This window comes from Ascaphus truei, chromosome 5 (genome assembly GCF_040206685.1).
Source record: "Ascaphus truei isolate aAscTru1 chromosome 5, aAscTru1.hap1, whole genome shotgun sequence".
In the NCBI taxonomy this organism is placed as follows: domain Eukaryota; kingdom Metazoa; phylum Chordata; class Amphibia; order Anura; family Ascaphidae; genus Ascaphus; species Ascaphus truei.
In genome coordinates, this window is record NC_134487.1 from 296,938,839 (window position 1) to 297,010,927 (window position 72,089).

At 45.4% G+C, this 72,089-nt stretch overlaps 4 protein-coding genes across 5 annotated transcripts in view; 1 reads left to right on the forward strand and 3 right to left on the reverse strand.

The window, feature by feature from the left end:
• Nucleotides 1-950: 950 nt before the first annotated feature.
• On the reverse strand, nt 951-30,720 carry LOC142496237 (poly(U)-specific endoribonuclease-like). Its single transcript, XM_075602815.1, has 7 exons — nt 30,573-30,720; nt 8,699-8,798; nt 7,051-7,162; nt 5,714-5,835; nt 5,245-5,357; nt 3,887-4,040; nt 951-2,606 (listed from the first exon to the last, which is right to left on the reverse strand). The coding sequence occupies exons 1-7, from the start codon at nt 30,581-30,583 to the stop codon at nt 2,343-2,345; spliced, it is 876 nt and encodes a 291-aa protein (XP_075458930.1). The 5' UTR covers nt 30,584-30,720; the 3' UTR covers nt 951-2,342.
• Nucleotides 30,721-30,828: 108 nt separating this feature from the next.
• Nucleotides 30,829-54,397, forward strand: CYB5R3 (cytochrome b5 reductase 3). Of its 2 annotated transcripts, XM_075602817.1 has the most exons (10): nt 30,829-30,984; nt 38,080-38,211; nt 40,171-40,243; nt 40,527-40,633; nt 42,785-42,914; nt 45,178-45,261; nt 45,513-45,598; nt 47,986-48,085; nt 49,094-49,268; nt 51,989-54,397. In XM_075602817.1, exons 1-9 carry the CDS (start codon nt 30,964-30,966, stop codon nt 49,264-49,266), a joined length of 906 nt encoding a protein of 301 aa, XP_075458932.1. In that variant the 5' UTR covers nt 30,829-30,963; the 3' UTR covers nt 49,267-49,268; nt 51,989-54,397. The 2 variants fall into 2 exon arrangements, with proteins under 2 accessions (XP_075458932.1, XP_075458931.1); XM_075602816.1 differs by having other exon boundaries at nt 49,094-54,397.
• Nucleotides 54,398-54,810: 413 nt separating this feature from the next.
• On the reverse strand, nt 54,811-58,896 carry REP15 (RAB15 effector protein). Its single transcript, XM_075602818.1, has one exon. The coding sequence runs from the start codon at nt 58,227-58,229 to the stop codon at nt 57,504-57,506; it is 726 nt and encodes a 241-aa protein (XP_075458933.1). The 5' UTR covers nt 58,230-58,896; the 3' UTR covers nt 54,811-57,503.
• A 7,879-nt stretch (nt 58,897-66,775) lies between these two features.
• PPFIBP1 (PPFIB scaffold protein 1) overlaps nt 66,776-72,089 on the reverse strand; it is a 137,118-nt gene continuing 131,804 nt past the window's right edge. Inside the window, 3 exon segments of the mRNA XM_075602819.1 lie at nt 66,776-69,023; nt 69,710-69,775; nt 69,987-70,166. Coding sequence (XP_075458934.1) covers nt 68,937-69,023; nt 69,710-69,775; nt 69,987-70,166 — 333 coding nt within the window. The 3' untranslated portion in view covers nt 66,776-68,936.

A 72,089-nucleotide genomic window follows, 5' to 3' on the forward strand; every position in this document is an offset into this window, starting at 1 on the left:
GGAAATTTCTGCTGGGGAAAAAAATAAAATAAAAATGTATACTCAAGAGTCTTTTATTCAATCAAAATCATAACGATCAAAATACAATTTCAGTGACAAAACGCAAAGAAGTTTCCCTTATAAAACAGGACAACGCGAGTAGAACGTGGCTTTGCTGGCGTCTCCTCCTGCTACCATGTGACATGACACCATATCAACGCGGGTAGAACGTGGCTATGCTGGCGTCTCCTCCTGCTACCATGTGACATGTCACCATGACAACACGAGTAGAACGTGGCTTTGCTGGCGTCTCCTCCTGCTACCATGTGACATGACACCATATCAACGCGAGTAGAACGTGGCTATGCTGGCGTCTCCTCCTGCTACCATGTGACATGACACCATATCAACGCGAGTAGAACGTGGCTATGCCGGCGTCTCCTCCTGCTACCATGTGACATGTCACCATGACAACGCGAGTAGAACCAGGCGATGCTGGCTCTGGAGAAGGTATCAGGCCCTGTCCAGAAGACTGGTGCCCTTCATGCTGCAAAAACAATGAAGGCGGAAGATCCATCAGTATTAGAATTTGAGGTGTCATTAATGCGGTGCGCAAAGTGGAGGGCGCGACCCCCAGGGGGGGGGGGGGGGAAATCTCGTGAGGCCTCTGCAACTGTTTACTTACTGGGATTAAGATGCTCTGTGACGTGTTGTCATGGCAACGCGGCGCCATGTGACGTCACACGCGTGACGTTACATGACCCCTCGGCGTCATCTGATGCGGATGAAGGTAGCCGGGGGGGGGGGGAGGCGAAAGACACAGGGGGGCGCAGCACAAAGTTTGCGCGCTCCTGATCTACACAACATTGTAATAGTGTGTTCTATAATAACCATGTTGTGAAACATGTACAGATCTGTTAAAAACATTAGACACGTTGGAGATGTTGCAATTAGTCTGAGAATAAATAAAATGTTGTTTTAAAGTTTTATTACCCAGGATATAGCAACAAAAAAATAGTTCATGTTTTTAGAAAGACAAATTACAGAACCTTCAGTGTAAAGTTTTAGAAGAAAAAAAAGATAGTTTGTTGCATTCACATACACGGGTTTGTTAAAAGCTTATGTCAATTAAGTTGCATACAAATAAACCACAGAATATAAAAAAAAAAAGATTCACAAATCATAGGCCACTTGTAAATAACATAAAAATTGTACTCTTCCGGTTTTCAGGATATCCCCGCTCCAGCACAGGTGGCTCAATCAGAGGCTCAGTCTTTGCTCAGGAACTGATTGAGGCTGGGATATCCTGAAAACCAGACCTGTTGGGGATGCTTGAGGACTGCAGTTGAGCCCCCTTGCTGTAAGGCACCTGCGGGTGCTTGCCGACCCCCAGACGGCCTATTAACTCCCAGCGCCAGAAGGGGAGTTATAGAACAGCACCGCTTAGTAAACAGGGGCTTCTGACCTCCAGGTGTTTGCCTCTGAAGTAGGTTTAGTGGGAGGACAAGCTGCACAAACACAAACGATCACTTTTACATGCAAATAAAAGCTGCAAGGCACAGTGTGAAAATATTCGGACTTAACTCCTTCATTACTGGAGGGGCACAAAAGCTCAGAAAAAAAAAAAAAGGTTAATCAGAAAATCAACATTCCCCCGATTACCAATGGCAGCTTTGTGGTGTGTTACACAGCGTGATAAAGAAGCTAAACACAACATTTGGCTCTTATTATTCCCGTCATCTGATGGGATTTAAGGCCGATATGCAAAACAGTTCTGTATTTTCTCCGTTAGTTGTTGTCAATGCAATTATTTATTTTTTAATACAAAGTCTAATCCAGACGAATAAAAACGGGCAGAGCTTCTGAAAAGGGACTGTTGTGGTATGTTCCTGTCCCCAGTAGAGGGGTACATTTGGAACAAGAGGGGAAAGAATCGAACACACACTAATCAAACTTGTTCTTGGGGGGGGGGGGGGACGGGACGTTCCCCACACAAACTAAAATACAAAAAGAGGGGAAGTGTTGGCTCTTTTTTCTTTATAGATTACACCAGGCGCGGCCAACTCCAGTCCCCAAGAGCCACCACAGGTCAGGTTTTCAGGATATCCCTGCTTCAGCACAGGTGGCTCGATTAGTGGCTTAGTCGAAGACTGAATCACCTGTACTGCAGCAGGGATAGCCTGAAACCCTGACCTGCAGGTGACCCTTGAGGACTGGAGTTGGCCGCACCTGGATTGCACCTTTTTACCCACTATAAGAGCAGGTTTCCGCACGGGGTGTAGCGGGTAATTCTGGCTATTGTGTAAAAGCAAAAAAATCAACATCATCTGGGAAGCGAAACTAGGAATTTCTCCTTATCGCCTTCAATACAAATCTGGATTATTGCTGCTGAGCAGCACGGGATAAGCGGTCCCGATGTATCGTCCGTGGCGGTTCACAACGATCTGGAGCTCGTATTCTTCGACGCGCACAAGCTCTCTGGTCATCTTCTCCTGGGACTTCAGAAAGATGATGGTGTAGATGGCGAATTCAAACTCCGGACTGACGCCAATAAAGCTGCTCCCTACCGGCTTCACCATGTCCTTCCAGCTGAACTGCAGGCTCAGCACCTGGTCATCCTCGTCGGGCTGGAAGAGGAGACACATGGGAGACCCGAATAAAGTCTATGGTTGTGATGGTGAAACAATCCCACCCAAATATCACCAGGAATTGAACAGCTTTAAGTAGGAAAGCACCTACCTCATTCTGCGGCCTGCTCTGCACCCACCTATGGACCTCTATGCCACTGATTTTCAACCTTTTTATTTGTTAAGGAACCCCCAACCCTCTCTAATAATGCGTCTGAGATCAGATGCATTGTAGGGAACCCCAACCTTCTCTAATAGCGCGTCTGAGATCAGATGCATTGTAAGGAACCCCAACCCGCTCTAATAGCGCTTCTGAGATCGAATGCATTGTAAGGAACCCCAACCCTCTCTAATAGCGCGTCTAAGATCAGATGAATTGTAAGAAACCCCAACCCGCTCTAATAGCGCTTCTGAGATCGAATGCATTGTAGGGATCCCCAACCCTCTCTAAATGCGCGTCTGAGATCAGATGCATTGTACAGAACCCCCAACCCTCTCTAATAGCGCGTCTGAGATCAGATGCATTGTACAGAACCCCCAACCCTCTCTAATAGCGCGTCTGAGATCAGATGCATTGTACAGAACCCCAACCCTCTCTAATAGCGCGTCTGAGATCAGATGCATTGTACAGAACCCCCAACCCTCTCTAATAGCGCGTCTGAGATCAGATACATTGTACAGAACCCCGAACCCTCTCTAATAGCGAGTCTGAGATCAGATGCATTGTACAGAACCCCAACCCTCTCTAATAGCGCGTCTCAGATCAGATGCATTGCAAATTCTTCTGTATTTAGTACAATTGTCAAATGACCTGAAAATTGCACAGGACCTTTAGGGATGCACGCAAAACCCAGGTAGAAAAACACTGCTCTAGACGACTTCATAACCTCCAGAGGCGAGAAAGTAACCATAAGAATGCATCACTACAGGTCGCACACATTGGATGAAGTTATTGACCCTCTGCATATGTCAGGAAACAAAAGGCTGATTTACTAGATGGTTACTGGTGATGCTTCAGCTGAAAGCATCTCTCGGGGCCCAATGACGCACATTAAATGCTTGTTTGGAAGATCGTGTTCATCGCTTTATTCACGCCCCGGGGGACCTGCCCACGGCCACATAATGGCTACAACAAGCGATCACGTCATTGAGATTCGGAAGACTCGGGTGCCGCTGGTCTTCTGGCACACACAGGGTTAAGGGGCGGTAAGACCGAACACCATTTAGTAAATCAGCGCCTGCAGGACAGTAACGGTGGATGCGCGGTCACCAAGTCTCACCCGGCTTTTGTACTGCCGTGCCATGAAACCCTTGTAGTCAATGTGGTGATGCTTCTCCTGCAGGTAAAACTGGACCCAGTTGTGAAGTCCCATTATATCTTTGCCGCGCTTTGATTCTCCCACAAACACGTGCTCAAACCCACAAGAATCATTTCTGGGAAGGAGAGAAATACACGCGACAACTGAGTGACATCACGCGAGAACTGAATGACATCATCGCAGCGTTAAAAGCAGCAGTTTGCGCTAAGCAACTTAACTTTTTTTTCTCTTTTCTTCCATTTAGCACTTTCAAAGCAATTTTATTTTTAAATTTTGAACACACACACACACCCATGTATACACACGAACACACAGACATGTATACACACACACACACACACACACACACACACACACACACACACACACACACACACACACACACACAGATATGTAAACACAAACACACACACACACACACACACAAATAGAACGAGTCTTTCACCACGCATAAAAAAAAAGGGAAAATGATACATCTGCACATGAATTTGAATAAACATCACTTTCACACAGAAAAAAATGGTTATTTCTATGAGCAACCTAGGCGCATCCTATAAAATGCTCCGGGGAAAGGACTTTAGCCGCCTCTCTGCAAAACTGGTGCAATGTTTGTGCATAAAGATTCCTTACGTAGAAATGAGTTGTTTTTTGCAGGAGCGCAGCGGGGAGGCGTCTGCCCGGAAACCGACACATTTATTTACCAACTGAAGGGAAAAACGTACGCTTTGGTGGTCAGTTCAAATCATGGAAGCCGGGAAAACAAACGACTAACCAAGGAAATTATCCTTACTACCCCGCCATTTACTGCTGCCGAGTCTGGGAACCAACTCCCGGTATTTGTATATTCAAGCAGCTGTTCATGTTAGGAATACCCTAATATATCAGGCGTCACCTGCGTACAATAATAAGACACAAACATAACTGCCCCACACTAACCAATGTCTGCCCCCAATGTCTGCTCTCTCCACGCAGCATCAGAGGCCACTACAGTGAGAACTGCCACTCCCTGTTATTAGTACGAGTTTACCAAGGACCTGTAGATTTGGGCAACTTAGATTATGTTTTGTTTAGGGATAATAATCAATAATCTGCTGGGGAGGTAACATCTTACAGGACAGAATCTTTTGTTCTAGGTGATGGGAAGATAGAGGTGTGTTACTGCCATGCCAAAGTGTGTGTGTGTGTGTGTGTGTGTGTGTGTGTGTGTGTGTGTGTGTGTGTGTGTGTGTGTGTGTGTGTGTGTGTGTGTGTGTGTGTGTGTGTGTGTGTGTGTGTGTGTGTGTGTGTGTGTGTGTGTGTGTGTTCATATTAATACGTACCCTCTGCCTCCTTCTCTGGTATACAGTTGAAACCAAATGCCATACAGTTGTGACTTGAAATCTTTAATATTTGACTTTGACTGGTTTTTGCTAACCAGGTATTTGTGGGTAAGCTGCAAATGGACAATAAATACAGTATGAATGGAAAACTGTGTATTGTTTCATTTATATGAACAATGATAATAATAATAATAATAATAATAATAGCATGTTCTTGTATAGCGCTGCTAGTTTTACGTAGCGCTTTACAGAGACATTTTGCAGGCACAGGTCCCTGCCCCGTGGAGCTTACAATCTATGTTTTTGGTGCCTGAGGCACAGGGAGATAAAGTGACTTGCCCAAGGTCACAAAGAGCTGAAACCAGGAATTGAACCAGGTTCCCCTGCTTCAAACTCAGTGCCAGTCAGTGTCTTTCACTCACTGAGCCGCTCCCTCTCCCACCATACAGGACTGAGAATATCTGCTCACCTTCATGACTTCGGTTTCCAGAATGACATCAAGGAAATGGTTATTTTCTGCAATTTCCTCCGGAGTGACAACTTCTGCTACACCTGTAGACATCTCGTAGTTGTCCAGAAGAGAGATTAATGCTACGAGTAGAAAAATAAGATACAAGTTAACCCCTTGTGACATTAAATATGGCATTAAAAAAAAGGGGTGGGGGAGGTTCAAAGACATCTAATGACGTGAAGCCACCTGGCAGAGCGCTGGACAAGGAGGAAGCAGGATTACAGCATGGAACCGCAGTTCTGCAAGACGACCCACCATTCATCAATCACAGGGAGAGGACAATCACAGGGAGAGGACAATCACAGGGAGAGGACAATCACAGGGAGAGGACAATCACAGGGAGAGGACAATCACAGGAGAGTCATTTATGATGAAATGCTGGAATTTACTTGAAAACATGAAGGTAACCACAGGCTATGTCAGGGGCGCTCAACTCCAGTCCTCAGGCCCCCCCAACAGGTCAGATTTTCAGGATATCCCTGCTTCAGCACAGGTGGCTCAATCACAAGCTCAGCCTTCAACTCCACCACCTGAAGCAGGGATGGATTGAGCCACCTGTGCTGAAGCTGGGATACCCTGAAAACTTGACCTGTTGGGGGGGGGGGGGGGGTGGGGGGAGGGGGTTGAGCACCCCATGACAATGTGATACCAGGTGTGCATTCGTCAAGCACCCACCTACATAGTGACACGTAAAAGACCCCTTCAGCCCTGTCTATAGTGACACGTAGAAGACCCCTTCAGCCCTGTCTATAGTGACACGTAAAAGACCCCTCCAGCCCTGTCTATAGTGACACGTAAAAGACCCCTTCAGCCCTGTCTATAGTGACACGTAGAAGACCCCTTCAGCCCTGTCTATAGTGACACGTAAAAGACCCCTTCAGCCCTGTCTATAGTGACACGTAAAAGACCCCTTCAGCCCTGTCTATCTTTGACATCCAGCTGTTGGCTTGGAAAAAACAAAGGACTTTGAGATGATTGATCTCTGTTCAATTACTTCAACTACTTGTGCATTAAAACTTCATAAAATAATAAAACAAACAAACATCGAAACGGCCCGCCCCCATAATACAACATTAAAAGACAGGGGTGCCCAATGCTCCGCCCCTATAATACAACATTAAAAGACAGGGGAGCCCAATGCTCCGCCCCTATAATACAACATTAAAAGACAGGGGTGCCCAATGCCCGCCCCTATAATACAAGATTAAAAGACAGGGGTGCCCAATGCCCGCCCCTATAACACAACATTAAAAGACAGGGATGCCCAATGCTCCGCCCCTGTAATACAACATTACCTGCAAACGTTTTGTTCTTTTTCAGTTTCTCTTCATTCACAAACTGGAACAAGGGGCAGGAGGCGCTGTCTTTAGCCTGATTGCTGCCAGCTGGGACATAGCCCGCTTTCCCCTGAAGGAAAAGAGCCAAAACGATAAGAACTTATGGTCCAAGTGGGGACAGCAGTGAAATAAAACTGATGAGAAAGAGGACAATGTACGTTGTGTGTCTGTATGCGTGTGATGTATATATATCAGTGCTTTGCTTAGATTGGGTTTGCTATGCGCATCTCACCATATCCGCTAATATATGTCACCTCGCTGTTCTCTCTGATGACAGAAACCTTCCTCCCCCCTTCATCACCCTATATTTTATGAATATTCTTCCAACTAAAATCCCTCTGTCTCCGCGTACACGTCTTAGTTGAGAATCCACCTTGAAAGTGTAGGTTGTCTTCCATTCCAGCAGCAAGCCCCCGTTTATTTCTATGTATTTATTTGATGTACTTGAACCGCAGGAGTCCCTGGTCCTTTATCCTCCCACTACACAGGAACACCCATTTTCCATGTTTGGAGGGTTTTGTGCGATAGTTTAAGCCCCAAAAACCACACACTACAAATATGGCCTGGGGAACCCCAATAGATTGCAACGTCTTCTCCTCTGATGTTGCAACTTTCTATTAGACCAGACTATTAAACTTTATTTGCGGCGCCCCCCTGCCTGCTCTCCTGTTAGAGCGCCCTCCTACCTCACCTCGCGCGGCGTCACGTCATTTGACATCATGTCACCGTGGCAACCATGATGCCGTGTTGCCATGCCGACGCCTGACACCAAGTTTCTTAACCACGGTATGTGTAGTTGCAGAGGCCTCGCTCGGTCCCCTGGCATTTAATTTAAATGCCTTGGGGAAGAGAGCAGGACGCCTGTAACCGCCCGCGACCCCCCCCCCCCAAAAGTGTAGCGCCCCCCAGTTTGCGCACCGCTGTATTAGACACCAGATCGAGTTGGACGATGCGGCCAGGTCGTGCTCACTGCCCGGTGGACAGAACTAGTTGTAGAGCAACTGGGCATTTCCCTGTCTGCTTGCGAGCGCGTTTACACATACTGCTATCTTAGGCCGCGCTTATAGTGCCGGCGACGGCGAAGCGACGTCACCCGAAAACAAATGCATTGTTGCTGCCGCGTGCGCTTATAGTAAGCGCGACGGCGACAAGGCGACGCGATTTTTGGAAGCCGGGAATATTTGATTTTTCAGGGGCTGTCGCCTCATGTGACAGCCCCTGAACCAATCAATGCCCTGGTCGCCCGCGCCGCCGCCGCCACAAAGCGAAATACAATTTTCGCTGGTAGCGATAGGTGACGTCACGCGTCGCGTTGCCGTCGCAGGCACTATACGCGCGGCCTTCCTCATGTACACTTAATTAAAACATGCGTAATGTACTTATACTTCAGCCAGTGGCCTCCACGTCGCGTTACGTTGCTTGTATTAATCTGTAAGGAAGAGTTTCCCTTCTTTTTTTTTTTACCACGGTTACATTTAGGTCGGCAACACCCGAGACTGTCCTTGTACACTTTTGTAAAGATCAAACCACACTGGCACCACAGTAATAAAAGCACCGTTATCAAAGGTAACGGGAAACGAGGTAATAACAAGAGAATGCAACGTACCTGTAATGAGATCCTGTAATCTTTACCGGGCGCCAAACGGTTAACATCTGCGTCCCAGAGCTGGTTGAACAGCTTGGAAAGTTCATGGTTTAAACCAGTTCTGAAAAACAAAAACAAAAAGAAATCGCCAATAAATACTGGTGGAGAAACAGACACAGAAATTGACAGCAAGAAAGGACCGTTGGGTCCAACTAGTCTGTCTGTCTGTCCTCCTTCCATACTTGATCCAACGCTTTGCTCCAGTCTAGGTTATGTATTCAGGATAGCCCTGCTTCAGCACAGGTGGCTCAGCGATTATGACTGAGCCACCTGTGCTGAAGCAGGGATATCCTGAATACATGACCTGTTGTATGCCTCCCCTGCGCTGGTTCTTTGTATTCACAGCTGTCTGTCCCAAGCACTTGTTGATTTTTTTTTTTTTACTGTATCTGCTATTATTTCCCACAAGTCTACCACATTATAAAGGTCGTTCTCAGGGACAAAAACAGCACAATACAGGGCTTTTATTGTGTTAATGTAGTTACATAGTAGAAAAAAAAAACTAATGCCTATGGAGTTCAGCCTAAGTTCACTTTAATTGTCAGAGATACTCATCCTACATGTATAGTTCTATTTATCCAGATGAAGGCAAACTAAAATCCCCAGTGAAACATGTGGTCAATTTGTCCCTGGCTCCAGTACAGCAATCGGATTTCTCTCTGTATTAAAAAGAAAGATCTAAAAAGAGGCACTGCTCTTACTTTAACGAAGATCTCCATTCTCCAGGGATGACACTGTGGCCTTTGTATTGTCCGAGGGTTGAATAGATCCCTTGAAAGTTTCCAGTTCTGTAATGTCTTTTTTTTAATTATTGAGTGATGCCCAAAACTGTACTCCATATTCAAGATGTGGTCTTACGAAGGCGATATACAGTTGAAAAATTATGCGATGTTCCCCTCTATCTATACCCTGTTTTATGCATTATTATATCCTATTTACCTTTGCTGCTACTGCCTGACATTGGGCACTATTGCCAAGCCTGCGGTCTACAAGCACTCCTAAATCCTTCTCCATCAAGTATTGACTTAATTTTGCCCCATTTCGTTTGTATGCAGCATGCTTATTCTTGCTTCCTGAAAGCATAACCTTACATTTATGTTTTTTTTTTAAAATAAACTATTTATTTGTACATTTTTTCAAGGTTACAGTAAATAAATAAGGGGAAAGGCAAGTTTACATCGCATGGTGGGGAACTGCACATCCTAGTGCATATCCGTTATACACGAGCGCAGTCCCAGGGCCCTAACATGCGCAAGCGATACATTGCACGTAAAGCGAAAATACACATTCATAGATGACAAACATAACAACAAAAAATAAATATGTAGGAGAAAGTAATGGGAGGGGAATCCTGTGTTTACCTGTAATTTATCATCTCCTGCATATGAGCCCCCGCTATGTATTGAGACTGCTACTGGAATCTGTTCTAGCCTACACTGTGCCTCCCAAGGTGTCCCCCCTCCCATTGGCCTTTGTTGGGACCAGGTGAACACAGGACGATTTCAAGCGTAAATATTAATTATGCTATATTCTCTATATACATATATATTCAGCATCTAACTAGTTAAAATGAGTTATTTAGTATTAAGTTAGAAATTATATTGGAAAATGAATGAATCTGCAAAGATAAGAAGATAAATTAGTCTGAAGACAGGCAGGTGTAAAAATGTTTGTCTTCTAAGTTGCAACAGTTTGGATTCAAAAGTTAGTTAAATAGTTAGTAAAAGACAATACAGTAGAGGTAGGTCTTAAAAAATTAGGAACCTAGGATTAACTATATTTACTTAGTGAAAGAACAAAGAAGGGTCTTCTAAATCAAAGTCTAAAGAAAGAAACAGCGTTCTAATGATGATTAACTAAAAACATTTTGGCTGACAGTGAGAGAAACAGGTATTGCTCAAATCTATAAAGATTGCATTTGGATTTATAGCATTCAGAATCATTTAACACCCAAGCTAAGAACAACCAAGCTAAAGATTCTCCACTCTATAACTAAATTCTATGTGCCTAAATGATGTAACCGACTGAAAGGATGCTGTGAAATATGTCTTCTTTTGTCTCTGAATAAATTGAGAAAAGAACTGGACCTTGAACTATTTGATATATATTGAAAGGTGGGACATTTATTTGCACCCATCTAATGGAGCAAATCTTTACCAGGAGGTTCTCATATGAAGGCTGGGTCCATATTAGTCTCGTCTCTGCCCTCGGACATCGCCCATGCGGTCCAAATTCACAATAATGTATCACTACGTTCGCATAGCACGGCCGACATTTATCTGTTTTAGAGATGGAATCCCACATGGTCAGTCAGTTGAATTTCATAGGGGCCTCTGAATGGGGAAGTGTTTGTCAGTCCAGAGTTTTTTCCCCTTATCCCATCCTGTCCTTCTCAGGGAGTCAGAGTTGTAGGTAGGGGTGAGTCTGGCTGTACAAGCTCTTGCTTTTCACACAGTGACATCACACCAAGGGAGCAGCCAGAGGAAATCATACCCTCCCAAGTCTAAATTACAAAAATAAATAAATACAAAAAACCTTATAGTTGTCAGATTTGTGTAAAAAAAATGATAATGTACCAATCACACAGAGAAGATACCCTTAAACAGGTCACTGCATTAGTTCACCTTGGTCCTAGGAAAGATTGTCCCTTTAAACCTGACACTTACCTAGCCAAACTTTCTAGTTCATCAGAGTCCTTCTGTAGAGAAATTACATATGGCTGATTTTACCAACATACATAATTATTCCACCAGACAATAAGAACTATTCTGCATGTAGGGTAGGCACAGGCTTAAACACAGATTACATTGGCAGTGTTAGCAGGTTTAAATAATTTTTTTAATCAAAAGGATTTCTTTCCTTTGTCAAAAGATTTCATTTAAAAAAAAATATATAAAATGAGGCTGCTAACTTGAAAGTCAGTTTGTAATGTAGCACGGGGTTTTTGGATTGGTTTTCCATAAATGTGTAGCCCAGTGCCCAGCCTATATATATTCCTGGCCCTAACACCAGAAGTCCTGGTAAGGAGCAGGAAGTGTTAGGGTTAAATGCCTCTCACATGGGCCAGCTTGTGAGTCTCCCTATTGGGATGTTAATTTGCGGTTTCCAGGTGCTGGTCTGGAAATCATTGGAGCATGTGCGGGGGAGGGGGGGGGGAGTTTGGGCTCATTGGAGAAGTTCTGCCCAGTTACCAGAGCTTAGGAGTGGGACCCTCCCCTGGTATAAAACATGGCTCCCTTCCAAATTTAGTAGGAGAGTTCCAGTGCCGCCTGCTCCTTAGGGAGTAGGCAGGATTCTACCTTGCCCCTTCAGGGGGTAAAGATTAGCCCAGGGGCCTCAAGCTCCTGGGGGCCCAGTCAAGGGAAGAACCCATGCCAGCTGCGAGGGATATGTCTTCGAACATTGAGGACAAGTGATCCTCTCTTGCATGAGAAGGAACCGTATGAGCTGGTCTGCCAACACCTCCTGTTATACCGTTCCTGGCTTGTGACTGCACTTACTACAAAAGGTTCCTGTGGGGATGAAACTCTGCCAACGCTGAGACTCAGCCCTTCTGTGAGCCTATACATGAGAATTGTGCGGGAACGGGTGTGATCAGGATGATAAAATGCTACTGTAAGAGGAGGAAAGAAAGGGCATCTTTTTGGACTCAGTGAATATTTATAAAATATTTAACCAGAAAAACAAGACGAAGATTCGGCTCAGGAGTTCACTAAATGTCTCTCAGTGCAGCAGAAGAGGACCAAAGATGCAAAGTTATGTGGGGAAGATCATGTGACCAGGCAGCCACTAGATACAATTGGTGCCCTGCTAGAGAGAGGGCAGGGCCCAATAAGGGGTGTGCCAGAGCCTGTTTCAGAAGAGGGAGGGGATGTGACTTTGGAAATGGTTGCTATACAAGCAAAAAATGCTTGTTACATTATAATAAATTAAAAATGTCTTTCACAGTTTAAAAAAAATGCTACAAGTATTTTCTCATGGTAGAGAACTGATTTCTTTAAAAAAACCACACATAGGATATTGCTCGGTCTGCAGCTTTAACAAACCTCTGGCTCTTAACAATTCTGTATGGCTGCTAAGTTTTATATCTGTGTGCTAACCCCCAATTTAGCAGACTCTTTAAAAACAGTGTAAAAAGGGGTCACTTGAGTACCTGATTTTACTTCTCCAGAACACCTATACAATGTAAATGTTTTGAAAACACACATACATTTGTTTTGAAAACACCAGTGAAATAGTTTCCATGCTAAGCAGGGTGCAAGGATGGGTGGTTGGAGAGCCAGACAATGCTAAAAACAGGAGACAGGCCCATATCCGCCAAACGGTGCCAAGCTATAGAACGCTTTTTACTCTCATTCATATGACTAGCAGTTGAGCGTGCTAAAGCTCAGCCTCGTTTTGTGGTTCTGGGCCGCAGTGCTTTGCAAAATATAGCAAGTGAGCAATCAAAAAAAATGCATGGAGAACGATAGCAGAATAGAGACGAGGCCGCCCAATGACATCTGCATTACACAGGCAGCCCTGCTTACTCTGCAAGGACAGGGCACTAAAAGCTGCTGGGTAAGCAGGGGCTCTGCCTTTAACTGGGGCTCTGACCGAACAGGCACTTTCTTTGTCTGAAACGTGCAGTCACACATTTATCTGGGGTCTGTCATCTGTGTCTTTATAGATCTTCTGTCTGAAACGCTCATCATAATAATCTCAGATCTCAGATAAAACAAGTGTTAATCTGCTAACAAAATCTGTAAAATTGGTAGTAGTGGAAATCAGGTTTTTGAGCTCCATGAATCCAGATATTCAGGGTTTTTGAGCCTCTGATTCCATATATTCAGGGTTTTTGAGACCCTGATTCCAGAGATTCGGGTTTTTGAGGCCCTGATTCCAGAAACCCATGTTTTTGAGCCCCTGATTCCAGAAATCCATGTTTTTGAGCCCCTGATTCCAGAAATCCAGGTATTTGAGCCCCTGATTCCAGAGATCCAGGTTTTTGAGCCCCTGATTCCAGAAATCCATGTTGTTGAGCCCCTGATTCCAGAAAACCAGGTTTTTGAGCCCCTGATTCCAGAAATCCAGGTTTTTGAGCCCCTGATTCCAGAAATCCATGTTTTTGAGCCCCTGATTCCAGAGATCCAGGTTTTTGACCCCCTGACTCGAGATCCAGGTTTTTGAGCCCCGATTCCAGAGATCCAGGTTTTTGAGCCCCTGATTCCAGAGATCTGGTGTTTTTAAGAGCAGTGCACTTCTAGGGACTAGAAAAAATGACCCACAGCGTTTTCTTTCTCCAGCAAATCCAAAGGATAATAGTAATGTGAATGAACGATACAAGAGCAAAACATCTCTACACCTATTGAGCCAATAACGTGTTGCAAGGCAAAGAGTTACAAAAGGGTTAAACATAGTAATTCCCTATTGTAACCTAGTACAGCTCTCTTCCTCTACACCCCTCCTCCTCCTCTCCCCCCTGTCCTCCTCCTCTCTCCTCTCCTCCTCCTCTCCCCTATGGGACAAGCCCTGATGTCACCAGAACATCTTTGATTACATGAAAGTTGCAGGAAACCACCTCTGCTCCCCCCCCCCACCCCCCACCCACACGCCATGTTCAGCAGGACAGTGAATTGTTTCCAGAGGAATCTTGCTATATTCTCCCCCCCCCCCTCCTCCAAATAATTACGCATATTAAAATGATAAAATAATGGGAACACCGGAGGTGGGAATCAGCAGCATTGCAAAATGTTGAGATCCTCAAAGAGGTAGGAGCGGAGCACAGCGGAATGGATGCAGGGGCTGAACACCAGGGTAAGTAAAAATCCTTTATTCCACGATCAACATCATGGTGGTGGATAGACAAACTTCTCTAACGCGTTTCAGGCTTTCGCCCTTTGTCAAAGAGAACCAAGTAACGCTGCAAGTGTCCCGCTGATATAGCTCTCTCCCCTCCGCTACCAGCTGATCACTGTTTCATAATTTTTTGGCGCGAAATCGCCAAGCTGCAATCTGATTGGCTGTGTCATGCAACCAATAGAATGAATGAACTTAACGTATTACGTGCAGGGGGCGGCTCAGATCAGCGGAGCAGCCGCAGCAGTCTTAGTAACAAGTTAAAAAGCAACAACAGTACAAACAGTAGCGTTTGAAGCATATTAAAAACAATATAGATATTGTGTTGCAAAAACGATCTATCAAATTGAAACGGAGGTATGGAGGAAAATACAGTGGGGAAAGAAATACATCTATGTACATATTATTTATAACAAGACTGTTATAACAACCCACTGTATGAATTGTGGGTTAGTAAGGCTATAAAAGGATAGCCAGTTGTTTAAGTGAAATCTAAATGATCTTAAAGGTATATGACAGTAAATGTTCCTAATATATTATGCTTACTGTGCGAACCTAGAACCGACAAAATATACATTTGTTTCTTCTCTCCCTCACTTATATATCTGTGTATATGCATTTCATGGTAACCTATATAGTTGCATTTCATGGTAACCTATATATTTATTTATATTGTATCCATGTATATCACATATTTCATAATCTTATACTATATTAGTGAAAGCACTGTATGTTTGCCTGCCTGGATGTCCGGTGTCCCTAGGGGAAATCTCATTGGTCCCTTGGGTCGCCCGCCCCCGCACACCTCTCATTGGCCTGAGGCGGAGTGACGGGCCAAAAAAAACACACCCACACACACACACACAGTGTCACCACACACACACAGTGTCACCACACACACACAGTGTCACCACACACACACAGTGTCACACACACACACACAGTGTCTCACACACACACACACACACACACACAGTGTCACACACACACACACACACACACAGTGACACACACACACACACACACACACACACACACACACACACACACACACACACACACACACACACACACACACTGTCACACACTGTCACACACTGTCACACACTGTCACACACTGTCACACACTGTCACACACACACACACACACACACACACACACACCTCCCTGAACATCGTGACCCGCGCGCACCTCCTCCTCTCCCCGTGTCTCCCGCGCTTTCACCCCGCTCCCCCCCCCCCGGCGCCGCTACAGTCAGCGGGACACACACTATTATTACCCCTTCAGCGCCCCCCACCCAGTGTCAGCGGCCGTGCGAGACCCCCCCTCTATATCTCCCACCTCTCCCCCCCCACACATATACATGCCCCCCCCTCCCCGGCGCTCACAACTCACCCCCCTCCCCGGCGGGGGAACAGGCAGCCTGCCTCACGGCACCGAGTGCCCAAGATGGCGGCGGCCTCACTCGCGGCGGCGGCCGGAAGCCTCCCTGTTTCCCGCGCTTTCAGTCCCCCCCCGGCGCCGCTACAGTCAGCTGGGGAGCGAGCGCCCGGGACACAGCGGGGGAGCGGCCACAACACGCTGCCTCCCGCCTCAGATCCACGTGGGACCTGCCGGACGGGTGAGTGAGCGGCCTTCACTTCACCTCCCTTCACCCACCCCTCACCTCCCCTCACCCCCTTCACCTCCCCTCACCCCCCTTCACCTCCCCTCACCCACCCCTCACCTCCCCTCACTCCACTTCACCTCCCCTCCACCCCCCCTTCACCTCCCCTCCACCCTCCTTCACCTCCCCTCCACCCCCCTTCACCTCCCCTCCACCCCCCCCCTTCACCTCCCCTCCACCCCCCCCCCCTTCACCTCCCCTCCACCCCCCCCCTTCACCTCCCCTCCAGTGTCAGTGTCTCCCCGATACCCCCCCCCACCCCCCCCCCCCCCGGCACCGCTACAGTCAGCGGGGAAGCGGAACGAGCGAGCGAGCGCCCGGGACACAGCGGGGGAGCGGCCACAACACGCTGCCTCCCGCCTCAGATCCACATGGGACCTGCCGGACGGGTGAGTGAGCGGCCTTCACCTCCCCTCACCCCCCTTCACCTCCCCTCACCCTCCCCTCACCCCCCCTCACCCCCCCTTCACCTCCCCTCACCCACCCCTCACCTCCCCTCACTCCACATCCCCTTCACCTCCCCTCCACCCTCCTTCACCTCCCCTCCACCCCGCTTCACCTCCCCTCCACCCCGCTTCACCTCCCCTCCACCCCCCTTCACCTCCCCTCCACCCCCCCTTCACCCCCCCTTCACCTCCCCTCCACCTCCCCTTCACCTCCTCTCCACCCCCCTCCACCCCCCTCCACCCCCCTCCACCCCCCTTCACCTCCCCGCCGCCCCCCCTTCACCTCCCTGCCACCCCCCCCCTTCACCTCCCCGCCCCCCCCTTCACCTCCCCGCCACCCCCCCTCCACCTCCCCTCCACCCCCTTCACTTCCCCTCCACCCCCCCTCACCTACCCTTCACCTCCACTCCACCCCCCCCCCCTTCACCTCCACTCCACACCCCCTTCACCTCCCCGCCACCCCCCCCTTCACCTCCCCGCCACCCCCCCCTTCACCTCCCCGCCACCCCCCCCTTCACCTCCCCGCCACCCCCCCTTCACCTCCCCGCCACCCCCCCTTCACCTCCCCGCCACCCCCCCCCCTTCACCTCCCCGCCACCCCCCCCCCCTTCACCTCCCCGCCACCCCCCCCCTTCACCTCCTCGCCACCCCCCCTTCACCTCCCCGCCACCCCCCCCCCTTCACCTCCCCGCCACCCCCCCTCCACCTCCCCTTCACCTCCTCTACACCCCCCCCCTTCACCTCCACACCACCTTCACCTCCCCTCCACACCCCCTTCACCTCCCCTCCACACCCCCTTCAGCTCCCCTCCACACCCCCTTCACCTCCCCTCCACCCCCCTTCACCTCCCCTCCACCCCCCTTCACCTCCCCTCCACCCCCCTTCACCTCCCCTCCACCCCCCTTCACCTCCCCTCCACCCCCCTTCACCTCCCCTCCACCCCCTTCACCTCCCCTCCACCCCCCTTCACCTCCCCTCCACCCCCCTTCACCTCCCCTCCACCCCCCTTCACCTCCCCTCCACCCCCCTTCACCTCCCCTCCACCCCCCTTCACCTCCCCTTCCCACCGCCTCCCCCCCCTTCCCACCGCCTCCCCCCCCCTTCCCACCGCCTCCCCCCCCTTCCCACCGCCTCCCCCCCCCTTCCCACCGCCTCCCCCCCCCTTCCCACCGCCTCCCCCCCCTTCCCACCGCCTCCCCCCCCTTCCCACCGCCTCCCCCCCTTCCCACCGCCTCCCCCCCCTTCCCACCGCCTCCCCCCCCTTCCCACCGCCTCCACCCCCCTTCCCACCGCCTCCCCCCCCTTCCCACCGCCTCCCCCCCCTTCCCACCGCCTCCCCCCCCTTCCCACCGCCTCCACCCCCCTTCCCACCGCCTCCCCCCCCTTCCCACCGCCTCCCCCCCCTTCCCACCGCCTCCCCCCCCCTTCCCACCGCCTCCCCCCCTTCCCACCGCCTCCCCCCCCTTCCCACCGCCTCCCCCCCTTCCCACCGCCTCCCCCCCTTCCCACCGCCTCCCCCCCCTTCCCACCGCCTCCCCCCCCTTCCCACCGCCTCCACCCCCCTTCCCACCGCCTCCCCCCCCTTCCCACCGCCTCCCCCCCCCCCCCCCCCTCCCCCCCCTTCCCACCGCCTCAGCCCCCCCTTCCCACCGCCCCCCCCCTTCCCACCGCCCCCCCCCCTTCCCACCGCCTCCCCCCCCTTCCCACCGCCTCCTCCCCCCCCTTCCCACCGCCTCTCCCCCCCCTTCCCACCGCCTCCCCCCCCCCTTCCCACCGCTTCCACCCCCCCTTCCCACCGCCTCCACCCCCCCTTCCCACCTCCTCCCCCTTCACGCCACCTCCCCCCTCCTCCCCCTTCACGCCACCTCCCCCCTCCTCCCCCTTCACACCACCTCCCCCCTTCACACCACCTCCCCCCACCCGCCGCACGCATTCAACAGACAACCCACACACTCGACACACACCTGCCACATCCTGCCCCTACGCAACAATATCACTGACCAGCTGTCACCCGCACTCGCCACACACCCGCCGCCTCACACCCTAGCAGGACCCCAACCCACAGCCAGCACTCACTACCCACGCGCCACCCGTACTGAACACCCATCCGCCGCCTCACACCCTAGGAAGACACACGCCTCACATTTTCACATCACTTATGTCACCAAAATATACATTGTACTGTGGTGTGTTTACAATAAACCATTTTTTTACAACATCGTATTACATTTTCTTCCATCTTTCTTTTCAACATTATTATGAAACCTTTACAACAAACAGTCACCTATTGTTCCACGATTTATAAATAATACTACCTATTACGCATTTACATCCCGGGCAACGCCGGGTCTCTCAGCTAGTAACCTATATAGTTAATTCCATGTATGTCACATATATTGTTTTTATATAGTGGTATGTTATGACAATAATTGATAGGGAAGATACAAATAAGCAGTATAATGCTTGTCATTGGATACATTCTAATCTAGACTTTTTTATTATTTGTTTTGTATCATTTCAGGAAATGTTTCAATTCCCAGTCAATGTTCATACCATTGGGAGCCAGTGTTCCCAAGGTATATATCCAGTGCATTTCTCGACGATTGAGGAGTGATTATCACCTCCTCTCGGATGTATGGATATATGTTCGAGAGCACTGAATGTTAGATTATCTAATGAACCTTGATCACAGTTCTTAAAGTGTCTGGCTACTGGGTAATTGTCATCCTTATTCTTTATAGTTCTGATGTGTTCCCTTATTCTTATCTTAAGTGGTCTTGTAGTTCTTCCAATATAATTGCACCCACATGCACATCTAAGAATATAAATAACGAATTTGGAATTACATGTTAGAAATGAATTGATCCTATACTTACGTCTAGTGTATATGTTCCTTACTGATTTTATTGGAAGTGCGAATTTACAGAAATTACAGGTTCCACATTTGTGAAATCCCTTTGGTAGTTTTCTTTCTGTAGCCAGTCTGTCTCTATACATACTAGGTGAGAGATGATCTCCCAATGTTTTGGCTTTCCGGTATACTATTTTTGGATTCAATTTTGTAACTTTGTCCAAATCTCTGTCTAATTTTAGTATATTCCAATGTTTATTAAGGATTGATCGTATGATGTTTGATTGTTTAGAGTATGTTGTAATGAATAAGGGTACCTCTCCCTCTAGTGTGCCCCTTTTCTTATGTTTGTTGTTCTTGTATCTGGATAATAGATCTGTTCTATTACATTCTTTCACGCTCTGAAAAGCATTTTCAATGACCTCATCTGAATAGCCACGAGATTTGAATCTAGTTTTAAGTTGTTCTGCTTGATCGTAGAAAGATTTTTCCGTTGAGCATATCCTCCTGAGACGGAGAAATTGACTCTTGGGAATGCTATTCAACAGTGGTTTCGGGTGTGCACTGTTTGCTCTGAGCAGGGAGTTGCGAGAATGTTCCTTTCTGTAAATGTTGGTTTGTATTGAAAGGTTAGTATCCACATATAAGTTGAGATCCAAGAAGTCAATGTGTTGGTCATGAACTGTATGTGTGAATCTGAGATTGCAGTCGTTGGATTCAAGATATGTAAAAAATAGTGACAGTGTATGTGCGTCCCCAGACCAGATTAATAACAGGTCGTCAATATATCGACGGTAAAACTTGATATGGTGTCTGTATGGGTTAGTGTCACCGAAAATGTGTTGAGATTCCCAGAGTCCCATGAATAAGTTGGCATAGGAGGGTGCAAAGGAGGTCCCCATAGCCGTGCCCTGTGTCTGTAGATAATATTGATTGTTAAAAGTGAAATAATTGTGCTGTAATAAAAATAATACACAATCCAAAATAAACGTGATTTGTGCCAAGTGAAGATTAGAATTGTTTAGAAAGTGAGTGATTGCTTTGATGCCTTTGGTGTGTTCAATGATCGTGTATAAGGAAGTGACATCTAACGTGACCCAAGTGTATGTGTGAGACCATGTGATATGATTTATGTCTGAAAGCAAATCAAAAGAATCCTTCAGAAATGAGGGTAATTGTTGAACCAAAGGCTGCAAGAAAAAATCCACATACCTGGAGACACCATCTCCCAAAGACCCAATACTAGATATTATAGGTCTGCCTGGAGGATACTCCAGCGACTTATGAATCTTTGGGAGATGGTGAAACACAGGCATGATAGGAAAAGGATTGAAAAGAAATTCTGACTCTTGTTTAGATAAGACTCCCAACTCCCTGCCCAGATCTATAAGCTTTTCAATTTCCTTTAAGTACATCTGCGTGGGATCTTTGGTGAGTTTGCAATAAGCATCAACATCATTTAGTTGTCTAATTGCCTCTGAGTAGTACATCTCGGAACTCATTACAACTATGGCTCCACCTTTATCTGCATTTTTTATCGTTATCTCTTTTCTGTTTTTAAGAGTAGTCAAACATTGACTTTCCTCTTTAGATAGATTATTGTGTTCAGAACTGGTAAGATTATAGCCTTTGGCCAATAGTTGTAGATCTTGTTCTACGAGTTTTTCATAGGTCTCTAATTGAGGACCCTTTGAAAACATAGGGCAAAATATCGATTTGTTTCTGAATGATGTGTGCTTAGAGGCAGTTAGAAAAAGGAACTGTTCTGAATCTCCAACATGTTGAGTATCTGTCATATCCTGTTCCTCAAACAGATCCTTCATATCCTGTAGTACTGTATGTTCTCTAAATGACAGCCTGGCGTCAGTGGCGTCCCCCACCAGAGGAGCCAGGTCCAATTCCTCTGGATCGCCTGGTGAGGAAACTTCACCGACAGCAGGCTGTTTTGACTTAAAGAATTTCTTCAATGTTAGTTTTCTTATATATCTTTGCAAATCTATAATAGTATTAAAGAGATCAAAGTTATCTCGGATACCAAAGTTCAGACCCTTGTTGAGAACTTGTAGTTCTCCCTCTGTTAGTTCGACCCCAGAGATATTGACTACATTGTTCTCTGATATTAGTGACAGGTCCCGCAGATACAGGAAGGGGTTAATCTCATGGATTAAACGGTATACATACCATAGAAGATTGTTCCCTCCTGAATATTAGAACATCATCTTCATACAATATCTGCACATAATCTTTGCAAAGATTCCCACCTAGCTGAGCACGGTATTAGGGAGTTTATTCTCCTATCTATCATTAGCATTGCAAAATGTATTGTTAAAGTTGCAGTTCAGTCTTTTTTTTATTTTTTTATTTTTTACTTCAATATTTTCATGTGTGCAATCTCTGATTACCTAAAGAACTGCATAGCTGCCGGTCAATTCGTTCTCCGTCTATTGATCGGCAAAGTTTGGCGACATCTTTAAATATGGGGAATGTAAATCGTTGCTATAGGAACAAGCATGCTTTTTAAAATAGAATACAAGAAAATTGGTCTTTCAAAGTTGTTGTTTTTTAAACAGAAAATGCTAAAAGTATTTTTTTCTTACTACAGAACTGATTTATTAAAAAAAACACACATGCAGGATATTGACTGAACTGCAGCTTTAAGTACAGCTCAACCCCGCTCTAGCGAGATCCGCTACAACGCGAATCCGCTTATAACGCGGTTTGAGCATGGCTCCCGATTTAAGCAGAAAATCTCCTACCTTTCTGATTCTGTGCTCTTGCTGCCTGTGCCCCACCCCTCCTCCTCAGCGTCAAATGACCCCACGAGGTCATGTGACGTCACGTCGCCATGGCAACGCGACGTCAAGTTACCCCGCAGAGTCATTTGACACCGTGAAGGGGGAGGGGTGGGCGCAGGATCTGATCGGGACCATGGTTTGGTGGGAGCCAAAAGTCAAGGTCGGTTGTATAACGATACTGTGAATAGTTAGAAAATGCTGATATACAGTGAGAACCCATTAATGGTTTCATAATGTATTGTGAGATACAGGCCCATCAGGGATTCATTTGAAGTTATGTATTCTATTAAAATGCAGATGTTTACATTTTACCTAGGAAAATGGTTTTACGCCTCGCATAATATTTGCCATCCTTTCATCCGACCTGCTTCAAAAGCATCTTATTTCATCAGACATCTCTCTCAGGATATATTAACTTTTACAGTACAATAGGCTTTGAACTTATGCATAACTTCACTTCTCAGATGTTGTGTTATATTGCTGAGTCCTTTCTCTGAAACTGCTCAGGGGAAGCTTATTTTACGCTATGCTTTGTTTTATTTATTAAACCGCAGCAATAAAAATTTATTGAACACCTTCCAAAAATGCATTTAATCTTTGGCCGTCTTGTGTTTCTCTTGCAGGAAACTGGACTTCTCGGTTTTAAAACCAAAGTCCTTTCTTTAAAAGCAACATTAGTTAGCTTTATTATTTAATGGTCTGCTTTCGATGCGTCATATTGACACACACACACGAGAGGAGAGAGCTGATGCCGGGTAAGTCCTGCGTGGTGGTGCCGCTGGGTCTGAGACAGCTGGGAGAATTATCCCAGCTCTCCCCCGCCGGCGGACGCAGAACCCCCGATCACGGCCATTTTTATTTTCGCGATCCGGTTATAACGCGATCGCATCGTGTGGACCCCGAGCACCATGTTTCAACGGGGTTCAGCTGTAGTTTTAACAATTTGAGAGTCTCCTGTCAAAGGTCTCGTGATGGAAATAAAAAAAAGCAAACCATCTTATTTATTTAAAACATATCGTTGCTTGGAGCAGGATTTTCTCCTGTTCCATATCTGAGGTACAGCAAATAAAAACACCACTTGTGGTTCATTCACACGTCTCAGACAGGTCTGCAATCCTGTCTTTCCCCATTATCGCTTAGCAAACAGTGCTTCCACTGCAGTCAGGGATTCTGGGTAATGACATGCAAATCAGCACTCAGTGTATGTCACCTTTTGCTTCTTGTCCATTTTAACATGGATCCCTTATAAGTTTATGCCTGCCGTAATATCCGGGGCAGATATTTGCTTATATCAGGAGATATGGATTATAAACCAGGGATGCACCAATAGGTCTGTGGATATCGACAACTTACTGTTAGAAAACGATATCTCGCACAGCAGAGGAGGCAACGGGGATGAACGAATGATGTTATTTTCATAATAAGAAGATTTCATAGTAAGAAGATAGGGACAGCAATTCTGATCAGCAGTAGCACAGTATTTTGGTGACTGTTTTGCTTACTAACTAAATTAAACATCTTTCTCAGTTTTATTAAACTACTATACCCGATGCCTCAAACTCATCTTTCTGAAAATTGTTGCACATAGCTGTATATACATTTCCAACTACTCCCTCCCTCAAACAGAAAGAAATGACGTTCTGGGGTCTGAGGCAGGATGGAAACTTGTTCAAGTTTCCAATGATCCCTCACTGGTCAGAACCAGATTTCCCTACTGGTCTTTGAAGTGGGGATACCAGGATCTACAATATATATTTTAACTGCTTTTTGTCACTTAAAAGTATTACTGCAAAATGTGAAGGGGGAAAAAAAAAAAAAAAGCTATAAAGTGACATCAAAGCGCCTTACAAAAAAATGTTTTGTTTACCAAGAATTTATAATCATATGACAGGAAATCGCTGGGGTGGTGATCCGCTGCTGGTGATCCGCCGCTTGTGATCCGCTGCTTGGTTACAATCAAGATGTAAGAAAAACAGAAATATAAAGGCACAAAACCACAGCTTTTAATGCCAGCATGGTTTCCGGAGTACAAAACAGTATTAACCCTCTCTGCTCTGGACACAGCGCGCCTTTACACAATCCAATATGCTGTAAGTAAACACTTCCAAATCTAGAAGCAGCGTTGTGTGTAAATACAGAAAACCGGTTTGTCAGACCGGAATCTCCCATTCTTTCCTCCTGAATAAAACAGGTCGTGTGTGCCACAAATAAGAAGTAAAACGGAGGAACTTTTACTTGTATTTGTGTGAGCCGAGAGCACACATTCATAACACACATAATACTGCACACAGCATGTAAAAATATCACTTGTGAGGACACTCACACAGATCTGCAGCGCTGCCTTTCCCCAATATCTCTTAGCATACAGTGCTTACACCGAAGCCAGGAATTCTTGGTAATGACATGCAAATGAGCACACAGCGTCACCTTTTACTTCAAATCCATTTTAACATGGCTCCCCTATAAGCTTCTGCATGCCGCATTACAGCTTTTCAGCACTGCCTGGATTAAAGAAGTGCATAACCAGGAAACCCACTCACAGACAGCTGTTTCGACCTTTCTGGTCTCAGTGTGAGCATGGTTTTACTGGCTCTGCAATGTGAACCTGGGATAGGTTTCATACAGCAGACACAAATATCACTTGTGATATTATTGCATCAGAGTTACTTGTATCGGCAGTTTTTCCATCTCTTTCTATATTAAAAAAAAAAATGTTTAACATTTTTTTGGAAAATGCAATTTCATGTACAGAACCGTTACGCTTTCCCCTCCAAATACTGCACACGCTACACATTCTTCCAAAGCACCTAGGGATTTAACTCCTTCACGGGCTGATGCCAGTTCCTGCATGTTTATTTTGGACTTTGACACCTGTTTCAAAAAAAGAATGTGGACCATAAAATCCGAATTCAACTGTCTACCATGTGGATTTCATAGCAGACACTGGCTTTCCTACCATGTGGATTTCATAGCAGACACTGGCTTTTCTACCATGTGGATTTCATAGCAGACACTGGCTTTTCTACCATGTGGATTTCATAGCAGACACTGGCTTTCCTACCATGTGGATTTCATAGCAGACACTGGCTTTTCTACCATGTGGATTTCATAGCACACACTGGCTTTCCTACCATGTGGATTTCATAGCACACACTGGCTTTCCTACCATGTGGATTTCATAGCAGACACTGGCTTTCCTACCATGTGTTTGTATGCTCAGTGTTTTTTATCATTCTAAGGCTGCGTCCCCGCTAGCGCTGAGCTGGCGGCGCTTGGCGAGGTGACTTGTATGTATGTGTGTGTATATATATATATACACATACATACAAGTCCCTGCTCACGCGATGCGCGCGGGTATGCGCGTGGTCACACGCTCACCGGCGCTCGGGTAAATAATTTTTTTAGACATTCTAGCGCGCTCAGCTTCCCCTGCAGCGTCCCCCCCTCCCGCGAGCGCTTGCAAAAATTTAAAAGGACACCCGGCGCTCATGCTTGGAGAGCTCTCCAAGCGTGAGCGCGCTCAGCGCCAGCGGGGACAAAGCCTAACACGTTGGCTGCATAGCAACTTTTGTTACCTACTATAGTACAGGGGAAGCCAGATCCAGTCCTCAAGGGCTACCAACAGGTCAGGTTTTCAGGATATCCCTGCTTCAGCACAGGGACTGAGCCACCTGTGCTGAACGAAGCAGGGATCGCCTGAAAACCTGACCTGTTGGTAGCCCTTGAGGACTGGATTTGCCCGCCCCTGTACTATAGCTGCAGAAAAATAGGATGCATTTTGCGGGCCATGCATGCACGGTCTCATTTGTGACCGCATGAGACCTTAACTCCAGTTTCTACTTCCACTGATGACGTGGACACAGCCCCATCTGCTACAGAAAAGTCGTCTCTTGATCACATGACTCGGTGATGTTTTTGGAGAGGTTTCTGTGCTCCGTCTGGTCTCCGCAGCTTCCTGTAAAGTGGCTGATCTGGCAGCATCGCCTAACATCAAACAGGCCACGGCGACGCGTCTCCATTTCCTTCCCTATAACCAACAGAAGTGCGGCAAACTACTGCAGCAGGGGTGGCCAACTGCAGTCCTCAGGGGCCGCCAACGGGTCGGGTTTTAAAGCTATCCCTGCTTCAGCACAGGTGGCTCCAGTGCTGAAGCAGGGATATCCTGAAACCCTGACCTGTTGGTGGCCCTTGAGGACTGGAGTTGGCCAGCCCTGCACAAACACACAATCCCTGCTAGTTCTAGCCGCAGCAGCCACATCATACCATATATATTTGTGTCAAAAGGAGAACTACTGGGTGTGACCAAATGTACACAACAAAAGACAAGGAGACCCAATGCTACATCCAATGGGACAACAAATACATCGTTAAATACTTCAATGTTTGTATTCTCACGAGTAAGGGTCATTAAGTTAAACCCTTTGGCCAAAGCATTATAAGCCTGCAGCCACGTCACGGCATGACCAGTATGCAGCCACGTCACGGCATGACCAGTATGCAGCCACGTCACGGCATGACCAGTATGCAGCCACGTCACGGCATGACCAGTATGCAGCCACATCACGGCATAACCAGTATGCAGCCACGTCATGGCATGACCACTATGCAGGTCCTAACTAGCAGGTTTTTAACGTACCGGTGCAGGACAGGTCTATTGAGACGTTTCTCCCACCACTGCAGAGGTAAATGAGAATACTCACAGGTAGTGTAAGGCCCTGCATACTGGTCATGCCGTGACGTGGCTGCATACTGGTCATGCCGTGACGAGGCTGCATACAAGTCATGCCGTGACGTGGCTGCATACTGGTCATGCCGTGACGTGGCTGCATACTGGTCATGCCGTGACGTGGCTGCATACTGGTCATGCCGTGACGTGGCTGCATACTGGTCATGCCGTGACGTGGCTGCATACTGGTCATGCCGTGACGTGGCTGCATACTGGTCATGCCGTGACGTGGCTGCATACTGGTCATGCCGTGACGTGGCTGCAGCCTTAAAACGCTTTGGCCAAAGGGCTTAACTAAATGACCCTTACTTATAAGAATACAAACATTGAGGTGTTTAACGATGTATTTGTTGTCCCATTGGATGCAGCATTGGGTCCCTTTGCCTTTTGTTGCATACACTCCTGTACTAGACTGATTCATCTTAACAATATATCACCAACTCTCACACGCACCAAATATTTCCTCTGCAGGTGCGGGTCAGAACACGTTCGGACTGTAAGTAAAAAGCCTTGGGCAAGGAAGGGTCTGGGCGAGCGTCTGTGTGGGGGTTTTAAAAGGGGAAAATAAATTAAATCTTGCTCTTTATAGAGAGAATAACCAGACGCAAAGTAGGTTGTGGTGAGTCAAAAAGTGACCGTAACCTCCACTGTGCAGCAAATAACACCCCACGTGTGAGTATATTCGCACATCTCACACAAGTCTGCAACCCTGTACTTCCCCTTTATCTCTTAGCATACAGTGCTTCCACTGCAGCAGGGAATGTGGGAGATGACATGCAAATGAGCACTCACATTGTCTCACTTTTTGCTTCTAATCCATTTTAACATGGATCCCCTATAAATGTATGCTGTATTAACACAGCATTTCAGCACAGCCTGGGTTAAAGTGCAGAGCCAGTAACCCTACTCCCAGACAGCTCTCTTCTTTATAGACACACGTTATCAACACCATTGTAGTTTAAGAATTAAATACATATGTTACCATGCACCAACAAAGAAAACATAGAAGATTATCTGTCCCATAACAAGGTTTTCATTGTTAGGGAAATGCTTGGTACAGGGGAAATGCTTAGGGGCTATGCAAGAAGTGAAGAAGATTTGAATGTGTAGTGATTCCCATCAGAACGGTTGGATGTGTTCAAATAAATCTTCATTTTTTATAGTTATTACAGATGGATGTGAGATTTCATGCCCTGTCTCACACAAACCCAGCTAACAAAAATGTTCAAAGAAAAGAATTCAAATCAATCATTCCATCCGCACAGGTTTAAACCATGTCCTGCTTACCTGCACTTTGCAATAATGTGCTAAAATACCAGGAATTTTTTTTCTTTTTACCACAAAACCAGCTGGTTACCCGGTACCACAAAACAAGCAGGTTACCCGGTACCATAAAACCAGCTGGTTACCCGGTACCACAAAACAAGCAGGTTACCCGGTACAACAAAACCAGCAGGTTAGCCGGTAACACAATACCAGCAGGTTACCCGGTAACACAATACCAGCAGGTTAGCCGGTAACACAATACCAGCAGGTTAGCCGGTAACACAATACCAGCAGGTTAGCCGGTAACACAATACCAGCAGGTTAGCCGGTAACACAATACCAGCAGGTTAGCCGGTAACACAATACCAGCAGGTTACCCGGTAACACAATACCAGCAGGTTAGCCGGTAACACAATACCAGCAGGTTCGCCGGTAACACAATACCAGCAGGTTACCCGGTAACACAATACCACCAGGTTACCCGGTAACACAATACCAGCAAGTTACCCGGTACCACCAAACCAGCCGGTTAACCGGTACCACACAAAACTGGTAGTAAAAAAGATTTTGGGGTCACAATGCTGATATAATCAGCGATAGAAACCAAACAAACACATTACTGAAGGCAGCAGATGAAAGAATATGATATCACCTTAGTTAAACAATGCACTGTACCCAGTAATTACTGCTCCCAGCAGCATACATTTAAACAAAAGCAACTGCCAAACATCTGCATATGTTATTCTTAGATCAAAAACGAACGATCAAAGTGCAAAGAGGGCCGCTTCATGTGAGATCTGTATTTTGTGGATGTATGAAGACAGGGGGGCTCAACTGCAGCCCTCAATCCCCCCCAACAGGACAGGTTTTCAGGATATGCCAGCTTCAGCACCGGTGGCTCAATCAGTCCCTGCTTCAGGTTCGACCGAGCCTCTGATTGAGCCACCTGTGCTGAAGCTGGGATATCCTGAAAACCTGACCTGTTGGGGGGGATTGAGGACTGGAGTTGAGCCCCCTGTAATAAGGCGATACCTGAGCTGCAGCCTATTCCATCACCTTAATAATGCATCTAATGACAGAAACGGAACGTTCCGGCCTCCACCTGTGCAGGGGACGCGAGTCAAAGGAGAACATGATATACTAATCTATGCTGACAATTGCATTAGATGTGCGCATCAGTGCCAGCATTCATATTATTGCACCAGCCTTTCTAGTACTGTACAAAGATACCACTTGAAATGACTATTACAATACTACTTGTTTTAGTAAACTTTACAAAGTAATAACCTGATCTGCAGCGTAATGATCCTGCAAGATTTTATCTCAGAAAGGGTTTATATCTGTGCTTAAATAACACAGCGGCACAGACTTTCATTAAAGGGACAGTCACACAAATAAATAAATAAATATATACATATATATATACACACACACACACACACATACTAAATTTGGTGAGAGCACTCCTGAAGATAAATAGAATGAGAATAGACACTTAGCTGCAGCATTAGGTGCTCGCTGGATGATCCATGTTCACCTTTCCGGATCAAAACAACAGAACATGTCCACGGCACTCTACAATTAGAAAAATATAAAGAGACATTTATTTAACACATCGTGAGATACAAACAATAAAATCTGAGCGACGTTTCCAGCTTGAGAAAGGGCTGGTTTTCGGTTCGAAACGTCGCTCAGATTTCATTGTTTGTATCTCACGATGTGTTAAATAAATGTCTCTTTATATTTTTCTAATTCTGGAGTGCTGTGGACATATTCTCTCTCTCTCTCTCTCTCTATAGGGGTAAGGCTACGCTTATAGTGCCGGCGACGGCGATCAGGTTGCGGTCGCTGGAAAAATCAAATTGAGATGACTTCCAGCGATCGCGACCAAGCCGTCGCTCCGTCGCGTCACGCTTACTATAGCGCTTACTATCTTGTAAAAATAATAATAATATGTATGTTTTGCTTTTACCCGGGATCACGGGATCCGCTTCTTCTGTCTCCGTGTGACCAACCACAGCATCAAAAATACTTTGCAAACAAGGAACAAAACAAAAGCTGGAGCTCTGAGAACTGACAATCAGCAGCAGAGAGAGATCTGGGGAGAACTTTCCATCCTTAGAAAGTTCTGTTATTAGGACAGTTATCTATGTGACAGCACACATAGTCACTGTACTGTATATAATGTGTATACTGTATATAATGTGTATACTGTATATAATGTGTATGTAATGTATGACTCTTACCTCTCAGCCATCCTGGATAGATCAGGTCTCCCTAACTGTCCCCAGCACAATAATAAGAATACATCTCAGCAGCACAACCGCTAGGCTTTACACAGGACTCTGTGCAGCCAATCAGAAGCCGCCGAGCGGGCAGACTGGATCACTCCCAGTCCCTGCCCTGTCTGCGATGGGCGTGGTGACAGGGGGGGAAGGGGGGGGGGGACATTCTCGCGAGGGTAGGTGGGGCGTGATCACCCTGCGCAGTGATGATTGGCAGCTGGGTGCTCCAATCCACTTGAGGCAGGTGGGAGGAGTGTGTGAGAAAGGCTGCTCTCGCGCTGCGTTCTAGAATTTGGAACGTTCAGTAATTAGTGTCATTGTTTCTCGTGTCTCCTGAATCCCAACGTTCCAAATGGGGGCGCAGCTCAGCACGGTAAGCGGGGGGTGTCCCGGGGCAGGTCACTGGGCTCCCGGGGCAGGTCCCTGGGTGGTTGGGAATGCATGGCTTTATTTACCCCCCCCAGGCAGGGTCCATGACAGCATGAAAAGACACATTCTTCCTGCTCCGCCACACCCACCTCCCCAGCTCTCCGGGCCCGGGCCTGGCGTGGGGGAGACACAGAGGCACTGTCCCACCCTGACGTTGTTTCCTCTGTGTACCTGGCACGTGCGGTGGGCATAGAGTGGGCAGCATGGCTACGGGGTAGTACATATGTGCTAGAGGGTGTTAGTCTGGCATAGAGCGGGCATTTTGCCTGTAGAGCAGGGGTGGACAACTCCCAGCCCTCAAAGGCCACCAACAGGTCAGGTTATCCCTGCTTCAGCACAGGAGCTAACCACCCCTGCTGTAGAGCTTGCATTCTAATTGGTTCGAAGACCGGGAGATCAGGGTGAGGTCATCAGCTGTGTAATTTTTTGAGCCCTGGGCGAAGTCTAAATTGGGGGCCACACCCACAAAGGTCACATTTTGAAAGTGTTTTTATTGAACATCAAATATTTTATTGGAATTTTGCAGATATTGCTACAGACATTTTTATTTATCTATGTCCTTATTTGTTGTTGCAAAGACACAAATAACATCATCATCGAATTCGATGTTATGAAGTATATCTGATTTCTCTTATTACCCAGGAGACGGCGTTCAAGCGGTTTGTGGCAAATCATTGATGGGAAAATTCCTAAAGCGATATCACTGCTAGGAAATGTTAATTCCAGTTTTCCATGCTGTAATAGTGTGGGTTTTTTTTTTTTTGGTTTTTTTTGTGCTTTTATTTTATAAATATCAGATTTATTTTTAAGCTACCTATTCCATAAAAATTATTTAAAATGATAATTAACATTTACTGCGTTCGGTTAGAACAACGAATTTAAAATGACATTTTGGGCAACAGTATTTGTGGAGCTTCTGAAAGTTCCGGGTCGAGACATAACTGCTTCCAAGGCGGACTGGAGACCCTGTAAAAAATGTTTTATTTTTACAGGGATGCCAAATTTTTAGTCTGCCCCCGTGCCGGGATGGGGGGCTCCACTGCCAGGATTGCTTACCTTCCGCCGTCTTCGAATGCCCTTGCCTCTCGGGTCTCCCCAGCCGCAGGGCACCTCGTGCTGTCGCTCTAACACCGTTTGTACGTGCGCCAGCCCAGCAGGGCACCCTGCTTTGCAGCCGGGGCACATATTTTTTTAATATCCTGTGCAAGGCAGGGGGTTTGGAGGTGTCCCGTGTGCTCACGGGAGGTGTCGGAGCGTCGGGACCCTGCGGCTGGGGAAATCGGGTGGTGGAGGAAGTTGAGAAGGGCTGTGAGGTGACCAGCAGTGCCTCTTTTTATGTTGACACCCTAGACAAGTGCCTGGCCAGCCCGCCCGCCCCTAAATCTGGCCCTGGACTACGGTACCTATTGGCGCATGGCTTTTAATATGTTATGGTCATCAAGACCCTTTTAAGTCACTTCTTGCAGATGTTTTGGTTATGTTTCTTTCAAATGAAGAAGTCTTCATACTCAAATATACTCTGGGCTAATATTATTATTTGGTGCTATATATTAAGCAGTGGGAAGTGACGATCACAAATAGTTGAAGGGAAGGCCTTAGTGGGATAATAACTTGGTGATTTATATTATGATGTTTTTATTTTTAAGCTTATTTCATTTAGCTTCAAACTTGGGGCAAACATCATGAGAAAGTTAAACATGTGAATAATATAAATATGTATGCAAAGGTGTGACATTTTCCGTGTGTGGTTATTGGGCATGCATTACTGCTATGTTACGACATATATAAAATATATGCATCAAATTGCACATATAAAATGCACAATTTGTTTTTCTATACAATTGCACAATGTCAAATGAACCCAAAACCCACACTGCTTTTTATGGAGTGTTAATTTCTAACTTTAATGTTTTTTTTTACTGCAGTTCGACCGTTGTATGCTTGCAACATTTCTGCAGAAGTTTGCGAACCAGGCAATATTTGCCTATTTAATTTTAGAACATTTCACACCGAAAATGTTAAGCCAATGTGCAGGTCAAATTGCTCCCTTTAAAAAAAAAAAAAAAGGTAATTTTCTAACAATTCAGGCAAGATTGGCGCCATTTTGAATGTGTATTTATTACATACTAAGCAGCCTTTGCACTGTTTTCTATCTCAGTCACTTATATTATCTAAAGAAAAACAATTGCTAAATATTGCAGGGTTGTTACTAAACAATGCAGCTGTGTTTGTAGGACTTTATGTAGAGGGGGGGAGTAAGGTGCGGCCGGGACATTACCAAACACCCCTCTGCAGCTGTGTGCACCAGGACTAGCAGGTAATGGGGTTGGGGGATTCTTTTGGCTGAAATGCCTTATTTACTTCGAGGTTAAAAAAATAATTAAAGCAGAAATACCTCAATCGGCAGAGTCCGCAGCTATAGATTAATCCTCATAGTGCCACAAGAGTATTTCACTGCTGGGGCTGTGGATGGCAAACCAGGTGATCGATATACAGAGACATGAGCAGTTTTTATATCGGTATTTCCGATGGATCATTTTTACCATTTCTGGTTCCCATTCTCCTCTGTGCCGGCTTATTGGCCATTGTCACAATGTGACCCCCTAGACTCGATGGCGAGGCATAGATCCTTGCAGATGAGATTTGGCGTTGAGGTTTGAAAGCGGTTATGGAATACGTGAAGTTAGAGAGATGCAGCAGATGGGGAGTTACATTGCCCCTCTCAGTACTGTGCAAGAATTCAGCCTGTGTCTTCTGATTTAATCACTTATCATGATCTCTAATCTCCACTTATGAAGCATGGCAAAAAATGACTTATAATATTGTAGTTCTGAGTTTTATTTTTTCCTCTTGTACCTATATATGTTGTATAGAGTTGCAATTTGGACTTTTCTGCTAATTTTACTTCAGCCTCAGACATCTGATGTTCCGTCTCTGCGAAAGTATTCCAGTTTAAGGCCGTTGGAATAAATGCATATTTTAGGGAGAAGAAGGAAAGTGAACCTAAACTTTTTTTTTTTTTTTTTTTTTTTTTTTTTTTTTTCTTCCCCTTGGTCCCAAGAACAGGAAAAATTGCTAAGATCCGGCCATAACGTTGGAAAACTGAACAATTTTCCAGATTGGTAACTGTTATTTTGAGCCACATGACCTATAACATTAAATCTCGTATAACGATGGCTTACAGCATACATTTGCGAGTTCTGCTATTTGCTCTGGGCACAGTGACTAATGAGAGGAATTGGAAGTACGGCTGATACACGAGACGATCATGCCTGCATCTACAGGATCTCACTGTATAGATATACCCCCCCAGCCTCCGTGGGGAGGTATACGTGCACTCTAAAGATATGCCGTACCTATGTAACTTGAATGGCCTACTAGGTGTCTCCCTATACTGGGGGAACGCTAAGTACGGCCGTGATTATACAGGAAACCGCGCGCCTGGAAAAACAACTTTATTAAAAAAAAACAATACCAGCGCACATACCTGCTGTGTCGTGCGCACCGCGTGGAGCTGCAGGGCGGCTGTCTCCTGGCGCGATCTGTAGATTTGTTCTTGGCTGGCGACGGTCTGAATAATTTGAGCCTTTCTGTAAGGGAGCTTTTAACGTTGATACAGTATTAAAATGTTTTACCAACCTTGAGACTGTGCCAGATAAGTCATAACACAGAGGGCCATATTTACTAAGTGGTGTTATTCCATAAGACGCCTGCTCATTGCATGTCTCGTAAACTTGTGATTCTCTTGGGATCCCATCGGTGATGGAGCGGTCACATAACCGCGTCTCCCATGCTACGGGCCTTCCGACACACAAATGGTTAACGGTGTTGATTGTAGGGGCAGCTATCGGGCTGGTACTTTGTATCCCGGCTTTCCAAGCCTTGATTTCATAACACAAACTGCGCTTTCACGCCTCTCATTGGCCGCAGCTGTTTGTGTATCTTTGTTAGAGGCAGAATGACTCTTACAGTAATTCTTTCCATACTGGAGAAACCCAGCTGGAGCCTCTCGTTCCCAGAGAAGAGCACACGCCTCTATTCCATATACAGTACTGTAAGGCACCTTCCATGTGCTGGAGCAGAATCCAGCCCCATTTAAATGAGATGGACTAACATCTTCTCCAGCAGCTGGGAGACTTTCACATAATATGGAATTTTTTATTTATTTTTCTGGACAGAAGTGAAGCCAAAATGCAAGTTATTTAAATACTGGTGAGGCAGATCCATTAAATTAGACATGTTCTGTTCTATACTGGTCCATGAACGACTATTTGCACTTGTACTCTTTGCGAAGCTGCACGGGTTGCTGGCAGTTTGCCGCTTATCTCCTGGTATAAGTCTATACTACAGAAGATAACGTGGCCCCAAAATATCCTGGTATGTGGGGGGGAGAGAATGGCAAGGTTTTATTTTTGCAGCCTGAGTTTCATAGTGTGGGATTGGTTTTCAAACTGTCACCCCAAAGCCTGACTCTAAACAGCATGGCCTTGCAGTGAAGGGTTTAGCCCCCCGAAATAACATACTGTAGGTATTACAAATCAAAAAAGGGTTTCAAAAGTGCAGTTATAAAGCAGTTTAGCAAATTACAGCCATTGCAAATTGTCACGAGTCCCGGAGAACATTGCTTGATCACCATACCTTCAAAACCAATGCCGGATTTCACCGCTAAAGGCCAAAGTGATCATATTGTTTAAAGTGACAAACTGAGTGTGACAATTATTTGAAATGTATTTCATCAACAATTGGAGAAATGAATCTGCAAGCCATTGTATAGTAGTATCGGGCACAAATACATGTAAGTATGTGTGCCCACTGTACAAGTGTCACTGACTGCAGGAGGCCATGCACTTTCCTGGCAGCGCTATATAAATGGCTGCTTTGCAGGAGGGAGGGGTCGCTTATGTGGTGACAGTCTGAGTTCCCGGGGCGCTGCAGGTCAGACAGATGCAGAGCGGTTCTGCGGAGCTGGGAGAAACCCCTATGGGTGTCGCTTCAACCCAACCCAGTGTCCCGAGCAGAGCCGCGCTGCAGCTCGGAGCAAAGCTCCTGGGTGTGGCAAATCATGACTAAGGCCGCGCTTATAGTGACCGCGACACGATGTCGTGTCAAAACAAATGTGTTGGCGCGTGCGCTTATATAAGCGCGGCGCGTGTGCGCGCGCGCGCACCCCCCCTTTGGTGCTGCAGAAGTTGGGTACGACTTACAGAGCTCGCCCCTCCCTGTTGGCAGCGCTGCCAGGGCCTTTAAATACGAAAACGTCTCATTTGTATGTTTGTTTGTTTTTAATTGCTGCTCCAAACGCTTGTTGTAGCCATTTCAAAACTGGTACAAATTAGACGTTTTAATTGGCCTTTCAGGAAAAGCGCTTTAAAACCGGTACTGACCTGGTGAAACGGGTACATCCGGTCAGCTTAGAGGCAATCCAAGCAATATCCTAGGTTTTTTTTTTTTTTAAGTATTAGCCATTACTTCAACTCTCTGCCATTTTTAAGGAGGGGTTGTGTTTTTTTGTTTTTGTTTCCCCCTCCTCCCCCTCCCCCCCCAATATCTCGAGCATCCTTTGATTTCTATAGCAGGTTTATCCCACCTCCCCAGCAGTGCAAGATATTTGCAACACTTTCCTGTTTGATCATTTGTTGCCACTGTTCCCAGCAGTTTGAGCTGCAAACAGTAACAATAGAAAATGTTGCCGTGGTAATATAAGGATACATTGTAGCTGCTGAGTTACACTGACTGGATTTATTGAAACCGAAAGGCAGCCATTTAATGAACCCAAGGAAACAGGATCTTTGGATTTGTAGGGGAAAACTAATTGATGTGTGGCAGCTTAGGTAATTAGTTTTCAATAAAGGTAATCAAAGGTTGTATATATTTTTAAATCACACTTGAATTGCCTATTTGATGGCTGCATGTTCTTTGTATTGGGGGGTACGTCTACTGGTTTAATAGCTTTACTTCCTAAAATAATAATTTGTATTCTCTAATATTTGCAGAGGAGGTAGATCTCAAGGTTTTTATTTTTGACTGTTGCTGGGTAGAGAACTGAAGGTTCAGGCTCCATGAATGTGGTGGATTATAAATCATTGCCCCTATATGCCCACACCCTCTGGCCGAGCCCGCAAGCTTCTCTGATGTGGGATTCAAGCTAAGAATAGACGGGTTTTGTACTTAAAATATTTCCCGACAATCTGTATGTACGTGGCCAACGCAGCCTGAGCGAGATGGATGTCATTTCTCTTGGCGGTGATCTTGGCTGAAGGTGCTTTTTTTTCGCGCGCTCCAGACCCTTACATATATTTTCTAACACAGTTTATCTTTACCCCGCACCCGGCTGCAACATTGTTCAGAAGTTTTATATTAAACAAAGCATGTTATAATTTTTTTTTTTTTTTTTTTTAAACTCCTCCAAAAGAATAAAATAAAAAGCCACTTTGGGGGATTTTCTAAGGTTTTGTAACTTGACCCTGATCACTGTAACAATGGAATTGTTTCTCCGGCACGCGCTTATTAACCCTTAATGAAATCGCTGTGCATTGCACCATTTGGTAATTGGCGAGTTGCTTTTCTGAATTAGACTGTAAGTCAGGAGCGGCCAACTCCAGTCCTTAAGGGCCACCAACAGGTCAGGGTTTAAAGATATCCCTGCTTCAGCACAGGTTACTCCGTCAACGACTGAGCCACCTGTGCTGGAGCAGGGATATCCTGAACCTGACCTGTTGGAAGCCCTTAAGGACTGGAGGTGGCCACCCCTGGTGTAAATGGGACCCAGAGTATTATACGGGATGGATGAGTTACTGTGAAAAGGATTGATTGTCCCTCAACACCCCCCCCCCCCCCCACCACACTAGCAAATTAGTGGTTGCACCAAAATTGTGTGTGTGTCACACTATACTATAATTGTGACGCGTTGAGAGAAAAGCGTTATGAAATGTTGTTGAGCTCTGTAATGTCGTCCCATGAACTGATATGAAACATACTTGTCAGCTGTACAAAAAGCAAACTGATCCATAATAACCGTGACATGTGCGTTTTATTTCAGCTTGGAAGGGTTGTGGGGTATCCACTGTTCGTGCTTTATGCCATTTTCCGGAGATTCTTTGGGACGCCTCCCCCCGCCATCACACTAGAGAGCGCAGACATCAAATACCCTCTGAGGCTCATTGACAAAGAGGTAAGCGTCTGACTCTGCAATAAGGCGTTGTGACTCTAGCAAAATATGCTAAAGATCCGTTTTCTGCTCTTAATCTCTGAACCGTGGCTGCCTGGGATAGAACAGCATGGCCGATAACAACATGGGATGAAGGTTTCATTCCGGTGTGAGGATGTCGCTGCTCTGTCTAGGGAGGCAGAGACGACAAACCGCCGGGATGAGACGCAGTGGATTCTGGGATAGCGCGTCCCTCGCTCATTGACATTGTCTGTCCCGAAACAAAGTTTATTTATAAATCAGTGACTGCCTTTTTTTTTTTTTTTAAACATTTTTTTCAAACAATTCTTGTTTTTCAATTATATTAAGGGTGTGGTGTGGTGGGGGGGGGAGGGGTGGATACATAACAAAAAAGGAAACGGTGGACAATAAAACCAACATAATTAGATCAACAATAGAATACAGAAATAATATTTAACAAAGTTTGGGAGGGGGGACACAGACTGACATTTCTGAAGAATGTGTAATACATTCAGCTGGTCACTGTGTGGTGGTTTTTTGTAGGAATAGACCTTTTTATCGGCACGTTGCACCCCATTTTTATTAATAAGCTGCATCTGTACCAAATGCAACACCTTCTTTTTTTTTTTTTTTTTTTTTTTTTTTTTAAATACCAAATTTTAAAGTACATAAACAAAGCAAAGCCCATCTCGGATCTTCCTATATATTTTGCATTTGGGACAATTGTGTAACTGGGCAATAAATAATCGATGTACCTCTTAAACATCAACAGAAAATTGATATACAAAACTCACCTTGGCAAACTTGATGCCCTCTACATTCCATATTCTGCTTTGTTCTCCAATGTAATTACAGCACACACCACTGCGAAATGCTCAAAGAACTAGATTGGTCATCACTTGAGTCTAGGCGCAAGGTTCACCTTTTCTGTCTTGCATTCAAATACTACTTGGGTAAGCTACCCAGCTACCTGAACAAGCTCCTCACCCCTACCACACGCAGCACGTATCATCTGAGATCTGACTCCAAGGGACTTTTTATGGTTCCGAGGTTCAGCAAAGTATCCGGCCGATCCTCCTCTTACCGTACACCCCAAAACTGGAACAATCTCCCGGAAATTCTCACAGCCTCCACCTGTCTAGGTTTCTTTCAAAACTAAAGCGGTCTCACATTTTAATCTGGTCTCTGTTACATACGCCTATAATATATATTATCTTTAACTGTTCATACAATGTCTTCATATTTAATGTATAACCCTGTTCAACAAATGTACCCATGTATTTGTAACCATGACATTTGACATCATTACTCTGTGCCCAGGACATGCTTGAAAACGAGAGGTAACTCAACGTATTTCCTGGTAAAACATTTTTATAAATGTATTAATCAAGATGGCTATTTTTTAGATCTGTTTTTAAAGTGGCTCCACCTCTTCTGGCGTTTTTTATTTTTGCTAGGTTTGAAGCAGGGGGTCCCCGGAGCTGACGAATGTTAATATCTGCTCTGGGGACCCCCTGCTTTCTGACATACTTGCATCTGAAGGGGAGGGGGTTTTTTTTTTTTGAAGGCCAAGCTTGTTGCATTCAGGTTGTTTATATTTTTTTTAATCTGAACAAAGTTTACAGACTCATCATTTCTTGCGACACGCTGTTGCCCAGTCTCACGGAAATGCTCTTAGTTGAAATGTAAGAATTGTTTATATTCGAGTCCTGTAAATTGTTGTAGGGTTATACAAAGCCGGTTTATGGAAATGCAGTATTCTCCTATCTCTCTTAGACTTTATACACCCGAAGGTTGTGACGTCACAGTGATCTGCGAAGTGAAATGGCCTGCTTTTCCCATTGATAATTGGTGTGATCACTTGTTGATGTAGATTAACCCTGCGTTTGGTACATTTTTATTTTTATTTTGTACATGTTGATGAACCTAATATTCTTTTCACACGGTGGTTCTCAATTCTAGGTGGTTAGCCATGACACCAGAAGGTTTCGCTTTGCCCTGCCATCTCCTGGACATATTCTGGGTCTCCCCATCGGTAAGCAACACTGCTTTCCCTACTATACATAAGAAACACACTAAGCCACTAAGAAATCCAGTGGCCTTGGCTATAGGTTTATTATTATTACCTTATTTTTTTTTTTTTTTAACCTTTTTTAAGATCTTTTTGTAGCCTCATAAATTCATATTCGTACAATAAAATGTATCCTGCTCAAAAAATTTACTTTTGCAGTGCCAGTGTGTCCAATACAACTCTTCACTAGCACCCACGTTGAGGACCGCCACCTGCTCTAATGGTCCTTGTTTCTGTTGATTCGTAGGCCAGCACCTGTACCTTTCTGCCAGGATTGATGAGAACTTGGTGGTCCGGCCTTACACACCAGTGTCAAGCGATGACGATAAAGGCTTCGTGGATCTTGTTGTGAAGGTGAGAATGCAATGGGGAAAAAGCACAACCTCGGCGCTACACCCCAAATGCCGTGATACAAACAAGTGTATTTAGTGTGGAATGCCGTAATTGTGATAATATACATATACAGTGACACGTGTGTTTTCGGTAACCACCTCTCAACCTCCTGCAGCCAGGATTGTCCAGATCCCTACGTTTGTCCTCCTTGGAGCTGGTCTTCACAAATCAGTGCTCAGTAATTATGTGACAAATCAAGAAAAATAAACCGGTGTATAGTATTATACTGTACAATACAGTGCAAATATTCAGTGCTTCCCTCGGGTACATTCCCCACCGATTTTAAACAGGATAAAGCTATAGGGTAGAAATCGGACTTCAACTGTTAATGACGCCAAACACGGGAGATAAACCTTTGATTTAAAGAGTTCTCGGGAATACAGCAAGACCCCGCTTCTCGGCGCCCCACATTTTCGGCTATCCGGCGGTACCGAGAAGGGGGCCGCCATGTCTGCGCATGCGCAGGACGGGCCGGTCCGTGGTCGCGCATGTGCAGAATGGGGGCTTTTGCCGGTGTTGCACATGCGCACATAACAAAAATAGCAGGTTCCACTTTCCGGCGATTTTCGCTTTGCGGCGGGTCCTTAGAACGAAACCCGCCGCATGACTGGGGTGCTACTGTACACCCTACGGGTAAAGGATTTCTATTTTCACCCTTCATACAGTGCACATAGAGACATACATTGAATGCAAACATGCAACTCGCAATGCAGTACTGGTCTTTAGCGTTGTCACCGTTGGAAGGTGAGTGGGTGCAATTATTTTGAAGTTGTCTCAATATTGATATGAAGATAAAACGGACATAGTACAGATCCATATGATAACTAAAATGTAATAAAACACTCGCGCCACTCGCACATTATTCCATCCTTTAAATGCCTGGCACAATATTTAACCTGGTTCTAGTTTGTCAGGGTTGTCCCTTTGGCTGAGCCCCTCTGTTCTCCAGTCCGTGGACCATCTGGTCTGACTTCCACCGGAGTATTCCAGCTGATCCCATCGGTGTCCGCTTGCGACTTGTACAGCCCAGCGTCAGCAGGGGAATCTCTCTTCCTGGTTCTCCTCCGCTCTGACGTCATGCGAGCCGTCGGTGATCTATGCTAGCTTGACTCGCATGGATACTGCCTTTCTGAGATCCCTCTGCTCTCACACGCTGATTCTCAAAGAGTAGGGCAGCAAATGGCCACAGGGCGTTCAGACAGCAGTACAACCTGTCTATCAGCAGGCATAGGATGCAAACAATCACCCTACGTGTTTCGTAAGCGTGGCTTACTTCATCAGGGGTATGAAGGTGAGAAGGCATCACTACTAATTCCAATGTATCCTATAACTTCCTCCCTCCTTTGGAAGGTTCTCTGCTCTTAGGCTGCGCTTATAATGCCGGCGATGCTGCGGTTGATGGAAAAATCAAATTGAAGCGACTTCCAGCGACCAAGCTGCCGCGTCTCTCCTACTATAAGCACACGCGATGGCGTCAATACATTTGTTTTGACGCGACGTCGCTGGAACTAAAAGCGTGGCCTTACACTGACATCCCCGGCTCTTTATTACCACTTGGGCTGCAGTTCTTTTGTTCGTATATAAACTATGGGAGGTCCCTCATCCACCACAGGGGGAAGGTCAGGAAAGGTTAGTGTCTGAAGCAGAACTATAGCCCTGTACTAGGCATTGTAAGCTGAGACTGGGTGGGGGGGAGAGAGCTGTGCAGGGGGCGACAGCCTAGCATGGTCCTTACTAAGCATTGGGAGCTGAGACTGTGGGAGCAGTGCAGGGGGCGACCTCCCAGCTGCTGATCTGATCCTTACTAAGTATTGTGAGCTGAGACGGGGGGGGGGGGGGAGCAGTGCAGGGGGGGACAGCCCACCTGCTGATCTGGTCCTTACTAAGTATTGTGAGCTGAGACGGGGGGGGGAGCAGTGCAGGGGGGGGACAGCCCAGCTGCTGATCTGGTCCTTACGAAGTATTGTGAGCTGAGACGGGGGGGGGGGGGGCAGTGCAGGGGGGGACAGCCCACCTGCTGATGTGAGTCTTTTGAGCAGAACTTGTCTCTCACAATTTTCCACGCTTTTGTTCCAGCCATAAACTGCTTTTAAAACGTCTTTTCTATTCCAGATCTACTTTAAGAACATCCATCCAAAGTTCCCAGAGGGAGGAAAGATGTCTCAGTATTTGGAGAGCCTAAAGCTACAGGATACCATTGATTTTCGGGGACCCAGCGGTTTGCTGGTCTACAAGGGGAAAGGTAACCTTTTTATCTGCAGAGCTGTTTGACACACGAGTGACCAGCCATGTAACCACGAAATGTCGAGTTTTCTCTTAAGTTGCACTGTTTTCAGTCCTTATTGTTACAGTGCAGCACAGGCGTGGGCTACTCCAGTCCTCAAGGGCTCCATCAGGTTGTCAAGATATCTGTGCTGAAGCAGCGATATCCTGAACCTGACCTGTTGGTAGCCCTCGTGGACTGGAGTTGGCCACCGCTGGTCCAGCATTTAAAACGTTCTATACTATTCACCCAGATCCGGTTCACAATCAGAGTAAAGCGCCCATCTGCTTACAAATGTGTAATAGCCACAATATTAGCATTTTGTCAGGAACACAGAATCCTCGTGCCCAGAACGCCGCCCCTCGGCACTGGTGGGACTTGATGCCATCATCCTTATCTCCTGCTGCACCCGGAATTGCAGCCATAACCTGGCTGTGCACCCGTAATTTCTGAAGGTTGATACAATATTTATTATAAAAACGGTAGAAATATTATTTACCAAATATCAACACTTGCCTGTCATCAATAGACTTTTTTTTTTTTTGTCTTCGGCGGGACTTCCCGTGACATTGTTTTGTAAATGGTTCCGTGCCACCTGGAGCTCGAGCGGTTAATGGGAGTTTTTTTTTAAATATCCGAGGTTTCCCCCTCGTGACGACACCATTTCCTGAGTTGAGCTATTTATGTAACCGAGATTGGTAACAGATCTTGTTGCCAAGAAGATCAGAACGGGGCTTTTGTTGGAGACGGACACTTTGTTACTAATGGCCGTCCTGCGTTGGATAACGCGTGGATCCTGTTCAAAGCCGACCCTCTAACATCCTAAGAAACGGAGATCTAGCACACTGGAGAGTTGCATGAAGTACAACTGATTTTAAGGCACGGTCTCTGATTACCCTACACAAAAAGCAGAGCAGGTGGGACGGAGTTAATCTGGGACCAGCTGAGGTTCGCTTTTATACTTTGGTTCAATTTACTTTCTTGGGGAATAAAATTGGACTATTTTGCAGCTTTGGGGCTGGAAGAAAGACGTGTCTCTGAAAACCATTTTCACGTTCTGAACATTTATAAAATAGGAAGTAGAAGGCGCTGCCATGTTGCCACTTCTCGTTCGACTTGTTATTCACACTGATTTAAACGCCCTACAGATGATGACGGGAACATACAATGTACAAGAAAGATACCCTGGCCTTGCACTCCTTGTGTGAGAATTGGTGCAGTCTGTCTGGCAGGTTCCCCATCTCTGCCACCGGCGGGAATCCGACTAGGAAGAGGTTGGACGCGCACGATATAATATAAAGGTCACTCCCTCTTGTTTCACCAATAAATGGTCAGTGACCTTTTTATATTGTGTGCGTCTAACTGCCGCCTTTCTCTATTCGGAACATGCAATGTAACGGTTGTTTTATAAGCTCCCGTGTTTCTCCCCGTGTTCTCCACACGCCCAGGGACACTTCTGAAAAACGTTTCTCTAAAAACAAAAAAAACAAACGTGGCTATCGGGATCGCCAAGAGAAAGCTTTGACGTTGCAGCTTTCCCCTGGCCGCGGGAATCCTGACCCTGGGAACGCTCGGTTTTAAGCTTATTAAAAAAAGGTTGTGCGGCACGGATTGCTGCTTTAACCCTTTCCGTGCCAGAGGGCCGTGCCCACCTCCATGACCACGGACCCTCCGGCACTTCTGCATCTCATGATCCGTTCTGTTTCGGGCGGTGTAGCGGGGGTCGGATTGGACTGCGCCCTCTTCAGAGCGGTGATTGATCGCGTACAGCCCCTAAAATCCGCGCCATGGCCAATAACGTGCGGTGTACGACAAGGAATCCCGGGGTGGCCCTTTTCTTGCACCGTACGCCCTTCGTGCACTAGTAGGGGTTCAGGTGTATAGTTATGACACGGGTCCCACGTTGTACCGGTCTCTTCTTGCTGATGTACAGCTGCCCGTTTCGATGCAAACACACCGACTACAAATAAAAAAAAAAGTTTGTGCGTTTCTCTCCTTGTTTTGAAACCTCAGCCAGGGTTTATTGTGACTGTCCCAACCCTACAGGTGTCCCTTGTACCATAACTCTGCTGGAAGGTTACTCCTTGCACCTACTACTCTCCATAACGAGGTCGTTTCCAACATTTTAACGGGTTGGGTGTGTTTGCCATCATATGCTTCATTGGTATTTGGACTTTGACCTGTGTAGATTTACGCGTTTGAATGATCGTCCCTGTGTTTTTGTTTTGTTTTTGTTTTTTAGGCACTTTTGAAATCCGCCCGGACAAGAAATCTCCACCAGTTACTAAGAAGGTCAAACACCTGGGAATGATCGCGGGTGGAACTGGTATGTTGGGGAGATGGCGAGATCCTATTTACTTCTCATTGGTCTAGACAAAGTCAGGGGCAGCCAACTGCAGTCCTCAAGGTCCGCCAACAGGTCAGGTTTTCAGGCTATCCCAGCTTCAGCACAGGTGGTTCAGTCTTCGACTGAACCACCTGTGCTGAAGCCGGGATAGCCTGAAAACCTGACCTGTTGGTGGCCCTTGAGGACTGCAGTTGGCTGCCCCCTGATCCAAGTCCTGTTTGTCTCCCCAGGAATAACCCCGATGCTGCAGCTGATCCGAGCCGTCATGAAGGACCCGTCGGACCGCACCACGTGTTACCTGCTCTTTGCTAACCAGGTAGGTGAGGCCGGAGGCCGCGGATATGATTTCCCGTCACCTCTGCAGGAGAGGGCACCCGCGTAGTTACAGCGGTTTGCATCGGACACGCACGTGGAGGCGAGATCTATATTCTCATCTTATTTACAGTTGAGGGATAAACGGACATTGAGACGAGGTTAATCAGCAGTCGCAATACAGGCAAAATCCGGCCTGTGGTCAGCCCGGCGCTTTCCTGGCGGGTAGAACTCGTATCTCGCCGAACGGCCGCAGTGGGGCTGCTCACGGCACGAAAGGCTTATCTTTTGGAACCGGAATAAGTGCGTTGGACACACTTGTCACACGTGGGATTGAAGATTTACGACGTTTTGTTTTTTTACCTTTTCCGGGACCAACCTAAGTTCTGTGCCAATGAAATTCTAGTTTTCAAAACCTTGCGAGTCTCTTCTTCACGTGTGCTCTACAACTTGGTAATGACACCGTGCCATGCACCCGGCGGCGGATTTCCAAACTCGCCGCCCCTTAGACACTTGCCTGTGTCTGCCGCCTCCTTTCTACTGCGCCGCTTGTCCTTCAGAATCCAGCGGCAAATGGCGCCGTGGACGTCACCGTCGCGTTACCATGGTAACGCACCGTCACAACGAGCTGCTGTGAGACGTCCGCAGCGTCATTTGATGCTTTTTAAAAAAAAAAAAAAAATGTAACGCAGGGCAGCAGAACGGAGGTGGGCAGCACAGGTAAAGAAGTCACCTTAAAATTCCCTCCCGACCCCCCCCCCTCCTCCCCTATATCCCCTCCCCCCACTCCCCCTCCTGTCTGCTTCGTGGCGCAGTGCTGACTGGCCTTCTTTTAAGCGGGACAGGTTGAGCTGTTGCCCAACCTGTTCTAATTTGACCCAATGCAGTGTGACTCGTGGCTGAGGGGATGGGGAGAAACGTGGTGGGTGTGGTATTCTGTGCAAGAACAGCAGAGGGCGCTCCAGGCTGCCAGGTTGTCCACACTGTGTGTCCGAGGCTGCAGAGCGGCCTCATCCAAATACCGAGTACTACTTATTGGGATGTGCAGGTCTTACAGAATTAATTAACCCCGAGCTGTAACGAAGCCGGGAAAGGGGAGACATCGCAGGCGGGGGGCTGCATTATTTACTTGCAGGCAGCTTGGGTGGGTCGCGGGTATATCTATGGAAAGTAAATTAGTCATGGCCGGCTGCAACACTACTGGGGCGTTAATTGTCCTTGAAAGCCTGTCCCGTTTTGTTTATAGAAATGTGGCGTTTAAATATTCTGGTGTAAAAGGAAACCCTGGTATGCCGGCTGATGTAAGGCTGCGGCCGCCTCCGCGACTATCCCTCTCCAGGGGGTCAACATTTTAAGTTCTTGGGAACCTGGGATTCATGGAGTCGGCTGTAGCCAAAGTTCTTGCAACCAGCGGCGGGTGCCCAGTCGCGATGGCGCGCTCCCGCGGGTGCTCAGTCGCTATGGCGCGCTCCCGCGGGTGCTCAGTCGCTATGGCGCGCTCCCGCGGGTGCTCAGTCGCTATGGCGCGCTCCCGCGGGTGCTCAGTCGCTATGGCGCGCTCCCGCGGGTGCCCAGTCGCTATGGCGCACTCTCGCGGGTGCCCAGTCGCTATGGCGCGCTCCCGCGGGTGCTCAGTCGCTATGGCGCGCTCCTGCGGGTGCCCAGTCGCTATGGCGCGCTCCCGCCGGTGCCCAGTCGTGATGGCGCCCTTGCATGCGGCTGACTCGAGGTAATGGCTGCATCTCCCGCTGGCGCGTTGTCCTGCTGCGCGCCACATGTTGCGATAACGCGGGCTACATCTGCACGTGCCGTGGCTCGGCCGTGGGTCATATAATCTGGGAATAAATAAGATGCGCAGCGCATATTTCTACTTGACATCTGTTCCTCTGTTGGGCCAAAACACGGGGAAATGGAATATTAAATAACACCAGTTTTTTATATTGGGAATGGCCCCTCCCCTGCATCTTATGCATACTAATATTACAGGGGCAGGGTGGCACAGCCGCAGGGGGGCACAGCCGCAGGTCTTTGCCCTTCATTCCCCTGTGGCAAAGGGGTTCTCAACTCCAGTCCTCCAGCCGCCTGCGCTCCCTCCTCCCTGCTTCAGCACAGGTGACTCAATCAGAGGCTCATCGAAGACAGACAGCCTCTGATTGAGCCACCTGTGCTGAAGCTGGGATATTCTGAAAACCTGACCTGTTGGGGAATAGAGTTGAGAACCCCGCCCTATGGGGAAAGCCTTAACATGAAATATATTTGAGCCAAAGTGTTTTTTATTTATTTGTTTATTTATTTTTAATTTTTTTAAGAATCTGAATGGGTCCCAGTCACCCTGTTCTTTTCCTCCTTTTTTATTTTCCCCACTTAACGTTGTATTTCTCTCTCCACCAGACGGAGAAAGACATCCTGTTACGAGATGAACTTGAGGAGATCCAAGTTGCCCATTCAAGTCGCTTCAAACTTTGGTACACTTTGGACCGTGCTCCTGCAGGTAAGACTCTTTGTCTGCTCCTCCCATGTGCATGTATAGGATGTGAATGCGACTTGCATTGTTCCGCTTGTCACAGCGCCATTCTACAAGTCCTACTGAGTGAAAGCCCTCGCCGGTTTCCCTATTAATGAAACAAATGTTCTAAAATAACACTGGTTCTTGTATCGCGTGGACAATGTACGCGGCGCTGCGCAATGTACGCGGCGCTGCCCAATGTACGCGGCGCTGCCCAATGTACGCGGCGCTGCCCAATGTACGCGGCGCTGCGCAATGTACGCGGCGCTGCGCAATGTGCGCGGCGCTGCAGAGAGACATTTTGCAGGCACGAGTCCCTGCCCAGATGAGCTTGCAGTCTTCTATTTTTTGGCACCTGAGGCACAGGGAGATTGGGTGACCTGCCCAAGGTCACAAGGAGCCGACACTGGGAATTGAACCGGGTTCCGCTGCTTCACACGGTCATTGGTTTCGCTTTGAGTCTTTACTCTCTGAGCTGCTCTCCTCCTCCTCCTCCCTCCCCCCCCCGGCGCGCGTGTAACGGTGAGGACTGGGGCCGTAGCCCAAGGCGTGCAATCTGAGCCTTCCAACGAATCGTTTAACCCCATCAACTGCCAGAAATACATTGTTTGGCCCGTCTAGCTGGAAAGTAACATTTACCAGCCCGGGTTGGTTATTTTCCAGAACTTTCCCTTTGATTTTAATGCGCATGTAATCCAGAGACTGCAAAAGGGCGGCAGACATTACAGCAAAAAATACAATCGGATACCTCGTGTAGCTTAAAAACAAAAAAGCTCAAGGCATAAAATTGTAAACGAGGCAATTGTAACACTTTTTATTTCAGTTGTAGATTACACGTTTTTAAATTTCGACGGTCTACGGCGTAAGCTGTGGGTGCAGGAGAGCGCGTGCACCGATCATCGTTGCAAGGGCAGAATGTTCATTTATAATGCAGCTTCAAACGCTCTTCCGCGGTCACCTAACCACCCGCACTTCTCCTCCTTTTTCTCTCAGATTGGGATTACAGCCAAGGCTTCGTCAACGAAGACATGATCAAAGACTTCATGCCGCCCCCCAGCGACGACGCCCTGATCCTGATGTGTGGCCCACCTCTCATGGTCCAGTATGCCATCAACCCAAGCCTGGACAAGCTCGGCTATCCGCAGGACCGAAGATTTGCCTACTAGAAGTGTGTTGCTATAGGGAGGCAGTGGGAAAGACACAGCCATTGGTTAACCGGGAGCAGAGAGGGTGTTTTCTGACACAGCTTCTGACACGTGCCTTGTAAACTTCTAAACTCCTTCAGTTGGGTCATTTAATTGGCACCCCAGAATGTGCTGCAGCTGTTAAATAACGCCCACTGGCTTCATTAAAACATTTTGTGCTTGGCTGCTGTTTATGAAGCCCCCGTGTGTCAGATTCCGGGGGGAAACGCCCAAAGATCACAAAGTTTGTAATCTTAAAAATAAATGTGACCCCTTTGCTGCTCTCGGGCAGTGAAAGAGTTAAGAATCCCACCTGCGCTCATTTCCTAGACCCCTGCTTTACACACACGGGCTTCGTCATGCAGCCAGACTGGGGGAAACTGCTGCGACTTAGCATAGCCTTAAAATATATACAGGCATACCCCGCTTTAAGGACACTCACTTTAAGTACACTCGCGAGTAAGTACATTTCGCTCAATAGGCAAACAGCAGCTCACGCATGCGCCTATCAGCACGTCCTGAACAGCAATACCGGCTCCCTACCTGTACCGAAGCTGTGCGCAAGCGGGGAGACTATAGAGCCTGTTACACATGCGTTATTTACATTAGTTATGCACGTATATGACAATTGCAGTACAGTACGTGCATCAAAAGTGGGAAAAAGGGACTGCTTCACTTTAAGTACATTTTCACTTTACATACATGCTCCGGTCCCATTGCGTACGTTAATGCGGGGTATGCCTGTACTGTACACCCAGGTTAGTCTGGGGAAATTACCCCAATGGTCGTTTGCCATTTTAATGCCCCTCCATTAGTGAAAGGGTTACAGGTGGATTGCCCTATATTCTGAGACCAGTTTTTGTACCCCCCACATTGCTGCGTTTGTCTCCTGTCTTAGTCTCTCCTACTCAAAGATCCAATCTGAAAATATCTGATCGCTGGGATAGAACAATATGGCAGTCGGACCATCTTTAATGTCAGTCTGTCACCTCCCTTCCCCTAGATTCAGGCTCTGTTACGGGGTTAAAGCATTCACATGAATTGGGGTTGAAGCTTAATTAAATACCCCTCTGCAGAGCCAATAAACTGAGGTGCAGGGGATTCTGGGAGGCAAAATGGCAAACCACTGTGTCTCTGATACAGCACCAATCCATTTAAACTACAATTATTTGACATTTTCATTTGAAGGTAGAATTTGAAACTGCTCTTTTTCTTCGGCTTTCTTTAGCTTCAAGTTGATTTTTGGGTTGGATCGCACCTTTTTAATGGCGCTTACATCACATTGGAACAAATATTACTCACACTAAATTAGTGCAACACCGCTCTGTTCACTTCACAACTTGTCCCATCGCCCAAACGCTTTGCACTCTGACCTATTTTTCCTTATAAAATGTAGAAATCATTCGCTCTTTGCCCTAAAATACCACTCTAATTGCACTATAACCTCTTCAAGGTCTACAAACCCCCCCTTTCCCCCCCCCCCCAAAACGTTCACTTTGTACTCGCTCTGCTTTGTAAGAGTTCTTTTCTGAAGCATGTGTTACAAATATATTTGTATTATCTCTAAACTATATAGTCTCTAATAGTGGTTGTATTTTGAAAGTTGGTGTTTTTTTTGTAACCCTCGGTGGTGCAGGGGTTAATATAATATACGTTTACACAAGGAAGAAGGTAGCTGAATGTTTCGGTAAAAGGTTTTTAATGTTTCGGTAAAAGGTTTTTAATGTTTCTATGAATTCACGATCCTCCAGTTGCTGCTTTTTTTTTTTTGTTTTTTTATTCTATGGAAATGGATTTCCCAGTATAATATAAAACAGGTTTTTTTTTTTGTTTTTTTTTTAATATCACCGTTATTCTGTTGCAAATGTCCATCACGGAGCATTTAGTTCGGGTGTAATGAAGCCATCAGTGGCCTGTAGCACTGTTTGAGTTGCGTGCTGTTTAAACAGTCGAGCCCATCGGAATACTCTTATTTTGTTTTTGGCAATGTGCAATGTGTGTGTTATCTAACACAGTGGTCTGGGGTGTGGTTTTTTTTCTTTTTTTCTTTTTACACATTTCTGATTAAAGATTGAAGAAAAAAAACTTTTTTCCCCCCCTACTAAAGTCAGTTTTCTGTAGTTGGAAGGTCGTGTGCGCGTGAACTGAATTCCTTTCAAGGTCAGAGGTCCAGTAATACATTACTTGACCCTCTGGTAACAACGGCTTAAAGGTTCAGGAAGTTGAGGTGCTGTGTATAAGGGAACGCAGATATTTTGCCATAAAATTGATGCTTGGAGTCATTTTTAGACGTTTCTTAGTCGGTTTTATCTGTAGGAGGAATTACAAGGTGTGTTGGGCGTCTTCACGTCAGACCTGGTGTACACGAACGAACGTCTCCTACAGGATGAGCTGAATGTAATACACTTGTGCGCAACGCGAGATACACTTCCCTGCGCGCGTGGCACGCTGACTGCGCTCTCTTTGTACGTACCGTTCTGACATTGTTGCTTCCTTTTTCCTGATATAATGCTACAACAGATGCCCACTTTATTATTTGTAGGTGTCCGCCATCTAATATGAGATTAATTTGTAATTGCAAACAGTCTCTGCTTTTGCCACGCCTGTTTAGTACAGTGGATGAAATACTTTCACTTTCCTTAGTAAGATGATTGTCGGTATTCCGTCTTGCTGTTCACAGACACTTTTTTTTTTTTTTTTTAAGGCACAGTTACATCTCCCACGTTTTATACGGGCACATAGGAAGCTGCAGCCGCATTGGGATTGGACGTGGAAGATGTAGGTACCAGGAATTAACTTTCCCAGTATGTATCTCTGCAACTTGCGGGACCCTGGAGCTGAAATTACTTCCAATGCGGGGGCCTTCCCGTCCATGTCAAAGAGAAAATTATAGCTGTTAATCTCCAAAAATGCCAAGACCTAATCTAACACACGCACACGTTCGTGTGATATCCGGCCGAACCTTCCACCATTGCCCAAGTTTGTGTAACTTAGCTTGGTTAGTGATTAAATGTCTTGGCTATTTACGGAACCATTTCAGTGTTGCGCTGTGCTTCTTACATTGGACAGCCGTGCGTCACCGGCACCTCCGATATCGGAAGGTTTATGATGACGTAATAATGCAGCTTATCTAGGTCTTTAAACGCTACATGGGCTGTTTCACGGAAGGATTCTGGGTAAATGGAAGACCAGTTACTTGGAACACGGCAATCAATTACTATTTGTAGCTACAGGTGATCAATGTGTTAATTGTTACCGAAGCAATAAATGAGGTGACCAGGAAGCTTGTACATTAACCGGTGATGAATCCTGACAAAGAGCGCAACAGATGGTAGATGCAGATCCACAGGTGACTCCTTACATATTTGCACTCGCGGTGACACTCTTGCAGCACTAGAAGTGTCTCTTGTTATGTAGACCTGTGCAAATTTAGACTACATGTGATTATTTCTACTGTTAATAAAACGGTAATGTTGCCCCACTGACTGCAGTAAGAGTTTCCGTGTGTTACTGCCTTCATCGTGACTATCACAGTTTAAGGAATAAGTCCTAGTTTCCAGCATTTTGTTGGATATAGTTCAGCATTTTCTGAACTCCCTTCCATCCAGAGCATTGGTTGGGAACAGATGGCCTGAGGCCTTCACCTATGACCCCCAAACAGCCTGCTCTCCCCTGTGCAGAGGGAATGGAGATTGTTGTTGCAGAGGATTGTGGGATCTGACTGCTCCCTGAGCTGACCAATAACACTGTGCTGCTAGATACAGTACTACCTGCGTCTCGCCTGTGCTAATCACTAGTGCCCACTGTAAGAGCGTAGTGGGACAGGGCTGGCATTAGGAAGCTGATTTGGAGGGGGTGGGGCAGAAATGCCTATAATTGTACAGCCCTTGAGGTATACAGGGGTCCTGCAATTTACTGCTAATCAATGCCTTGCACAGTATGGTAATGAATGTATAGCCAGGTATCAGAGCTGCAAACTACCTTGAAAATAAGCAGCCCATGTAACTCTGTTCTGTATAACAATAGTTCTTTGAAGAGTACAATTAAAAAAAAAGTGCTTGTGGGTTTTAAGCTTATGCAGGCGGGCAATAGACACGTGTTATTGCAGATGCTAAATATATTAATCCCTTCATTGCAGGAGTGATCCGTTGTAAACACCCCGTGTGCTCTCCGTTACTAAAGGGTCCGCAGTTCATTTCCATATGATTTTCTAACGTGTCGTTACGTGGACGTGCCTTTGTATGATCGCATGAAACAGGTTTCTCTTTTATATTGCAGTCTATCACAAATGAATAATGTGATACAAACCATTAAGCTGTACAATACAACACTTGCCAAAGAGTAATTTAAGATGATATATTTGCTTTTGGTCACATAGTTGGACAACGTAGATCCAGCATTGAAAACATCTGACAACCAAAGAAGGACAATATAGCCCTGGAACAAAGTGTTTTAGTTTAGAACAGCCCTGTTCGTCAGCACAAAAGGGAATAAATAACCCTGATGAAGGGCTTGGTGATGCATTACTTACACGCAGGTAGCAACATTGCACACAAACGCCTGTTCTGGCCCATCTGGCAATGACTGCTAAACAATCCTGGGATTTTCTTGCATTGAACATCTGGAGTGCTGGATATTGAGCAACCAGAATCGCCAAGGAATTGCCTAATGGGTCTAGAATAACTGCACGGCCTGGTCAGTGCTGTAACGTTCTTACATGAATAGAACACAAACTCCATGGAAAGGGATGCATCGCTCCCGTGGTATTGGGCAGTGTTAAGCCAGAGAAGCAAACTGCGTCTTCTAGATATTTCCCACTGAAACCTGCGCCTTTCGTACTCTGCAGCAACATCCAGAGAAAGTACGCATGCACGTTTGAAGCAATGTGTTCTAATTTGCAATGATGAAGTATAATTCATTTTTAATGCACTATTCAAAGACCGGATATTATATTTAATCCTGAGTGTTATTCTGCACGTGCTGTGCAACGCTTTCCAGAAGCCTCGTGGCTGTGTTAACAAGCCTGTAATTTTTAATTGCGAAGGCTCAATTTTATGTATTCAGTACTTCTACCTTATATTATACGTACAAGGAAATAAATCATTACAAAGTGCTTTTGATGCCTACAGTAATTATTTACATTGTGTAAGAAATTGTAAATGCTGGGGTTTGTTATTTTGTTTTATTTTTTTACTGTAATTGCATTAGACTGACACAATCAACCAGGTTGTGATTAAATGATCCCTCGGGGCATGTGTGTTCTTGAGTTGTGACAATCCCGGTACAAGGAAGAATGCACATGTACAATAGGCATTTTATAGAAAATAATCCCTACACTAAACGTGTGTGTGTTTTGAAGAATCTGTGCCTTAGACAGAGGAAGGCAGCTAAAAGTACCAATTTTGCATATTAACTTTTTGACTGTTAAAGGCCTTACAGTGCTTTATACAACGGAACACGCGTGTTCTATGTTGTCATTCTAAAAAGTTAAGAACATAGAATAAATGACACTTGAAAATACAGCTTTTTATTTATTTTTCCTCCTTAAAACAAAATAATATACATATATATTTATTAGGCAGCAAAGCTATTATTTTTCTCCATATAAACGAAAAGAAATAAGTGATAGCCATGTTTGCTAATCTCAAATTGGCACCAAAGTACAGGTACATAAGAATTACTGTAATGAGGTCAAAACAAGCTGTTAATAAGTGTCATCAACAGAAGAATACAATGTCATGGAGTCCACTGAGTGACGGACATCTTCATGTAGTAGCAACATCTTTGCACATCCAAAGGGCTAATAATGTTGGTGCAGAATGAAGTTGCTTTGTATCCAAAAATAATTTGACAGCATGGATGTTTTTAATTATATAGGTTAACATTTTTATTATTTTCACAATATGCTTATTATAAATAATTTTACACTAATAAATTATATTTGCTACCACTAGTTCTATATATAAAAAAAATACCATTGAAATTAAAAACACACTTGTATCAATCATGAGGGATGCGTCAAAAATAATTGAAACTGAAAATCCTTTATATAAAAAAAAAACTATGGCAAAGGTCTGTTCTTTAAACATGCAGATGGACACTGTTTTATTTAAAAATGGCACATGGCAGAGCTGCCCCCTTTCACCCCTTCTGTTTGCATTGGCAAATGAACCACTGACAGCCAATATTGGATTGCATATAAACATAAGAAGAATACAGATGCCTAGAAAAAGTTACAAATGGTCTCTGCTTGCAGATAACATTCTGCTGACACTATCTAGCCCTACGACCTCGCTACCAGTTTTTAAAAAAAAACTCGGGGTTTAAAATGAATAATCACAAGTCAGAATCCCTGAACAATAAATGTCCTACACGAACAACTGAAACGCCTTTAGATTAATTTTAGTTTTTAGTGGAAGCCCCAGTCGATAAGATACCTTGGAGTTTTTCTTACCAATGCACCAAAATGTATCTGGAATAATAAAAAGCTGAGAATCAATCGCTCTCTCTTATACCAACCTACACTGAGCAGAGGCTTCGCTTCACCGCAATTTCTTTCATACTATAAGGCAGCTCACCGCAGCCAACTGATCCATTGGCAATCCCCCCCCAAAAAAATAAACCTTAAAAAATGGGTGGAAATTGAAGCACGGAAAACCTTGGGCCTTATGCAGAGAGCATCGTTATTTCGAAATTCGCCATTTTTTGTACAATTTCGCGCAGAAATCGGCAGAAAATGGCGAGTTCCAAAAATCGCGCCATTTTGTTTTTTCAATTGCTAAAACTCGCCTCGCGGCTGGCGAGAACCTCCATCTCGCCATTTTTAAAACTCTCCGAATGCAGAGAGGTGCGAACGGCATAAAGCGGCTGTTCGCGCCAAAAAATGCCGCGATTCGCGCATTTTTGCCGCGCCAGGAAAAGATGGCAAGATGGCGCTCGCCGCCTATAGTAAAGGGGAAAAAAAGGCGCGAATTTGTTTGTACACGTTTCTGAAGCGCGCATCTCGCCAATTTAAACTCGCCACACGCATCCATGTTAAACATAGCAGAATTCGCACTTTTCTGCATATGGAGAATAAAACTCTCCAAAAAAGCTACTTTTTATGAAATTCGCCAATTTTAAAATTCTATGCTCTCTGCATAAGGCCCCTTATCTGGTTATTATTGTTCTTGAACATTAGCCGAAGATACTTCACAGGTTGCGATACCTTTTAGTGGCCCAGCATGTCAAAGTTTTATTGTGCATAAGCTTTCCAGACTGCGGAGATCTCTTCATCACACAGTAGTTTAGTCTTTCTGGGACCCACATGACTAATCATTAGCCAAACAAAACACGGGAAAAGGTTTTTGGAACAACCATTTACCTGCCTATATCACAGCTTGCAAACGGTCTTATCTCAAAAAAAGATTAAAGAGCGTAAAAACATTCCAAATCACTTGCTCACGATGCAGATATTGAAAGTTACAAAAAGTATTTAAAAATACTAAAACGTGTCTAATTCAAAATATTGGCTTTAAATGCCTACATTTAACCCAATGCCACGGTCATTAGTTCATAGGAAGGGCTGACCCTTTAAGTGGGTAATGAATCCCAACCAAAATATAGTAGTAGCCTGCATTTATTTCTCCATAAACGGTATAAAAAGAAACACATTACACAGATGATATATATTTATTGGCTTGATGGGTAACACTAGATTTTTAGGACCTATTCCAGACAAGCATGTTTTCATTGAGAGGAAAATATCATCCCTGTGCAGTTTAAATAATATATGCGATCAACAATTAATACAATTGACATTTAGATTTATGTATAGTTCACAAATATACTCATTCCCAGTATTACCTTAAAGCAGGGGTTCTCAGCGCCCCAAACAGGTCAGATTTACAGGATATCCCTGCTTCCAGTGAGCCACTGATTGAGCCATCTGTGCTGAATCAGGCTCTTCGACTGAGTCATTGATTGAGCCAACTGTGCTGAAGTAGTGATATACTTAAAAACTGACCTGTTGGGGGGTCTTGAGGACTGGAGTTGAGAACCCCTGCCTGAAAGTATTGTACAATGTAAAAAAAAAAAAAAAAATAATAATTTCCTGCAACAAAAACAAACATTTACAATGAATTTCCCCACCTGGAAAGGAAGTGATTTCAGGAAAGATTGTCCCCCGTTTTGTGTGTTCTAGATCCGACTAATTTTGAGAATTTTGCCAGATGTTGAACTCATAGAAAATTGATGTACACTTTCCCAATGTTTCGCTGTCCATTTTTCCTGGAAAGGCAGTTTTCCAGCATTTCCCTTGCAGGGAGGAAGGAGTCCGTGTTGAGTATGAATTGTTGCAGTGCATTCTCTCCTGACATTAAGCTTTTCTTCTTCTCCTTATTGACACAGTCCAGCAGCACTCCACGTATATCCTTCGGCTTTCCAGGCAAACCGAACACGATGAATAGGCCCATGCAGTCTGGTCCCACCAAGCTACAGAACTCCTCCAGCTTCTCGAACCTGCTCTTGTCTTTGTACAATGCATCAGCCAGTAATATTTCCTTATTACTGCAAAGGTTAGCTGTGCTTTGGCTGCTGACTTCATTGATGTTGAACTCTGACATCTGCAGAGCCTGCACAGCTATTTGAAGTCTCACCACCTTATCTGGACCAAGCAGTGTCCAGAGCCAATCGACCCCAAACAGGAGGGACTGCTGCTTGGTCATTTTGCTCGTTGTAATCCTCTCCTCCACGCCCTTTTCAATGCAGAAGCTGATAAAGTTCACCAGGAAAATCTCATTCAAGGTGTCCGTGCTAGGGCGGAGGGTGCCGTGAGGGTCCTCAAATCCGAGGTACTCCTTCAATTTCTGCCCAGCGTGGACCACCCCTTGGCTAAATATCTCACATATAATATCTGCCTTCTCTGGCAGGACATATGTGTGTTGGACTGAGGAGTTCTGGCCCATAGTCCAAAGGAATCAGTACTGCAAAGACATCAGCATAAAATGCGGAGTACGTGTATCATCAGGTGGGATCACGATGCATAATGTCCCTGAGTTGGCTTGCAGGATTTGTGAAGCAGCCAGCTGGACTGAGCTATGCAACCTTAAACATTTCCTGGTTGGGCTCCTGAGTAGGTGTGTTTACTTAATACTGTACTCCAAAACAGACCCAACTGGCTGTGCAGCTTTCACATTCTTCTACGTCGATTCTCATTCATCCAGCAACAGCTGTTGTCGGCTTACATTAAATGATAATGGTTTTTGGTTTTGCCTCCTACCTAAACCCAAGAGAGCTACCCCCAAAGACAAGATATAATCAAAATCAGAGGCACCCAAGTAGTCATTCCTCAAAGAGTCCCATCACTCCATTTTATTAAAATTGAATGCACGCTGCAATCTTTCATATTGGGAAACAAAACAGTGAGATGTGGTGTCCACAATTTAATTGTATTGATCTCCACTGATGAGAATTGGAGAGAAGCTGCTACTGCTGCTAGGACAGAACAGATTACCAGCGCTCAACCAATAGTCCTTAATAATGCAAGATGAAGAGGTTCTACTGTTGTAGTCTTCAAAGGGCTTGGTTCCTCAGCCCTTCAAGGTTCTGCTAAGGAACCTCCCAATATGTGTACAAACGAAAAGACAAACACAGACCTCTCTAAGTAAGTTTGAAAGGTAAATGTATTAGGCCACAAGCCCTTATTCTTACTCACGAGTAAGGTAGTTGAAGTGTAGCATCCGCTTATTCATCAAGCTTCATCAGGGGAGAGTGGCTGTATCGCCTCTTCGTTCTTATATACCCCCCAGCACTGATCAGACTTAATTTGCCATTCATTAGTATGTTAAGGTGTCATAGTTTAAAGTGCAATTATAGAGCATATCAAATTAGCACTGTCAGCACTGGTTGATACAAGAATAGCTCAGATTATTCACAATATTACAAACTAACTTGATATAAAATCTAATCAAAATGACAAATTTAGATCGGAATAAAAAGCTAATGCAGAAAGAACAACAATGGATTTACAACGTGCATACAAGAGTTCCCAATGGTTTGAATGAACATGTAGAAATTGTCCCTTACCTTTAAATATTCATGATTACTTTTTTTGGTATTTTAACACTATTATTTTTTTAAAAAAATGTAATTTTTGGTAGATTTTATATCAAGTTAGTTTGTAATCTTGTGAATAATGTGAGATATTCTTGTATCACCCAGCGCCGACCGTGCTAATTGGATATGCTCTCTAATTGCACTTTAAACTATAACAACTTAACATAATAATGAATGTCAAATCATTGCTGGGGGGTATATAAGAACAAAGAGAAGATACAGCCACTACCCCTGATGAAGCTTGATGAATGAGCAAAACTAGTAGGGTCTGCTAGGTGGCGCTGTCTTTTATTTTTTAACTCCAAGGTTTCCAGGGACTGTACGCTGTTCCTTGCTGGCATACAGCCAGAGATGATGCTGTAGACATCAGTCGCAAGTCGTCAGTGTTGGGAGCAACAACCCGGAAGGAATTAGAGGATCACGGCGCGGGGAGCCCCGCTATTGCAGGCGACGGCAGCGTTCCCGAGACGCAGATCCCAGACCGGTAACCCCCCCGACGAGCGGCTAACCAGGAAGGACGAGTGGACATCATAGCGTGACCCCTACGAGAACGGAATCCACGTGGTGCGTGTCACGGATGTGTGAATGGATGAAACCGTGTCCTTACTGTGGTGCTTCCTTACATGTTTATTCCTCTGGTGCTGCACTTCAATGACCTTACTTGGAAGTAAGAATAGGGGTGTGTGGCCCAATACATTTACCTTTCACACTTAAAGAGGTCTGTGTTTGTCTTCTTTTCATTGGCTACTGCTAGGACTTACTCATCAAGGCCATTACCAGCCATTCGTGTAAATACATATTAAACATTGATAATGGTTATCACACCTTGGTAACAAAAGAAATAAAACACGCGGGGTAAATGCTATATATGGCGAAGCAGTCTTTGGCTGAAAATCCCCAGACTTAATTGGGAACTTTTGTCTAAAAACAGGCCAAACGGCTACTTTGGCATATATAGAATTAATCCTTTAGTGTTTTTATAGGTGCTATTTTTTTTTTTTAAATGTCTTACATTTTCATATATTCTTCATATCTATTTCTCCCTTTCACTTAATTGCTTTAGAAGTCCAGTAAAAAGGTTTCAGAATCTGAAACGTGACATGGACGGGTAATCAAATTAATGTAAAACATTAATGCAAATCATTACAAAACCCCAGACTAAGAGTCAGAAATAGGAAACAAACCATGAAACTGGCATGAAAATAGCTTTGTAGACCCACATGCGAATATTCCCGGACCTCCGGTATGGGGGTGACATAAGGGGCAGTTAATGCCAGATTGGTTGAGTTAACCCGCAATGAAAGTTAGTGAATAAACCCTCTAGGTCCCTATTCAATGTACCGTGTCCCAGTCATGGGGGAGATTTCAGTTGTATGAGACACGCGTGCCACATGGCGTAAACAAGTACAGGCAGTCCTCGGTTATCCGACACAATGCGTTACTCAAAATGGCGTTGGATAGCGAAACGTTGTAAAGCGAAGCACGTTTTCCCGTAGGAACACTGTTTAAATGAAAGGTTCCGTTCCTGAAGGCATTTTTAACACTAAAATACACCAAATATTTTACGCAGGCAATAAGATATGCAGCACACACATACATTATATAGTGCATATACCGTATTATATATATAATATAACATAATATATAATATAAAAATATAATATATTATATAGTATAATATATATATTATGTACACATAAACATCTTTGCAAAGCGTCGTAAGAGCGTTGGATACGCCGTTTTGGCGTTGTAAAAATGAACATAGGTATGCATTGCATAGCGTTGGATAAGCCATTCGTTGTAAAACGAGGACTGTCTGTATGTGCAATTTATTCATACAGGTGAAATCTCTAGATAAGGCACACTCGCGAGGCTAGGAAGAACGCGCACTTTTTGCGAGGCAAATCTCCCAGTAGACACCGCGGCAGCTATTCCCGGTCCTCTCGTTGTTGGAGGGAGATCTTTACGCTAGTCTATACCACAGAGACGTGCAGCGTCCGCAGGAAGAGACAGTCCGAGACCGGAGTCACCCGCTGGCATCTATAAGGTAGAACGTTATGGTTGAGTTCTTCAGAGCTCACCGAGCTCCCAATGGCGTGATGACGTGTCATGCAACACAAACGTGTCAACGCGTTTCAAGGGTATCTACAAAATGTTAACATCTCTTGCAAACATACGTCATGGTTGCAGCTGTGGTATTTAGCAACCAGGCGGGTGTTAAAGCCTCAGACATAGTGGGCGCGGGTGCGACGGAGTACATGATGTCGCGCGCGCCTGTTGGCCGAGCAATCTATGCCCCGAGATCCACAGCGACGGGAAATCGTGGCCATGACGTCATGAGGCTGGTTTGCCCTCATTGGCTAAACTGCCGTTACCCGCTCGGAGCGCGACAAAAACAAAATCTTTTGTCTCCCGGAAAATCTGCCGCGCCATCGTGCTTCCCGGCGCGCAGCCCGCCTTATTGTGCAGTATGGACAGGGCCTAAGAGCAGCATATGAGCTGGGCATGCATGGAAGCGTTTCCAGTTTCTGTACATCGCTTCCTTGGAGGCTCTAGTGCGACGCACAGCTCCCAGAACTGGTCAAAAGTGAGCTAACTGGGAATATTTGGGGTACTTTGGTACCAGTATAGATGGTTGACCCTGCTGTGAAGTGCAGGCTGGGAAATGCCTGCAGAAACAGCTGCCAGTGGTTTGGTCATTGGGGGATAGCTGTTCTGTAATGTATCTTAGGCTAAGCTCATACACGCCGCTTGCTTGCGAGTGCGAGCTCTTTCCTTGCCGCGCAGTTGGAGCAGTAGTAGTGCTGGCGGCAATGTAGGGGCGTGGCGGAAGCGTCACAAAGCTGGTTCGCCATCATTGGCTGAACCAGCTCACGTGACGCTGACATCACGCCACTGCGGCCTGAAAAGACAAATGTACTTGTCTGACCAAAATACAGCAGCAGCGACGCGGTACATCACCCCAAGGAGCATCGGCTAACTGCAGTAGCCAACCATTGAAGAGTGAGTGAAAAACGGAAAGTGAATCCCTGCGCTTCTGCCTAATGGGTTAACAATATATGTGAGATAAATATATATACACGATGTGCAAATCTATGAGATAAAGGAGACTTTTAGTTACATCCTTTGATCAAATAATGCCCAATCCTGCCACCAAACGCCAAGGTAAGTCTCACAGGCAGGTCCCTACACTGACTGCAACTAGTAATGTGTGAAAATGCCCCAAATGGGGTAAAAATGTCCAAGCGTGTGTTTATATATCTAGTGCAGTTAATACCAGTGAGAACACTTACATGTGACGTGAATGGTGGTAATCCAGGGCCCATACTGAGAAAATACCTGGAAAAGGGAGGGGCCAGTCTCCCACAGGTTGCTTATATATGCACTTGCAGGCAATTAGGCCTATGGGAGCCCCACTATTAAGGTGTAAATATATTTGGGGCATTTTCACACATTACTAGTTGCAGTCAGTGTAGGGACCTGCCTGTGAGACTTACCTTGGTGTTTGGTGGCAGGCTTGGGCATTATTTGATCAAAGGATGTAACTAAAAGTCTCCTTTATCTCATAGATTTGCACATCGTATATATATATATTTATCTCACATATATTGTTAACCCATTGGGCAGAAGCGCAGGGATTCACTTTCCGTTTTTCACTATTGTATGACCATTTTTTTCGCCTCGCTGCATGCTCCTTACATGGATGAAGCGCAGGTGATCATATATGTTTTGTAACCATTGAAGAGTGCCAGGTGTGCGCGCGCAGCGTCACCGCCACCATAAACTCAGCCTTGGGCTGTAGATCAGCCTCAATAAGCTACACACAATTCCATGAGGATGCGCGGTAATAAGCAGTAGCCTCATAAGGATTGCCAAATACATTAACTCTCGTCCTATAGATACATCTCTGACCAAGGCTCCGGAAAATGTACGGTGCAAATACTGGGTTCCTATAGGGTGTTGGCACCTGGGAAAATTAAGAGGTCTTAAATTAAAAAAAGGTTGTTAATCCAACTCTAATTAGGACACCAATATAAGACTCGTGCTATTTAACGTGTATGCACATGGACACACACACACACACACACACACACACACACACGCGCACACACATTAACCACCCCCACGCAAACCGTCTTTTGTGCCCATGTGTGTTCCACTTTACATTGGAGTCTCACTTTCACGCCGTTTGCGCTACCGCCAATTAATTTGACTAACAGAAAGCACAACATTTTACAATGTATCCATCTTTATCTCAGTAAAGACAAACTAATATTTCAACCAAGCGAGCAGCCCTCAAGCGTCCGTCTCCCCCCCCAAACAGGTCAGGTTTTCAGGATATCAAAGACTGAGCCATCTGTGCTGAAGCTGGGACTGATTGTCCCACCTTTGCTGCAGCAGGGATATCCTGAAATCCTGACCTGTTTTATTTGGGGGGGGGGGGGGGTTAGGGGGAGGGTGCGGCCCGAGGACTGGAGGAGTTGAATACGCCTGCACTATTGCATGCATCCCTCCATGTGTTACAAATATATACAAAAACTAACCAGTCATAACTAAGCTGCAGTTTCATTTTATTTTAAATTCTCTCCCTCCCCCCCTTTAATATGTGCATCAATACAATTCACACAATTATAAGTAATTAGCTAAGTTGCTGATCGATCCATTCCCTTGTGATCAATCAGCGAAGATTCGGCTCCGTGGGCTCACTAAATGGCTGTCAGTGCAGCAGAAGAGAACCAAAGATGCAAAGTTCTGTGGGGAAGATCATGTGACCAGGCAGTCACTAGATACAATTGGTGCACTGCTAGAGAGAGGGCAGGGCTCAAAAAGGTGTCTGCCAGAGCCTGTTTCAGCAGAGGAAGGAGATGTGACTTTGTAAATGGTTGCTATAGCAACAAAAATTGCTTGTTTACATTATACATTAAAAATGTCAACTTTTCTTTTTCTTTTAAATGCTACAAGTATTTTCTCATAGTACAGAACTGATTATTAAAAAAAAAAAAAAAACACATGTAGGATATTGCTTGGTCTGCAGCTTTAAAGCAGCCGTTTACCCAAAATATTAACGCTTTCTAAAGGTTCTTTCATTCTTTTTAGGCTTTAACTTCCAGTAATCCTGTTATTTTGTTTTTATTTTTCCGGAGAGATAGGATGTTTTTAAATGCGAGCAAATTATGAATCCAAACCAAAAAAATAAAGAAATAAACCCACATGCTTCATTTACAGGCTTTATTTAATAAAAATTACAATATACTTCATTTTATTTATATCTGAACACAGCATTTAAAAAAAAACCAAAAAAAAAAACCAATAGATAAAGTGTTTTCCAATAGAAGTCTTATGTTACATATGTGAAGTCATACATGTAGTATTCATCATGGGAGATGCACTGCTTTAGTTAGCCACATGTACATGATGTAAACACGGTACTTGATAACAATGCTATAACTCAGACAGGGGTACTGATGCTATAACTCAGGCAAGGGGTACTGATGCTATAACTCAGGCAAGGGGTACTGATGCTATAACCCAGTCAGAGGTACTGATGCTATAACTCAGGCAAGGGGTACTGATGCTATAACCCAGGCAAGGGGTACTGATGCTATAACTCAGGCAGGGGTACTGATGCTATAACTCAGGCAGGGGTACTGATGCTATAACTCAGGCAAGGGTACTGATGATCATCAATTCTATAGGTCAGCGGGTCTGCAGTGCACCGCCAAAAAGGCAGACGGGTCATATGTCCTAAGCAGTGCCAAGCCATATGGCTGATTCACTTGGATGTGCCCAGCATTGCTTAGTAAATATGGCCCAATATGGTTTAAAAGGCAAATAAAAGGAGGATTATTAATGCCTAAAAATTCATACTATCTGGATGTTTAATTACAAGTAGTTGGAACATGTGGGGACTAGACCATTTTCCGGGAAGTGGCTGGAACTGGTAAACCCGGCCTTGTTCTCCGAATGCGCCACATCACCAGCACCGTCGCGGAGCAACGACAAATGAGTGGGTCAGAAATCAGCGCAATATTAAAAGAAGAAACCCTAAACCCAGTGTTTTGGGTTTGATTTCTCCAGGTGACTGGATAAGACACTCCACTTTTCTACAAATTGGAGCACTGTAAGCAGATATTCTGTAAGATATGATGCTCTATGGAATGGAGAAGTTAGAGAACCGTGGAGTTGTTCTTTCAGGGTTGTGGTCTACGATTTGCTGGTGTTTTAGGCCAATAGTATCCGGCCCAAAAACCGCTCTGCTATTAATTCTGAAGGAACGGGGAATGGAAACTCAACGGTGTTTTCTCAATGAAGTCCATCGTCTCCACTCTTCCTTTTACCAAGGAAAGGGAGGGAAAGGAAGAGGACGAGAGAGAAAGACCAGGACAAGGAAATGGTGTATACGGGGTAAAGGAGACAAGGCAGAAGACAAGGCAGGCCACAGGCAAAAAATATACCGTACATGGCACAAAAGATGCAACAATGGTGGGAGAGGGAGGTCTTTGTTAAACTCGCCGTCTGCTCTACCCAACTGCAATGTTAGCAGGGCAAGCACGCACTCACACTGCAATGTTAGCAGGGCAAGCACGCACTCACACTGCAATGTTAGCAGGGCAAGCACGCACTCACACTGCAATGTTAGCAGGGCAAGCACGCACTCACACTGCAATATTAGCAGGGCAAGCACGCACTCACACTGCAATGTTAGCAGGGCAAGCACGCACTCACACTGCAATGTTAGCAGGGCAAGCACGCACTCACACTGCAATGTTAGCAGGGCAAGCACGCACTCACACTGCAATGTTAGCAGGGCAAGCACGCACTCACACTGCAATGTTAACAGGGCAAGAACGCACTCACACTGCAATGTTAGCAGGGCAAGCACGCACTCACACTGCAATGTTAGCAGGGCAAGCACACATTATCACACTGCAATGTTAGCAGGGCAAGCACGCATTATCACACTGCAATGTTAGCAGGGCAAGCACGCACTCACACTGCAATGTTAGCAGGGCAAGCACGCACTCACACTGCAATGTTAGCAGGGCAAGCAAGCACTCACACTGCAATGTTAGCAGGGCAAGCAAGCACTCACACTGCAATGTTAGCAGGGCAAGCACGCACTCACTGCAATGTTAGCAGGGCAAGCACGCACTCACACTGCAATGTTAGCAGGGCAAGCACGCACTCACACTGCAATGTTAGCAGGGCAAGCACGCACTCACACTGCAATGTTAGCAGGGCAAGCACGCACTCACACTGCAATGTTAGCAGGGCAAGCACGCACTCACACTGCAATGTTAGCAGGGCAAGCACGCATTGTCAAACAGCAGTGGAACAGCCTTGATTTATAGATATTAGAGGAATTTCTGATTAAAGAAAACAAACTGAGAACGCCTTATAGTTAAACATAAGCTTATTTATTTGATCAAAATATATATTGACACATGGACATCTGTGGCATATTCTGGAGCACAGGAAAGTTACTTTGTACGCTGAGCTAACAAATGAGCTTATGATTACCCCAAGGGTGGTTCTGTTAATCTTTAATTGTACAAATTATTGTGGTCATACACAGACCTACAGGCTTAAAAACACCCCAAATTGGGGCCTGTAAAATGGTATGATAATGTGTTTATGATCACACAGGTACAAAGCAACTTCACGATGACGACCAATAACTGTACACAGCGGTAATCAAGCATGTTTTTCCTTATGAACATCTGCACGTGTTTGCAGCTATAGAAGCATTCTTACGACCTGGATTGACACAGCGAGTCAGTTTAATGTAGGGATTGTGAAGCCTTTTCATGAGCAAGATCACAGCTATAAATACAAAACCAAATACAAACAGCATACATAGCAGAAACGCCTTACATTAAATCGACATGAGGGCTGCAAGACAGTAACAGTTGAGCACTTGACGAATTTCTAGATCAGGGGATGCCAACTCCAGTTCTCAAAGGCCACCACCTGGTCAGCTATTAGGGATATCCCTGCTTCAGCACAGGTGGCTCAGTGTTACTGAGCCACCTGTGCTGAAGCAGGGATATCCATAAAACCTGACCAGCTGGTGGCCTTTGAGGCCTGGAGTTGGCCACCCCGTGTCCAGATTAAGCAGCTGCATTTTATGTTACAACAGTCTTTATTTTTAACATTTTTTTTTTTTTTTTTTTACAACACTGATAGTAATTTGAATAAAAGTCTCCAGGCTCAGCCCGACTTCTCCAGTAACCAGCTGGCGTGCAAACTGGAATCATGTATAAAAAAAAAAAGATAACCATGTATTGACAGGACACAAAACGACTTTTTTTATATACTATTTTTTTTTATTAAATAGAAAACTATATAAAAAATAACAGCGCGATTGTTACAAAAATGTCAGGCACGATATTAAAATTGAATGTCCCGTTGCTGCTTAGGGGTGTTCAAAATTTTAATGTGCAGTGTTTCCCTCCACAGTGCAGCCTAAGCAGCCCTTATAAAGAAGTGACTGAGTAGGAAGCACTATGTTCCATATCTACTAAACGGTGCTATTCTACAAAAGCGCTTCCGGAGCTGGAAGACACCAAATGGCCCATTCACTAGCATAGACCACAAGGCATCTTCCTGTGCGGGAAGGGGTCTTGTGGAATAGCATTGCTTAGTAATTATGGGACTATATGAGCTCACGCGGGTCTCAGGTGTCTGAGCCCTGCTATAAAATGGTGTTTGGCGATAGAGGTTTTATTCTGAAAGGTGCAGCCTGCGAGCGTTTCATCCAACCCTTCCCGATTCCCAGCTGAGGAAGCCTCCGGCAGTCATGCCATGAAAGGTCAGAGCATTTACAGACTGCAAAAGTCTTCATCTCGTTTTGCCTGCCAATTACAGGGGTCGGGGGAAGCCGGTTTCATGCCACATGGCAATATTCTCTTGGCCCCTTGCCCAGATGGGTGGGTAGGGTGTACAGCTAATTTAAAGGTTTAAGTCTAGTGCGGAGCCTTACAGTAGCTTTGACCAATTGCATTTGTACCAGTAACATTGTTTTTGGTTAACAGACTAACTAGATCAGTAATACTTAACCAGTGCCATGGAAAATAAACCGCTTGAGAGACACATACGGCTTTTCAAGGCTCTCAGCTGAGCAAAGATTCAACCGTGGGGCTTAAAAACAGCTGACGATTTGGATGAAGCCCTGTGAAACTTGGCTTTATTGCTTACAGAAGGCTCTCAGAAGAACAAAAGGTTAAGTACCGCTAAAGAAGACAAATACTGCACTTGTACTTATTGCATAAGGATATCACACAGCTTCAGTTATTCCCCCATGACCGTATGAGCTCTAAAATAATATAGAAATATAAATGCAATACTTTCAAATATGCTTTTGTACATTAAATACCATAAACACGACTGTTTCCGGAGGGTCCTTTTTTTTATTTATTGTCACATTCTGCCTCCATTCACACACATCCACCTCCCCCATAAAAATACTGAGCATAGAAACCGTGATGTTCACAGAGACAAAAAAATATATAAATTTTAACACACACAAAAAGAGAACCGTAGAGATGGCTGGCGCGTCACACTGTGCAATCCTCGTCTGCGATGCTGGGGCTCAGGGAGCGGGTGGAGAAGTCCTTGAACATTTCATCTTCTTTTAGCATGTGCTGCAATCAGGAAGAAGAAGAAGCAAGGTAAAGAAACGTGCCACGGGCGGGCATGCTGCAGGCTCTCTTTGCTTTGTATTAATTACACACTGCGCAGCAATTCAAGTATATCATATTTTGTGCTACCTTCTACTGAACCAAGATTAGTTACTGTACACCAGGGGTGCTCAACTACAGTCCTCAAGCCCCCCCCCCCCCACCCCCAACAGGCCAGGTTTTCAGGATATCCCTGCTTCAGCACAGGTGGCCCAGAGGCTCAGTCTTCAACTGAGCCTCTGAGCCACCTGTGCTGAAGCAGGGATATCCTGAAAAACTAGCCTGGTGGGGTGGGGGGGGGGGGGAGGGGGGAGGTGTCTTGAGGACCACTGCTTTCCACACATATTTAAGAACTGAAACATGTCTTCATATTGGCTCCCAGAGCTCAGTATCTTGGTGAAATCTAGTGGTAATGTGGAAATCCCTTTAAATGTTTAAATGAACTACGAACAGGTCACTATCTCCCTTGATTTTAAGTACATTACAATTAGATTGTAAACCTTCCAGGCAAGATCCCATTAATGTACATGCATTACTACATATAAAGCCCTATTTAAAATATCAGCGGTACACAAAAACCTAATCCCATGAATTCCTTTTCAAAGCGCAGTTTGCGCATGTAGTATATCAGGCAGGGAAGTAGGACTTGCCGTCAAATTGTTGATGCCTTCCGAAAATGCTCCAATTTCCCTCACTGTTCCCTCCGAATCCTCCATCTAAATAATAGAAAAGGTGATGACAGTATTACATGCAAACCGGCTGCCACAACGCTCAACCCCTTCAGAGAGGATGGGGGTGCCGTCCATTACAGCACGGAAGCGGTTAAAACGATAGCTTTTTATATCCATAGCTACAAGAGTTCTCCAAAACATTGTGAATGACCCGTGCTTGTGACTTGCAAAATTGTAGCAGTATCTTTAAACTCACCTGCTCTAGTCTGTCTAAATCTTCATCGTCTAGCATTCGAAGGTCCAGGCCAGCTTTAAATGGTTTTACTATGCCGTTTCCAGAAGACTGTCCCAAATCCATGGGACACACGTACTCTTCCCCGTCTTCCTGCTTCTTCTTTCTCAAGGTTCCAAAATTGCTGAACACAAGTTTCTTTGGCTTGGAAGAGAAAATGATTGCGTGATAAGTACTTTCTACAAATCACACTGCAGAGAGAACGCACGTAACAAGTTGCATGAGCAAAATAATAGACAGTAGACCAGTGTTTTTCAACCTTTTTTTTGGTTAAATAACTAATTGAATGGTGAAATTCTGCAGAACCCCAACCCTCTCTAAAAGCACGTTTGAGATCAGATGCATTACAAGGAACCCCAACCCTTCCTAATACAATGCATCGGATCTTAGACACTCTAAGGAACCCCAACCTCTCTAATAGCGCGTCTGAGATCAGATGCATTGTAAGGAACCCCAACCCTCTCTAGTAGCGAGTCTGAGATCAGATACATTGTAAGGAACCCCAACCCGTTCTAATATCGCGTCTGAGATCAGATACATTGTAAGGAACCCCAACCCGCTCTAATAGCGCATCTGAGATCAAATACATTGTAAGGAACCCCAACCCGCTCTAATAGCGCGTCTGAGATCAGATGCATTGTAAGGAACCCCAACCCTCTCTAATAGCGCGTCTGAGATGAGGTGCATTGTAAAGTCTTCTGTATTTGGTACAATTTTTAAATGACCTGAAAACTGCAGGGAACCCTTTAGGGATGCCTGGGGAACCCTGGTTAAAAAACACTGCTGTTTACGGAGGGCAAAGATTGTGCAGCCTCCAGCTATATTTTAAAATACACGCATTGTCACTTGTACATAATCCTCACCGTGCCTGGCACTACACGCCGTACTAAATATGCATGTCCTCCCTTCAGGAAGGCCCATACATACAGCCCCTCTGCCAGCATGTTCTATTTGCTTTGGTTGACAAAGTGCATACTGTCTAATAACACTGAAGTGTATAGAAACATATGGATTCTATATAATTCATTGAGACTCGATCTACATAGAAATTAAACCAATGGCTGGTGACATTTCAACGGCTCCATCAAGAAGTAACTGAAAATGTTAGATTGTAAGCTCTGTGGGGCAGGGGCTCCTTTCTCCAGTGGCTATGTTTATGTTGAAGCGTGTATTCCTATTATGTCGCGTGTGTTACTGCTGTAAAGCGCTATGTACAGGGGCGGCTTTATATAAAGATGCACACACAGAGGTTATCATCACTTACGTGCAGTGCTCTGGGAGTGATTAAGATGGGTGCAAAATAAGTTATTTTATTTCAATAGTTTGTTTTAGCAGCATTAGTTTACTCATTGCTACAGATCAAACTGGTAACAATTACTTCATTTTGTTAGGGTATAGATATAAAAAAAAAAAAAATTCTATGACCAGGAATACAAATCTAAACGCACAGTTAATGCACCTTTTAGATAGGAAGGTGACTTCTGGGTTTTGGGAAGGTTAACCGATCACATATTTTGATACATGAACTTTTGAAGAACAAAACCAGGATTATATACAGGCATACCCCGCATGAACGTACGCAATGAGACCGGAGCATGTATGTAAAGCGGAAATGTACGTAAAGTGAAGCACTACCTTTTTCCCACTTATCGATGCATGTACTGTACTGCAATCATCATATACGTGCATTACAGATGTAGATTATGCATTTGTAACAGGCTCTATAGTCTCCCCTCTTGTGCACACCTTCGGTACTGGTAGGGAGCCGGTATTGCTGTTCAGGACGTGCTGACAGGCGCATGCGCGAGCTGACGTTTGTCTATTGGGCGATATGTCCTTACTCGCGAGTGTACTTAAAGGGAGTGTCCTTAAAGCGGGGTATGCCTACACATTAGATTAAACGGGAACCACGTGATACTTGCCAGTATCATACCGATCATCAGTAACATACTGTTCCGCACGTGAGATTTTGGTACCTATGCCAATTCTATAAAGTAAAGCACTTTATCACAAGCAAGCAACTAGTAATCATTTAACAGAATTCTTCAGGGCATAATGAACAGAAGA

Coding starts and splice junctions, on each gene's coding strand:
- CYB5R3 (XM_075602816.1), top strand. CDS start 30,964: ATGGGGGCGCAGCTCAGCACG. Junction 42,915..45,177: donor GCTGGTCTACAAGGGGAAAG/GTAACCTTTTTA, acceptor TTTGTTTTTTAG/GCACTTTTGAAATCCGCCCG. Junction 45,599..47,985: donor ACCTGCTCTTTGCTAACCAG/GTAGGTGAGGCC, acceptor TCTCTCCACCAG/ACGGAGAAAGACATCCTGTT.
- LOC142496237 (XM_075602815.1), bottom strand. Junction 7,163..8,698: donor ATTACAGGATCTCATTACAG/GTACGTTGCATT, acceptor CTTTTCCTTCAG/GGGAAAGCGGGCTATGTCCC. Junction 5,836..7,050: donor AAAGAACAAAACGTTTGCAG/GTAATGTTGTAT, acceptor TTCTACTCGTAG/CATTAATCTCTCTTCTGGAC.
- REP15 (XM_075602818.1), bottom strand. CDS start 58,229: ATGGGCCAGAACTCCTCAGTCCAACACACATATGTCCTGCCAGAGAAG.